This window comes from Coregonus clupeaformis, unplaced genomic scaffold (assembly GCF_020615455.1).
Source record: "Coregonus clupeaformis isolate EN_2021a unplaced genomic scaffold, ASM2061545v1 scaf1282, whole genome shotgun sequence".
In the NCBI taxonomy this organism is placed as follows: Eukaryota; Metazoa; Chordata; class Actinopteri; order Salmoniformes; family Salmonidae; genus Coregonus; species Coregonus clupeaformis.
The window spans coordinates 20040-92128 of record NW_025534736.1 but is presented as its reverse complement, the minus strand read 5'-3'; the positions used below and the strand labels follow the sequence as shown (position 1 = coordinate 92128).

Below are 72089 nucleotides of genomic sequence, written 5' to 3'. Positions count from 1 at the left end.
CTCTAACCTTCTCCCTGGTCCATCCTAATCTCTCCCCTGGAGATGATGTACCCGAGAAAGGATGTTGTGTGGGCGTGAAACTCGCACTTCTCGGCCTTCACGAACAGGCGATTCTCCAACAATCGCTGCAGAACCTGCCGGACATGCTGGACGTGGTCGGAAGGTTCCTTCGAGAAGATCAGAATGTCATCCAGGTAAACAAACACGAAGAGACCGATCATATCTCTCAGGGCGTCGTTCACCATACTCTGGAATACCGCTGGAGCATTGGTCAGTCCAAACGGCATCACCTGATACTCGAAGTGCCCCATCGGTGTATTGAAATCCGTCAACCACTCGTCCCCCTCTCTGATCCGGACCAGGTGATACGCATTGCGTAGGGTCTAACTTGGTGAACACCGTAGCACCCTGTAAGGAGTCGAAGGCAGAACTCATCAAGGGCAGGGGGATACTTGTTCTTGACCGTGATGTCATTCAACCCCGATAGTCAATACATGGTCGAAGAGAGCCATCCTTCTTACCCACAAAGAAGAATCCTGCCCCCAGGGGTGATGACGAGGACGAAACGAGACCAGCAGCTAGGGACTCCTTGATGTAGGTCTCCAACGCCTCACGTTCAGGTCGGGAGATACTGTATAACCTTCCCTTGGGGTAGACAGCTCCAGGGACCAGGTTGATGGCACAATCATATGGTCGGTGGGGAGGGAGTGACAGAGCCTTCTGCTTACTGAAAACCTCCCCCAAATCGTGATATGTCTCGGGAACCAGGGACAAATCTGGAGGTTTAGCCTCAATCACCTGACTGGGAACCGAATGGGGGCAGGCAGTCTTGAGACAGTTAGCATGACAATCCAGGCTCCAACTCGTTACCTTGCCCGTCACCCAATCGAACGTGGGATTGTGTTCCTTCAGCCAGGGGGTATCCAAGGACCAGAGGAACATGGGAAGACGGCAGAATGAAAAATGACATCATCTCAGAATGATTCCCTGACAACCGCATCTTAACCGGTTCAGTCCTCATCGTGGATACGTGCCAGACTACTGCCGTTCAGAGTGGTCGCTTCAATGGCTTCCGGCAATTGCTCCTTGGAAAGCCCCAGCTGTTCCACCAACTCGGCATCAAGAAAGCTTCCATCGGCACCTGAATCGATAAAAGCGTTAAGCGCTAAGCTCTGATTCCTGTTCACAAGGGTAGCCGGAAGCGGGGTCTGACAGAGGTACTGAGAGGTTGAAACTGGCTCGCTAAAAGTCCTCCCAACTTTAGCGAGCCGGGCAGTTTGACGACCGCAGGGAGCAAGTGGAGATATAATGTCCCGAGCGACCACAGTAGAGGCAGCAGTTGGTCCTACGTCTCTGTTGACGCTCCTCCTTGGTTAACCCGTGCCGCCCCACTTGCATGGGTTCAGAATCGGGAGAGAGGTCCTCTCCACTAATCCTTCGTGGTGGAGAATGATCGACGTGTTCTGGTTCACCAACCGACCCGACTGGGAACTGAGAAGCTGATCGATTGGACGGACCCCATTGCTTCTCCCTCCTTCGCTCTCGGAGTCGATTATCCACCCGAATAGACAAGGCTACCAAGCTGTCCAGGTCACTAGGCTCTGGATAGGAGATCAACTCATCCTTGAGCTGCTCCGACAGGCCCTGGTAAAAGGCCGCTTGCAAGGACTCCTCGTTCCACCCACTCTCCACAGCCAACGTCTTGAACTCGATCACGAAGTCGGCCACGCTGCGAGTTCCTTGGTGAAGAGAAAACAGACGCCTAGCTGCGTCCCTCCCTCGGACGGAATGGTCGAAGAGCTTCCTCATCTCGGCCGTGAACCCCTGGTATGAAGCCATGCAGGGATCCTGTCGTTCCCAAACGGCTGAAGCCCACTCCAGCGCTCGACCACGCAGCAACTCAATCAAAAAAGGCTATCCTAGCCTTGTCAGTGGCATAAGAGTAGGGCTGTAGATCGAACACTAATCCACACTGCATAAGGAAGGAACGGCATCTTCCCAGCTCCCCCTCATATTTATCCGGCGTCGGAACCTTGGGCTCACGGAGGGACACAACTTCAGAAGCGGCAGGCGAGATGGGTGAAACCGGTAGTGAGTCCTCCACCCGGGACACTGGCGTTGGTTCTGGACCTCCGTCAGGCCGGTAGAAAGGTTCCGAACTGACAACGCGATCTCCTGTAGTACCATGCTATGATGGCCCAACATCTTCTCCTGCTGGGTAATGGCATGGCGGAACAGAGTCCAGGTCCGCTGGGTTCATATTTGGCCGGATCGTTCTGCTCACAGTTCCCTCAGCCAGAACCCAAAAGCAGACCAGGACAAGGAGAGTTGAACGAAGGTGAGGGTTTATTAGATACGACAACAGGTGCAGAATAATCCAGGGACAGAGCGGGCGGCGTGGTTGAGTAGTTGGGGGTGCAGTACTGGGTCCAGTGATGGCTCGGCAGCCGCCGACCATCAGGCAGAGGTGGGTTGAAGGTTCCGGACGTGTGACTGCAGGTGGAACAAAAACGGAGGTGAGAACACAAAAACTCAACAAAGTACAAAATAACAAAACTCACGCTAGAACACTCTAAACTGATACACTGAACACCTACTGTTCATGGCTAACGATCCGGCAGGAACTGGATGTTGGGCCAGAGCCTAAGAAAGGTGCTGATTAGGCCCAGGTGTGCAGATTGCTAATGGGAAGCAGGTGCGGAAACCAGAGCGCTCCCCGGAGCGTTCCCGAACCCTCGGGAAACTGGAGCTTACGACCAGGACCCGACTCAGACAGCCGGGATCGTTACACAGAGACGGTAATGTAAAGGACAACATGATCTGCACCAAAGTCAGATTAGGATAATGTTGTTAACCATTTAATAGAAACATATGCACATCCAACGTATCATGTGCAGGACAGAAGAACGTATCAAATAAAAAATAAAAAATAAATGTTTTAAAAATGACCAGACCAAGATCCAACTCTGATCGAAACGTTGTATTTTTTGTGTCTGATGAAATCACCATGGGAGAATAAATTAGAGTTGAATAAAAGAGTTGAATAAATTCATTTTTGAATGCTAGGACAGCAGAGTCCCTGTCCATCTTCCATGAAGGCCTGATTCACGCAGTCTCCTCTGAACAGTTGATGTTGAGATGTGTCTGTTACTTGAACTCTGTGAAGCATTTATTTGGGCTGCAATCTGATATGCAGTTAACTCTAATGAACTTATCCTCTGGGCAGAGGTAACTCTGGGTCTTCCTTTCCTGTTGTGGTCCTCATGAGAGCCAGTTTAATCATAGCGCTTGATGGTTTTAGTGACTGCACTTGAAGAAACGTTCAAAGTTCTTGAAATTTTGCGGATTGACTGACCTTCATGTCTTAAAGTAATGATGGACTGTCGTTTCTCTTTGCTTATTTGAGCTGTTCTTGCCATATTAGGGACTTGGTATTTTACCAAATAGGGCTATCTTCTGTATATGCCCCCTAACTTGTCACAACACAACTAATTGGCTCAAACACATTAAGAAGGAAAGAAATTCCACAAATTAACTTTTAACAAGGCACACCTGTTAATTGAAATGCATTCCAGGTGACAACCTCATGACGCTAGTTAAGAGAATGCCAAGAGTGTGCAAAGCTGTCATCAAGGCAAAGGGTGGCTACTTTGAAGAATCTCAAATATAAAATATATGTTGATTTGTTTAACACTTTTTTGGTTACTACATGATTGCATATGTGTTATTTCATAGTTTTGATGTCTTCACTATTATTCTACAATGTAGAAAATAGTAAAAATAAAGAACAACCCTGGAATGAGTAGGTGTGTCCAAACTTTTGACTGGTGCTGTATATTGTTTGTATGTATGTGTTGGGCTTTAGCTGAGATTATTCTTTACAGAGTCAAGTACACTGAGTGTACAAAACATTACATAGACTGACCAGGTGAATCCAGCTGAACACTATGATCCCTTATTGATGTCACCTTTTAAATCCACTTCAATCCGTGTAGATGAAGTGGAGGAGACAGTTAAAGGATTTTTAAGCCTTGAGACAATTGAGACATGAATTGTGTATGTGTGCCATTCAGAGGGTGAATGGGCAAGACAAAATATTTCAGTGCCTTTGAACGGGGTATGGTAGTAGGTGCCAGGCGCACTGGTTTGAGTGCGATAAGAACTACAATGCTGCTGGGTTTTTCACGCTCAACAGTTTCCCGTGTGTATCAAGAATGGTCCACCACTCAAAGGACTTCCAGCCAACTTGACACGACTGTGGGAAGCATTGGAGTCAACGTGGGCCAGCATCCCTGTGGAATGCTTTCGACACCTTGTAGACCATGCCCCAACGAATAGAGGTTGTTCTGAGGGCTAAAGGGGGACTGACTCAATATTAGTAAGGTGTTCCTAATGTTTGGTACACTCAGTGTATATTTGTCCAGGCCTCAATTGTTCCTTGATTAGCACCTTTGATTCTCGCTGTCGATAATTCCAATGTTATAACTTCTAATGGTTACTGTATCCACTGGTGAATTGGGAGAGAGTGAGGTGAACAAAACTTAAAATGTATATGATGGTTCGGATCACGGGATGCCATATTTTTCCATATTCTGTTCCAGTTAAAGGGTTGTTCAGATTCAATTAGATCTGTGGACCGTATTTTTGTAATGGCTAGCTCTGAATATGAGCTTTCCAATAGTTGTTTATATTTTATTTATTTATTCACTTTTATTTATTCAGGGTAGCCCAAATGAGACCAGGGTCTCATTCCTGATGGTGCCTTGAATACAAAATGTTCTCCCAAACAGGAAGGAAAACGAATATTACAAGAATAAAAGCAACCTCAACAAATAAAACTACAATCAATCAAAACAACTGCAATCCGCCTCCCGAGTGGCGCAGCGGTCTAAGGCATTTTATCGCAGTGCTAGAGGCGTCACTACAGACCCGGATTCAATCCCGGGCAGTTTCACAACCGGTCGTGATCGGGAGTCCCATAGGGCGGCGCACAATTGGCCCAGCGTCGCCCGGGTTAGGGGAGGGTTTACTTGGCTCATCATGCTCTATCGACTCCTTGTGGCGGGCCGGGCGCCTGCAAGCTGACCTTGGTCATCAGTTGAACAGTGTTTCCTCCGACACGTTGGTGCGGCTGGCTTCCGGGTTATGCGGTGGGTGTTAAGAAGCGCGGTTTGGCGGGTCATGTTTCAGAGGACGCATGACTCGACCTTCGCCTCACGAGCCCGTTGGGGAGTTGCAGCGATGAGACAAGATTGAAATTGGGGAGAAAAAGGGAGTAAAAAAAACTAAACTAAAAAAACAATTGCAATCCTCAATGAATTCATTCAACACCAGAGTCCTAACCTGCCCTAGAGGCACCAGGGAAGCAAGATGCAAGGAATTGTGTAGGTTATTCCAACAATGGGGGGCACTAACACTAAAGGAGGATTTACCTAAATTGGTCGAGACCAGAGGAACCTCAGGAGCTAACTAATCTTATGAGCGGCTTTGGTAGCTCATTCTTTCATACGTTAGCAACGAAGTTAGGTAAGTTGGAAGCTTGTGTAGTAGAGCTTTGTAAACAAAAAGGGAGTAATGAAGTGATCTACGGAACTTCAATGTGGACCAGCCAACCTTTTAATACAGGATGCAGTGGTGAGTATTAAAACTGTCACCTGTGATAAAGCGAAGGGCGCTATGGTAGACAGCATCCAAAGGTTTAAGAGTAGTAGCTGCTGCAATCTGGTAAATGGTGTCACCATAGTCAAGAACTGTCAGGAAAGTTGACTGTACAATCTGCTTCCTGCTATTTAGGGAGAGGCAAGATATATTCTTAAAAAAGAAGCCCACTTTAATCTTAGCTTTTTAAGGAACTCATTCATATGTTTTATAAACATTAAGTCTTTGCCAATTCAAATGTCCAGCTATTTATAGGCGGGAACCTGATCGATGGGAGAACCATCCAATGAATTAATATGTAGTTCATCTGAAACATTTTTGAGAGAATTAGAGAACAACATGTATTTATTCTTGCCCACATTAAGTCAAAGTTTTAAACCAACCAGGGCTTTCTGTAAGGTAACAAAGTCAGATTGCAACTCTAACAACGCCTGGTCAACAGTAGGAGCAATGACATACATAACAGTGATGTTTGCATACAGATGACTATTACAAGTTAACAGATAGACCAATATTATATATATTAATAGTAAAGAGAACAGGTCCCAGTACCAAGAAACTAGACTTGACACCATCAGAAATAACACATTGAGTCCTGTCTGACAGATAATTCTCAAACCACGTTCAAGAAGCCTTATTCAGGCCTATTTCAGTCAACCTTTGAATGAATGTGATGGTCAATAGTGTCCAAGGCCTTGGAAAGGCAGCACAATAATTATTCTGATCTAAGCAATTGAACACATGTAAAACAAGCATAGCAGCTGAAACTGTGTTATGTCCAGGTCTAAAACCGGATTGGTGCACATTAAGAATAGAGTGAGAAGTTAAAAAAGTTCTTAGCTGACAGTTGGCCAGGGATTCTAAACTTTGGAAAGGCAAGATCATTTGCAAATTGGACGGTAGTTATCTAAGTCAGAAGGATCTCCTCCTTTATGTGTCACTTTCCAGACCTTCGGGATAAACAATTGTAAAGTTAAAATATATCAATGGTTCTGTGATAAGTGGTGCAGAAAGTAAGAAGGGATTATGTGAATCAGCCTCTATGGATTTGTTTTACTTTTTTACAATCTTTAGCAAAGTACTTAGTACATCATAGACATCAAATGGTTGGAATGAAAATAAAGTATGTGAGTCTGTTAGTGCATCATTATCTACAAGGTGAGGTGACTAGAGGACTCTCCAGTAGAATGATATGCATTTTCAGAGATTATCCTTTCAAATATTTGGCCAGCTGAAGCAAAATGGTTTTTCAAAGTACCACAAATTAAATGTTTCTCTAGTATGGGACCAGAGGCTGTCAAAACCTGCTGGGACATTCAAGGGGGTGGAGTTGTTTAAAATGTTTTACCACTTTCCAGAAGTTAGCATGTATAGCATGTATATTATAGAGATCAGTCCTTTCGGGAGCCCAGATAATTTATTTATAAATCCCATCATTGGATAGTTCGGTAGTTGGGTTCCCCAAGGGACTTCATAGGCCAACATAGCTAACCTAAATTGTAAATATTTAAAAAAGGGTTGCCTGGTAATGTGTATGTATCTTTAAAATCTCTGAATGTCCTCAAACCATTACTGACCACATCGGCAAGGGTACGGCTTCCACATTTGGACCATTGGGGGGATGCAAATGGCCGCCCTCCACATAGCAATGCATAATACCCAACATCTGATCTGAGGGTGGCTTTTGACCTTTATTTTTTCTTAATCATTGTTGGGAAAAAATGTGATCCAGATCAGATGTTGGGTACTATATTTATTGAATAGTATATGAATCCTATCAATTAAAAGGGACAATTTGGGCGCAATAAATTTGCAACATTTCTCAGAGATCAAATTATATTTATATTACATAACAAAATAATTCAATAATTCATCACCACGGCCAGACCCATGGGGCGGCGCGCAATTGGCCCAGCGTCGTCCAGGGTTGGGGAGGGAATGGCCGGCAGGGATGTAGCTCAGTAGATAGAGCATGGCGTTTGCAACGCCTGGGTTGTGGGTTCGTTTCCCACAGGGGTATGAAAAAATAAAAACAATTTAAAAAAATTATATATATATATATATATATATATATATATATATATATATATATATTTTGTGTTTTTTTTAAATAGGTATGCACTAACTGTAAGTCGCTCTGGATAAGAGCGTCTGCTAAATGACTAAAATGTAAATGTAAAATGTAAATCTTAATTTCTAAACAATCTGAGATGGTGGATGTGGAAATCTTATTCCTTCTACTCTTTTGAGGTGGAACCTGATTTGAAATAGGTTCCCATGCATCCATAACCTTTCCAAGCGGCTGCTGCAGCCCCTGCTGCTAACGACAACGGAGAGCCGTACAAGGCTCCCAACCCCAATGCAGCCGTACTGGCAAGCGCTGACCACTTGCATTCAGTCAATTTCTCTTCTCTTCTTCTGCTTTCTTCCTCCTCCTGTCTCCTCTCTCTCTCTCTTTCTCCTCTTCCTGTCTCCTCCTCTCCTTTTCCTTGTTGATCTTCCTCTGGGCCTCCTGGTACATCTCGTTGGTGTAGTGTTGTCCTCCATTCCTCTTCACCATCTCCTCTATCTTCTTCAGCAGCTCTGGGACCTGAGTGTTGTCTCTTCTCTTGTCATTATTTAGGGAGTGATATCTGCCCCCACAGATATTGATGAGTTTCCGTAGCTCTTTGCTCTCAGCCAGAAAGTCCTCCACTGATTTGCCCTTCAGTTGATCTCCATGTGTGAACAGCAAGATGGTGTACATTGAGGCTTCTTCTCCAAAGTTCTCCTGGATCCACTTCACAGTGTTCTGCTCCTCCTCTGTGAACCTCCCCAGTCTGATCACCAGCAGGAAGGCATGAGGTCCTGGGACTGACATTTCTATACACCTGACTATTTCACTTGTCATCTCTTCTGGAGACATGGTAGTGTCATAGAGCCCCGGGGTGTCGATGACATCAATCTTCCTCCCATCCACCACTCCACTCTGTTTTTCACTCTGTGCAGTCACAGACACTGGAGAAGCCTCCATATTAAACACCTCTCTCCCCAGGATGGTGTTTCCTGTTGCACTCTTCCCTGCTCCAGTCTTTCCCAGCAGAACTATCCTCAGGTCAGAGGGCTGGTCTGAAACTGTGGAAACAGAAAAGAAATGCTTGATTTGATAGTGGATGTCTTGATAAAAGGCTACTGAAAACTCTGTGTATTTCCATGCATATATGTATGTGTGTGTGTGTGTCTGTATGTGTGTCTGTGTCTTTCCTGGTTGAGGGTTGACAAGACATTAACTGCTTTTCTTCAAGTCAAATAATCAAATAACATTCAGCTCATACACCCATATATATCCCACAGTACATGCCACCAGGGGTCTCTTCACAGTCCCCAAGTCCATAAAAAAAAAAAAAGATTAAATAACTTGTCATGGAATGGCGGGAACTGTGAAGCGACACAAACACAAACACACTCATATTTTTTTATTGTATTGTATTATTATTATTATTATTATTATTATTATTATTATTATTATTATTATCATTATCATTATTATTATATATATTTATGTATTTATTTGTGTGACTGTCCTTGTCCATCAGTGTTGTGTTATTTGTCATGTTTTGTGTTTTTTGTTGACCCCAGGAAGAATATCTGCTGCCTCTGCAAAAGCTAATGGGATACAAACAAACAAGTGTGTGTGTGTGAGTGTGTATTGTGTGTAGTGTGTGTGTGTGTGTGTACCTTGACATTGACCAGTGAAGTCTTGCAGACAGAGTATCAACAGGAACAACATCTTCAGAATCCTTCCTCTTCCTTGAGCCATTACTACTTCTGCAGCCAATCAAAAGCATGGAAACAGATGATGACCTCGTTACAAAATACAAAGTCCACATTTCTTCGGTGACTCATCCGAGAGTGTTTGGCAAAGTTCCAACGTTTACAGATGAGGATGAACTAAATTATATATTTTTCTCAGCTATTTGACTTTCAAACAATAAAAACAATAAAACTATAAACTATAAAAAGAGTAATGATATGGTATAACTGTCGATAAACACAGTACATTCCATAACAACGTAGCCTATATCAGGTGGACATATTTTACTTATATGCATATCAAAAGACGATCTAAACATGGTTATTATTCTACCGTTGCCTGGCTGCTACGTGTCAAGACCAGATAGACCAGTTAGAGGTTGTGTTCCCATTAACATCACAGCTACTGTGTAGACAGACAGGAAAAGTTCAAACTATAATTCAGTGGAATCAGTATAACTGAAACCAGTGCTTAATGTGTAAATCGGGAAGTGTCAGAACACAAAGGGTGCGTTACTCTGCTCAGACGTTGCTGACGCCAGATCTTACAACGCCTGGAGAGGTATTTTACATATCAGCTAACCACATCATGTGTTTTAGCAATCTGTCAGTCAACCATTGGTTGACGCATGCAACGTCTAAGCGGCGGAACGCGACGTTAGTAAGTACTGACAAAAACCTGCATGTGTGTCCCGCACAGCAACAACCTGCAATAAGATGGTTGTTGACCCAAGATCGGCCCCCTTGAACAAGATACAGTATACTACACTATCTCTGCACTAAACAAGGTAAATGTTTCAGGTAAAAGTCAAACCATGTTTCTCATTTCACTGTTCTATATTATATTATATTATTATATACTGTTCTACAATATTAAAACGTGTATAAATACAAACATACTGTATAGCATAATGTGATTGTTAACAGCTACGTGTTGTTTTGATATTTTGATGATAAGTGATGTAATCATATGGTTATTCATGCGTAAATGTTAACAGACCTGGTATCAATAAAATGTCTACTTAATATTGTGCTACAGTTATTCAAATACTGTAGAATATATTGTTGTTCAACATTTTATTATTAAGGAAGTTAAGTTGAATACTCACTTTTAGTGTGGTTGCACAGATCTGTTAATTGTTGTCCCCTGTTGTCACTGAGAGAGCTGAAGCAGTGGGCCTGCTGGTTTTGCACAGCCAGGTGCCCCAGGTGGGTGGAGATGTACCTTAAGGACCAATGGAATGGTCTAAAACTCATGCAATACTAAAACGCCCAATGTGCTGCACCTTACATTCTGTTAAGTTTCATTTTCCCAGCAACTAGACATTTCAAGCCAATGAGAGAGTGTTGCTAGGCAAACATTATTCTACTCAGGACAGGCAGAGTCTGAATTCTGATTGGGTGTCACTGTTTAACCTTGGCTGCTTGCCAGAATCAGAAGCTAGGCCACGTCTATGGGTAAAATGAAATGTGTTGGACACATAGACATCTCCTTCTGGGGGGAAATAAAACTGCATTTTAAAATGTAACTACACTGTAAACCCTAACAGTGTCATGCAGTTAAAAAAAACTGAGTGATGTAAACTCGATACGTGTAAAGTCGTTGTCCTGACTCTAAGGTATTGGGTTACCCTAACGTGCATGAAGCATTTACCTTTCCTGAGCGCAACTATTTTATCTGTATACTGTAACTGTACTCATATATTTTAATTGTACAGCCCGACGACGTCCGACGTCATGTGCGTCAACAACGTTCTGCGCTGTGGTGCGTCTCAAAATGTCTTGAAAAAGATGGCTGCTAGATTCAAGCGAGGGAATTTCGTAGTAAGAATAAAAAACGTCTGGCGGAGAGTTTTGAAGTAAGGGGCTAATTAACTGTTTTGACAACTACTTCATTCAATCAGGTTTTAGTGTGAGGCTGGAACGAAATAACGTTAGTCCCGTTTGTTAGCTCCGGTATTGGCAACGTCAAACCGAAGTGGAAGATTAGCAAACAGGTGAGCATATACAGTGAGGGAAAAAAGTATTTGATCCCCTGCTGATTTTGTACGTTTGCCCACTGATAAAGAAATGATCAGTCTATAATTTTAATGGTAGGTTTATTTGAACAGTGAGAGACAGAATAACAACACAATAATCCAGAAAAACGCATGTAAAAAATGTTATAAATTGATTTGCATTTTAATGAGGGAAATACGTTTTTGACCCCCTCTCAATCAGAAAGATTACTGGCTCCCAGGTGTCTTTTATACAGGTAACGAGCTGAGATTAGGAGCACACTCTTAAAGGGAGTGCTCCTAATCTCAGTTTGTTACCTGTATAAAAGACACCAGTCCACAGAAGCAATCAATCAATCAGATTCCGAACTCTCCACCATGGCCAAGACCAAAGAGTTCTCCAAGGATTTCAGGGACAAGATTGTAGACCTACACAAGGCTGGAATGGGCTACAAGACCATCGCCAAGCAGCTTGGTGAGAAGGTGACAACAGTTGGTGCGATTACTCGCAAATGGAAGATACACAAAATAACTGTAAATCTCCCTCGGCCTGGGGCTCCATGCAAGATCTTACCTCGTGGAGTTGCAATGATCATGAGAACGGTGAGGAATCAGCCCAGAACTACACGGGAGGATCTTGTCAATGATCTCAAGGCAGCTGGGACCATAGTCACCAAGAAAACAATTGGTAACACACTACGCCGTGAAGGACTGAAATCCTGCAGCGCCCGCAAGGTCCTCCTGCTCAAGAAAGCACATATACAGGCCCGTTTGAAGTTTGCCAATGAACATCTGAATGATTCAGAGGAGAACTGGGTGAAGTGTTGTGGTCAGATGAGACCAAAATTGAGCTCTTTGGCATCAACTCAACTCGCCATGTTTGGAGGAGGAGGAATGCTGCCTATGACCTCAAGAACACCATCCCCATCGTCAAACATGGAGGTGGAAACATTATGCTTTGGGGGTGTTTTTTCTGCTAAGGGGACAGGAAAACTGCACCGCATCAAAGGGACGATGGACGGGGCCATGTACCGTCAAATCTTGGGTGAGAACCTCCTTCCCTCAGCCAGGGCATTGAAAATGGGTCGTGGATGGGTATTCCAGCATGACAATGACCCAAAACACACGGCCAAGGCAACAAAGGAGTGGCTCAAGAAGAAGCACATTAAGGTCCTGGAGTGGCCTAGTCAGTCTCCAGACCTTAATCCCATAGAAAATCTGTGGAGGGAGCTGAAGGTTCGAGTTGCCAAACGTCAGCCTCGAAACCTTAATGACTTGGAGAAGATCTGCAAAGAGGAGTGGGAAAAAATCCCTCCTGACATGTGTGCAAACCTGGTGGCCAACTACAAGAAACGTCTTACCTCTGTGATTGCCAACAAGGTTTTTGCCACCAAGTACTAAGTCATGTTTTGCAGAGGGGTCAAATACATATTTCCCTCATTAAAATGCAAATCAATTTATAACATTTTTGACATGCGTTTTTCTGGATTTTTTTATTGTTATTCTGTCTCTCACTGTTCAAATAAACCTACCATTAAAATTATAGACTGATCATGTCTTTGTCAGTGGGCAAACGTACAAAAAAAAAGTTTATTTTTTCCCTCACTGTATTAGCATTGGACAGTTCATGTTTGCATGTTGATTTGAGTTTTAGCTATTAGTGAGTTCTACGGAGATATCGTGCAATTCATTTTAGCTAACGTTAGTCTAGGTTATGTTAACGCGCTGCTTGACAAGTGCATGTTTTGACCGCGTGTACAGTACGGCGACGGCACGGTTTTAACGTTATGCCAAAGGTGCAGCAGCATCTAGTTGGTGCCATGTTGTTAACAGTCCATCATCTCCTGCTGCAGCGTGGTGGTCATATGTTTATTGAGCGCACTGATCTGGGGAGTTATAAATTATCAGCACATTTGAAGTTTTAATTCCATGCTGTGTAAAAAGTATTCCGTTAAATCTGTGCGATTTGACTTCGTAAACCCACTAGCTAGTTTACTAAACTAAGTAGCTTACATCGTGCTTGCTAAATAGATCATTGCAAAGCATTGATACATAGCATGTGAGCTAGCTAACATTAGCCATCAAGCGAAGTCCTGTTAATTAAGTCTATTTTCTGATTTAGATGCATTTGTTGCATCGACCACATTGTTTCTTCCCCCCTTAAGCTCAAACTCAGAATGGTGAGCTGCAGTCCTTAATTAATGCCGTACTTTAAGGTATGTCTCAATGGAAGGCTGCAACATTTCAGTACCCGTGAATATCTGTCCTGTGATGCCATAAGATATAGAAAGTAGCCTAAACCATATTCTATTTAGATACATCTAAGTGACTTAAGGAATGAACACCATTTTAGTTTGACTTTCAGATTTTTCATTTGAAGTTGTGTGCTTCCTCCTTTGATAGCAGAGCTAAATTACTTAAACACTACCGCTTGAAGCACAGCTTTTACCCAAGAATAAGCCCGCTGCCATGTCTTTATCATGATTGCCTGTGCGCATTTCAATCCATCAATGCACTCAAAATTAATTTATCTCGATTCCATCACGTGAGAGCGAGAGATGTAGATTCAAACAACCATTCTCAGAGGTAACACACTTACAGTTGAGGTCTGAATTTTACATACACCTTAGCCAAATACATTTAAACAATTACTGACATTTAATCCTAGTAAAAATTCTGTGTCTTAGGTCAGTTAGGATCACCAATTTATTTTAAGAATGTGAAATGTCCGAATAATTGTAGAGAGAATGATTTATTTCAGCTTTTATTTATTTCATCACATTCCCAGTGGGTCAGAAGTTTACATACACTCAATTGGTATTTTGTATCATTGCCTTTAAATTGTTTAACTTGGGTCAAACGCTTCGGGTAGCCTTCCACAAGCTTCCCACAATAAGTTGGGTGAATTTTGGCCCATTCTTCCTGACATAGCTGGTGTAACTGAGTCAGGTTTGTAGCCCTCCTTAATCGCACACGCTTTTTCAGTTCTGCTCACAAATTTTCTATAGGATTGAGGTCAGGGCTTTGTGATGGCCACTCCAATACCTTGACTTTGTTGTCCTTAAGCCATTTTGCCACAACTTTGGAAGTATGCTTGGGGTCATTGTCCATTTGAAAGACCCATTTGTCTTGAGATGTTGCTTCAATATATCCACATAATTTTCCTTCCTCATGATGCCATCTGTTTTGTGAAGTGCACCAGCCCCTACTGCAGCAAAGCACCCCCACAGCATGATGCTGCCACCCCCATGCTTCACGGTTGGGATGGTGTTCTTCGGCTTGCAAGCCTACCCCTTTTTCCTCCAAACATAACAATGGTCATTATGGCCAAACAGTTCTATTTTTGTGCAGTTGCAAACCATAGTCTGGCTTTTTTATGGAGGTTTTGGAGCAGTGGCTTCTTCCTTGCTGAGTGGCCTTTCAGGTTATGTCGATATATATATAACTCATTTTACTGTGGATATAGATACTTTTGTACCCATTTCCTCCAGCATCTTCACAAGGTCCTTTGCTGTTGTTCTGGGATTGATTTGCACTTTTCGCACCAAAGTACGTTCATCTCTAGGAAACAGAACGCGTCTCCTTCCTGAGCGGTATGATGGCTGCATGGTCCCATGGTGTTTATACTTGCGTACTATTGTTTGTACAGATGAACGTGGTACCTTCAGCCGTTTGGAAATTGCTCCCAAGGATGAACCAGACTTGTGGAGGTCTACAATTTTATTTCTGAGGTCTTGGCTGATTTCTTTTGATTTTCCCATGATGTCAAGCAAAGAGGCACTGCGTTTGAAGGTAGGCCTTGAAATACATCCACAGGTACACCTCCAATTGATTCAAATGATGTCAATTAGCCTATCAGAAGCTTCTAAAGCCATGACATAATTTTCTGAAATTTTCCAAGCCGTTTAAAGGCACAGTCAACTTAGTGTATGTAAACTTCTGACCCACTGGAATTGTGATACAGTGAATTATAAGTGAAATAATCTGTCTGTAAACAATTGTTGGAAAAATGACTTGTGTCATGCACAAAGTAGATGTCCCAACCGTCTTGCCAAAACTATACTTTGTTAACACAAAATTTGTGGACTGGTTGAAAAACTAGTTTTAATGACTCCAACCTAAGTGTATGTAAACTTCCGACTTCAACTGTACGTCATTTAAGGGGACATTTAAAAAGCCATGAGATGGTAACATGCCCATTTAAGAATTGTGATTATTGCACTAATGTATACTCCTCATTTAATGCCCACAAGAGTAGGAGACATGCAGTTGCTTTTACAACATCTTCACAGAAGTCGTTTCTATGTGTGGAAAGTGATAGTTTCCCAGTCACTAGCTCAGTTGACCCTGATGAAGAGTGTCCCATTCAGAGTGCAGACACTGTTGACCCCCCTGAGTGTCAGTTTGACACAAACGAGTTGGGAGCTCAGTTTTTTAAAATGTGCACCTCTATTCTTGCGAAGTGTTATCCATGTTTCTGACTACGCAACACAGGAAATAGTTGAGCACTTGGGGCAGATATTTTCTCTCTCTCAACCTCTGGTCAAGGAAGCAATAAAATATGTATTACTGAACAATGAACACACCATTAGTGATTCTGCCCTTGACCAAGTAGTCGAGGCAGTCATGGACAGCAGTGTTTTTGCCAGTGTCACTGCTAAAGGTGCAGAGATGTCAACTTCTAAGTGCAGGAAAACCTTTGTTGAAAATAATTACCCTCTAGTAATGCCAGTGTATTATGTTTCCTGAACTCAATTTAGCAGGCTTTTTAGAATCCTTTAGTGCTGACTTTGTGTGTTGATTCTGTACAGCCACTCGAGACCAATTTTAAACCCTTGACGTTGGTGAGGCAGAATTTAGTAGGAGAACAAGAGCCAGCCAACCGCAGTGTCTTTGTGAGACGCAGAGTAGGTGAACGGATGATCTCTGCATGTGTGGTTCCCACCGTGAAGCATGGAGGAGGAGGTGTGATGGTGTGGGGGTGTTTTGCTGGTGACACTGTCTGTGATTTATTTAGAATTCAAGGCACGCTTAACCAGCATGGCTACCACAGCATTCTGCAGCGATACGCCATCCCATCTGGTTTGCGCTTAGTGGGACTATTATTTGTTTTTCAACAGGACAATGACCCAAAACACACCTCAAGGCTGTGTAAGGGCTATTTGACCAAGAAGGAGAGTGATGGAGTGCTGCATCAGATGACCTGGCCTCCACAATCACCCGACCTCAACCCAATTGAGATGGTTTGGGATGAGTTGGACCACAGAGTGAAGGAAAAGTAGCCAACAAGTGCTGTGCATATATGGGAACATATGTGAGCTGTTTGAGAGAATGCCAAGAGTGTGCAAAGCTGTCATCGAGGCAAAGAGTGGCTACTTGAAGAATCTAAAATCTAACCTGCAAGTATCAGCAGGATCAGGAGCATGGGTTTCCTCCTCCTCTTAGAGGCACCTGGCAAACTGATGAGCCAATAGTCAACAACAGTGTAAAGGTCAGTGCAAAGGCATTTACAGATTAGAATTGTTATTTACTTGGCTGTGGTTATGCCAAATCAGATATACCGGTCTCATTGCTTTGACACTAAGCCAAATGCGGTAGTTAACAAAGGATTCAACAGTTTTGCTGTGATGCGTGATTTGAAGGAGTAGGCGCAGGAGGGTGAATCACAGTATACAGAGTTTATTCCGTAATACAACGTAACCAGTCCAGTGCGCAATACAGGCGCACTGGAACAAACAGGCACACGGGGAAAATACCCCGGCAATACAAAATACTGAGCTCAACCGGGCTACTAATCCTCACAATACACAATCACCCACAAGGACAAGGGGGCAGAGGGAACACTTATACATGTACTAATGAGGGGATATGAATCAGGTGTGCGTAATTGACAAGACAAAACAAATGGAATGATGAGATATCGAGCGGCAGTGGCTAGAAGGCCGGTGACGACGAACGCCGAAAGCCTGCCCGAACAAGGAGAGGAGGCAGCTTCGGAGGAAGTTGTGACATTTACTCTCTTTTTTATTTTCATTAAAATAAAATAATATTATATAATTAGAATTGCAATGACAAAACTGAATCATTTGCAATTACACATAATCATATGTTACAATGCATTGATTACCAGAAAATGCACAATATGAGGATTCAATAAATTAAATAAATACTACAATCGAAGGATGTTGTTTACATTTTATTTAAATGTTACCCAATTCAATTGTTTGGTGTCAAATGTCTTAACACATTTCATACCCCCCCATCTCATTTCAAATTACAGAATAAACAGCATTAAGTACTTGCTTTTTAGAAAAAAAATAAGCAAACACGTTTGGTGTTCACCAAAAGCCATGTTGGAGACTCCCCAAACATATGGAAGAAGGTACTCTGGTCAGATGAGACTAAAATTGAGCTTTTTTGCCATCAAGGAAAACGCTATGTCTGGCGCAAACCCAACACCTCTCATCACCCCGAGAACACCATCCCCACAGTGAAGCATGGTGGTGGCAGCATCATGCTGTGTTGATGTTTTTCATTGGCAGGGAATGGGAAACTGGTCAGAATTAAAGGAATGATGGATGGTGCTAAATACAGGGAAATTCTTGAGGGAAACCTGTTTCAGTCTTCCAGAGATTTGAGACTGGGACGGAGGTTCACCTTCCAGCAGGACAATAACCCTAAGCATACTGCTAAAGCAACACTTGAGTGGTTTAAGGGGAAACATTTAAATGTATTGGAATGGCCTAGGCAAAGCCCAGACCTCAATCCAGTTGAGAATCTGTGGTATGACTTAAAGATTGCTGTACACCAGCGGAACCCATCCAACTTGAAGGAGCTGGAGCAGTTTTGCCTTGAAGAATGGGCAAAAATCCCAGTGGCTAGATGTGCCAAGCTTATAGAGACATACCCCAAGAGACTTGCAGCTGTATTTGCTGCAAAAGGTGGCTCTACAAAGTATTGACTTTGGGGGGGTGAATAGTTATGCACGCTCAAGTTTTCAGTTTTTTTTGTCTTATTTCTTGTTTGTTTCACAAGAAAAAATATTTTGCATCTTCAAAGTGGTAGGCATGTTGTGTAACTCAAATGATACAAACCCCCCAAAAATCTATTTTAATTCCAGGTTGTAAAAGGCAACAAAATAGGAAAAATGCCAAGGGGGGTGAATACTTTCACAAGCCACTGCACCTGTATGATGGGCGTAACACTCATCACGTTCCAGGCTGACTGTGACGTTCTGGCTCCGGGACTCTTAGTAGTGAGCCAGGGTTGTTATTTTCATTTGGGTGTATTTCTATGTGGGATCTAGTTGTTCATTTCTATGTTTGGTTTTGGTGTTGATTAGGCATATGACTCCCAATCGGAGGTAACGAGTGTCAGCTGTCGGCTCGTTATCTCTGATTGGGAGCCATATTTATACTGTGTGGTTTCACCTTGGTTTTGTGGGTTTTTGTTTCCGTTTCGGTCTGTGTACCGTGGACTTCATTGAGTCGTCTTTTGTTTTGTATATTGGATACTTTGATTAATAAAGTCATGTTTCTTGGACACGCTGCGCCTTGGTCATACTTAGACGACATCGACGACCGTGACAGAAAAACCCACCATAAAAGGACCAAGCGGCGTGTCAAGCGGCAACAGGATCCACCTACACAGGATTTATATCCACCCATAAAGGATTCATGGACATGGGAGGAGATTCTGGATGGTAAGGGGCCTTGGGCACAACCGGGAGAATATCGCCGTCCTCGTGAAGAGCTGGAGGCAGCTAAAGCCGAGAGGCGGCGATATGAGGAGGCAGCACGGAGGCAAGACTGGAAGCCCGTGGGTACTACCCAAGAATTTCTTGGGGGGGGGCTAAAAGGGAGTGTGGCGAAGTCAGGTAGGAGACCTGCGCCTACTCCCTGGACTTACCGTGGAGAGCGAGAGTACGGGCAGACACCGTGTTACGCAGTAGAGCGCATGGTGTCTCCTGTACGCAGGCATAGCCCGGTTCGGTACCTTCCAGCTCCACGTATCGGCCGGGCTAGACTGAGCATTGAGCCGGATGTCATGAGGCCGGCCCCACGCATCCGGTCACCAGTGCGTCTCCTCGGGCCGGCTTACATGGCACCAGCCTTACGCATGGTGTTCCCGGTTCGCCCACATAGGCCGGTGCGGGTTATTCCACCTCCCCGTACTGGTCAGACGACGGGGAGCATACAACCAGGTAAGGTTGGGCAGGCTCAGTGCTCAAGGGAGCCAGTACGCCTGCACGGTCCGGTATTTCCGGCGCCACCTCCTCGCTCCAGCCTAGTACCACCAGTACCTACACCACGCACCAGGTTTCCTGTGCGTCTTCAGAGCCCTGTGTCTCCTCCACGCACTGGCTCTATGGTGCGTGTCTCCAGCCCTTTACCACCAGTGCATACACCACGCACCAAGCCTCCTGTGTGTCCCCAGAGTCCTGTGCGTCCTGTTGCTGCTCCCCGCACTAGCCCTGAGATGCGTGTCCTCAGCCCGGTACCTCCAGTTCCGGCACCACGCATCAGGCCTACGGTGCGTCCCCAGGGCCAAGCATGCCCTGTTGCTGCTTCCCGCACTAGCCCTGAGATGCGTGTCCTCAGCCCGGTACCTCCAGTTCCGGCACCACGCATCAGGCCTACGGTGCGTCTCAGTCAGCCAGAGCCTTCCGCCAGACAGGATCAGCCAGAGTCTTCTGCCAGACAGGATCAGCCAGAGTCTTCTGCCAGACAGGATCAGCCAGAGCCTTCCGCCAGACAGGAGCAGCCAGAGCCTTCCGTCAGACAGGATCAGCCAGAGTCTTCTGCCAGACAGGATCAGCCAGAGTCTTCCGCCAGACAGGATCAGCCAGAGCCTTCCGCCAGACAGGAGCAGCCAGATCCGTCAGCCAGCCGTGAGCAGCCAGATCCGTCAGCCAGCCGTGAGCAGCCAGATCCGTCAGCCAGCCGTGAGCAGCCAGATCCGTCAGCCAGCCGTGAGCAGCCAGATCCGTCAGCCAGCCATGGGCAGCCAGATCCGTCAGCCAGCCATGAGCAGCCAGATCCGTCAGCCAGCCGTGAGCAGCCAGATCCGTCAGCCAGCCGTGAGCAGCCAGATCCGTCAGCCAGCCATGAGCAGCCAGATCCGTCAGCCAGCCATGGGCAGCCAGATCCGTCAGCCAGCCATGAGCAGCCAGATCCGTCAGCCAGCCATGAGCCGTCCAGCCAGGATCCGCTAGAGCCGTCCAGCCAGGATCCGCCAGAGCCGTCCAGCCAGGATCCGCCAGAGCCGTCCAGCCAGGATCCGCCAGAGCCGTCCAGCCAGGATCCGCCAGAGCCGTCCAGCCAGGATCCGCCAGAGCCAGCCAGCCAGGATCCGCCATTCAGTCCGGTGCTGCCCCTCAGTCCGGTGCTGCCCCTTAGTCAGGTACTGTCCCTTAGCCCGGTGCTGCCCCTTAGTCCGGTGCTGCCCCTTAGTCAGGTGCTGTCCCTTAGTCCGGTGCTGCCCCTTATCCTGGTGCTGCCCCTTAGTCCGGTGCTGCCCCTTATCCTGGTGCTGCCTCTTAGTCCGGTGCTGCCCCTTAATCCAGGTGGGTTTAAGTGGAGGGTGGTCATTTGGAGGAGGTTAAGAAAGCGGGTAGTAACTATAGTGGGGTGGTGGTCAAGCCCGGAGCCGGAACCGCCTCCGGGGAGCAACACCCACCCAGCCCTCCCCTATTGTGGGGTTGTGAGGCGCGGTCGCAGTCCGCGCCTTTAGGGGGGGGTACTGTGACGTTCTGGCTCCGGGACTCTTAGTAGTGAGCCAGGGTTGTTATTTTCATTTGGGTGTATTTCTATGTGGGATCTAGTTGTTCATTTCTATGTTTGGTTTTGGTGTTGATTAGGCATATGACTCCCAATCGGAGGTAACGAGTGTCAGCTGTCGGCTCGTTATCTCTGATTGGGAGCCATATTTATACTGTGTGGTTTCACCTTGGTTTTGTGGGTTTTTGTTTCCGTTTCGGTCTGTGTACCGTGGACTTCATTGAGTCGTCTTTTGTTTTGTATATTGGATACTTTGATTAATAAAGTCATGTTTCTTGGACACGCTGCGCCTTGGTCATACTTAGACGACATCGACGACCGTGACACTGACTGTATTGCTGACGTTACATTGCATAACAGTCAGTCATCAGATTGCTATATCATATGATGTGGTTAGCTGATGTGTCCTTCCCCAAATTCAGTGCCTTTTGAGAAGTGTAACTTGGTATAATAAAAAAAAAGGGGCTTTACACTGATGGTGAAACTTGTAGACATTTTTGGATTAAGTGGGTTTAAATCTTCCTAAAAGTGACAGAGGGTTGACAGAGGGGATTTTGGCAATTTGGCAAACCTTTATTCATATTAAGAATATTCATATTATTCAGATTTATTGAATTCCCAATGTGGTCTATATTAAAGGACCCTTCATGTAATATTACAGGCTTTTAACATTCAAAATTGGTGAACAAAATATCAAAGGACGCAAAAGGCAGTCTTTTCATGGAACAACCGTGACATGTTAAACACCTATCCAAGGCGTTGTGAGATCTGACAGGTGTCGGCCTGGAGACTATTATGATCAGTATTGTGATGTGTCATTGGTGGGGCAGAGAATCAAACTGAGAATAAACCCCCCCAAACTGAGAATCAACAGAACACATTTCATTTGATTGAGGTTTTCAAATAAATCATAATTAAAAATGTTAATTTAATGAATGGTTAAATGCTGCTTTATGTCCTAAATCTAGAAAAACGTGTGAAAATGCTAACAAAATTTACCCTGGACCATTTAATTGTACTATAAAACAAAACCAAAAAGAAGTTTGGAGATTTGTATTACATTTGAATAATCTAATACAGTGAGGGAAAAAAGTATTTGATCCCCTGCTGATTTTGTACATTTGCCCACTGACAAAGAAATTATCCGTCTATAATTTTAATGGTAGGTTTATTTGAACAGTGAGAGACAGAATAACAACAACAAAATCCAGAAAAACGCATGTCAAAAATGTTATAAATTGATTTGCATTTTAATGAGGGAAATAAGTATTTGACCCCCTCTCAATCAGAAAGATTTTTCTGTCTCCCAGGTGTCTTTTATACAGGTAAAAAGCTGAGATTAGGAGCACACTCTTAAAGGGAGAGCTCCTAATCTCAGTTTGTTACCTGTATAAAAGACACCTGTCCACAGAAGCAATCAATCAGATTCCAAACTCTCCACCATGGCCAAGACCAAAGAGCTCTCCAAGGATGTCAGGGACAAGATTGTAGACCTACACAAGGCTGGAATGGGCTACAAGACCATCGCCAAGCAGCTTTGTGAGAATGTGACAACAGTTGGTGCGATTATTTGCAAATGAAAGAAACACAAAATAACTGTCAATCTCCCTCGGCCTGGAGCTCCATGCAAAATCTCACCTCGTGGAGTTTCAATAATCATGAGAACGGTGAGGAATCAGCCCAGAACTACACGGGAGGATCTTGTCAATGATCTCAAGGCAGCTGGGACCATAGTTACCAAGAAAATAATTGGTAACACACTACGCCGTAAAGGACTGAAATCCTGCAGCGCCCGCAAGGTCCCCCTGCTCAAGAAAGCACATATGCAGGGCCATCTGAAGTTTGCCAATGAACATCTGAATGATTCAGAGGAGAACTGGGTGAAAGTGTTGTGGTCAGATGAGACCAAAATGGAGCTCTTTGGCATCAACTCAACTCGCCGTGTTTGGAGGAGGAGGAATGCTGCCTATGACCCCAAGAACACCATCCCCACCGTCAAACATGGAGGTGGAAACATTATGCTTTGGGGGTGTTTTTCTGCTAAGAGGACAGGACAACTTCACCGCATCAAAGGGACGATGGACGGGGCCATGTACCGTCAAATCTTGGGTGAGAACCTCCTTCCCTCAGCCAGGGCATTGAAAATGGGACATGGATGGGTATTCCAGCATGACAATGACCCAAAACATACGGCCAAGGCAACAAAGGAGTGGCTCAAGAAGAAGCACATTAAAGTCCTGGAGTGGCCTAGCCAGTCTCCAGACTTTAATCCCATAGAAAATCTGTGGAGGGAGCTGAAGGTTCGAGTTGCCAAACGTCAGCCTCGAAACCTTAATGACTTGGAGAAGATCTGCAAAGAGGAGTGGAACAAAATCCCTCCTGAGATGTGTGCAAACCTGGTGGCCAACTACAAGAAACGTCTGACATCTGTGATTGCCAACAAGGGTTTTGCCACCAAGTACTAAGTCATGTTTTGCAGAGGGGTGAAATACTTATTTCCCTCATTAAAATGCAAATCAATTTATAACATTTTTGAAATGCGTTTTTCTGGATTTTTTTGTTGTTATTCTGTCTCTCACTGTTCAAATAAACCTACCATTAAAATTATAGACTGATCATGTCTTTGTCAGTGGGCAAACATACAAAATCAGCAGGGGATCAAATACTTTTTCCTCTCACTGTAGACCAGGAAGGGAGGGTAGATGGAGAACATAGACCAGGGAGGGAGGGTAGAGGGAGGGTAGATGGAGAACATAGACCAGGAAGGGAGGGTAGATGGAGAACATAGACCAGGGAGGGTAGAGGGAGGGTAGATGGAGAACATAGACCAGGAAGGGAGGGTAGAGGGACAACATAGACCAGGGAAGGAGGGTAGAGAGAGAACATAGACCAGGGAGGGAGGGTAGAGGGAGGGTAGATGGAGAACATAGACCAGGAAGGGAGGGTAGATGGAGAACATGGACCAGGGAGGGAGAGTAGATGGAGAACATGGACCAGGGAGGGAGGGTAGATGGAGAACACAGACCAGGAAGGGAGGGTAAATAGAACGGTACTTTAGATATACAGAAACCTAGAATGTCTTTACCCATTCTAATTTATTATCTATCTCTAAGTTTATGAAACATGATTTGTAGAGTTCTGATTTTTCTGTTTGTTTTTGTTGAATTATAAACAGCATCCTATGTTATTATCCCTGAGCCTTTGAATGATTAACATGTTAAATAACTGATCATATTAGAAAGTGATGAACAATCCCTGTGAATGTCATTGTTCAGTATTAATCTACTGCTACTACTTGAGTGGTATTTTACACTGCCACCTCTTCATCATCTTTACTTACTGAGAATCTTGGAAATATTCAACTACCTCTTCAACTACCTCTTTTGAAAGTAGAGCAACTCCAACTGGAATTGCTGCTGGTCCTGCTACCACCGCTGTGACAACAGTTGCTACCAATCCCACTGCTTTTCCCCATAGGGACTTTGACTTATTCTGCTTAATCTCCTCCTGTTTCTTCCTCTCCTCCTCTCTCGCCTCCTCTACCCGTTTATTCTTCTCCTCCTTTCTCTCCTCCTCCTGCTGTTTCTTCCTCTCCTCCTCGTTGATCTTCCTCTGGATCTCCTGGTACCTCTCATTGGTGTAGTGTTGTCCTCCATTCTTCACCACCATCTTATCTATCTTCTCCAGCAGCTCTGTGACCTGAGTGTTGTCATTCTTCTTTTTATTATTGAAGACATGATATCTGCCGTTAAAGACCTTGACGACTTTCGTAAGCTCCTCACTCTCCTTCACTAAGTCCTCCAATGATTTGTCCTCCAGCTGGTCTCCTCCGGTGAACAGAATGATGGTGTACTTTGAGGCTTCTTCTCCAAAGTTCTCCTGGATCCACTTCACAGTGTTCCTCTCCTCCTCTGTGAACCTCCCCAGTCTGATCACCAGCAGGAAGGCATGAGGTCCTGGGACTGACATATAGATGGCCTTTTCTATTTCACCTTTCATCTCTGCTTTAGACAGTGTTGTGTCATAGAGCCCCGGGGTGTCGATGACATCAATCTTCGTCCCATCCACCACTCCACTCTGTTTCTCACACTGTGCAGTTACAGACTCAAAAGAAGCTTCCACTTTAAACACCTTTTTACCCAAGATGGTGTTCCCTGTTGCACTCTTCCCTGATCCAGTCTTTCCCACCAGAACTATCTGTCATGGGCCTCTCACTCCACCGGGTTACCACCTTAATTTTCTTCCACTCTGCTCACCACTCTCTCTACTCAGCCTAACTAGCTCCACCTGTCCCTGCTCTGCTCTGCTCTAATTACTCTGCCAGCTGCGCTGCATTACCCACTACCTCTCCCAGTATTTAGGCCCTGTCTTTCAGCTCTCCGGTGTCAGATCGTCTGCAAAGCTCACACCCGGAACCTGTTTGCTCGCGCTTCTGGCTCACCCTGGTTTTGTGACCCCGGACCTGCCTGTTTATTGGATACTCTTCTGCCTCAGGAGATCCAGACCTGCTTCTGCCATTACGACTCCTGACTACTCTTCAATCCCGGTAACTCTGACCAGCCTTCTGCCTTGCTACTACGTATTTTGGATTTCTCTTGAACTGTACTGCTGCCTGGTTTCATTCCGCCCTGTTGTGTCTGTGTCTCCCCCCAGGACTTCTGGACCACCCACCACCGGCTTCATAGGACGCATCGCTGCCACTGGGGGGGGCACAGACCCAGCGCATTGGACGGGACCCCTGTTACCCCTGGAGCCTTCATTCACTCCCTACTTCCCTTTTCCCTTAAGTTTAATAAACTTTCTGGTGTGACGCAATTGTGGTCCTCTGGTCGTCTGTCTGAATCGTGACAGTACGATCTGACCATTATGGACTCAGCGCACACTTTCCCCGACATGGAAACCGATGAGCATGAGCAGCAGTTCCAGCAGCAGCAACAACAACTTCGCCATGATCATTCAACTCCTCACCAACCTTACCCCCAGCCAGTCTGCCCACCAGCCCAGCCCCCGAGTTACCTGCCCCGGTCATTGCAGCCGCTGCTCCGAACCCAAGATTGGAAACCCCGAGCGGTTCAACGGCGATTCAACCCAGGTCCGGCCATTCCTGACTAGCTGCCGACTTCAGTTCTCCTTGCAGCCAAGGACCTTCGCCACGGAGGGGCTAAAGTTGGGTATGCCATCACTCACCTGACGGGCCGAGCTCGACTCTGGGGAACAGCAGAGTTCGAACGTCAAACCCCCGCATGTGCAACCTTCGACCTGTTTGCTGAGGAGATGCTGAAGGTGTTTGACCTGGATTCACCCACCGCAGAGGCGTCTCGTGAACTGTTCAGTATTCGACAAGGCAGACGTACAGTCGCAGACCATTCCATCGACTTCCGAACCCTGGCTAGACGAAGTTCTTGGAACACACCATCGTTGGTGGACGCGTTCTTCCATAGTTTGGCTGACTATATCAAGGACGAGTTGGTCTCCCATGAACTGCCTTCCACTCTTGATGAAGCCATCGCACTGACTGTCAGGATCGACAGAAGGATACAGACCCGTCGTCGTGAGAGGGGGCGCCAAGGTCCACCTACTACCGGCATTCGGAGAGATCCGACTGGGCTCCTGTCATCTACTGCCACTCACCCAGGTCAGCTTGATCAGTCTGAGCCTATGGAGATTGGGCGAGCCTCCCTCACTCCTGCAGAGCGCCAGCGCCGCTTCACCTCAAACCTCTGCCTCTATTGTGGAGGTGATGGACATCGTGTGGTAACCTGCCCTTTAAAGGGCCGAAGCTCACCGGGCGTAGGGGAGTCCGGTTGAGTTCAATGACCATCCAGTCCTCCGACCGCAAACCCCCTGCTGCAAGTTCACCTCCGCCTCTCTGACTCAACTCACACCCTGGCTGCTCTGGTGGATTCTGGCGCCGAAGCCAACATAATGGACATCAAGCTGGCACGCCAACTGGGACTGGAGAACCTCCGTTTGACACCTCCTATTCCTGCCCGGGCACTGGACGGACACTTACTCGGATCGGTCACTCATGTCACGGCCCCGGTCTCGATGGGTCTGTCCGAAAACCATCAAGAAACTATCCAGTTTCACCTGCTCCCCTCTCCAGGCCAACCCCTCATCCTGGGTTACCCATGGCTCCGCCCGGCACAACCCTCAGCTCGACTGGGTGACCGGGGTGATCAGGGAGTGGGGAGAGGACTGCCACCGAACCTGCCTGCTTGCTGCCGCACTACCCCCTCGGCCAGTACCTACTAACTCCGCTCCTGACCTCTCCAATGTCCCAGAATGCTACCATGGTCTCAGGGAGGTGTTTAACAAAGCAAGAGCCACATCTCTGCCCCCCTCACCGACCGTACGACTGTGCCATCGACCTCCTCCCTGGAACAGCTCCTCCAAGGGGGTCGTCTTTATTCGTTGTCTGCTCCTGAAAGAAAGTCCATGGAGGACTACATCAATGGCTCGCTGTCCACAGGATTAATCCGTTCATCTTCATCTCCTGCTGGTGCTGGCTTCTTCTTTGTGGGGAAGAAGGACGGATCTCTTCGCCCCTGCATCGACTACAGGGGACTCAACGACATCACAGTGAAAAACCGTTACCCTCTGCCTCTGCTCACCTCTGCTTTTGAGTTGCTCCAGGGAGCCACTGTTTTTACCAAGTTGGATCTCAGAAACGCTTACCACCTAGTGCGGATCCGGGAGGGAGATGAATGGAAAACCGCATTCAATACACCAACAGGCCACTACGAGTATCTGGTTATGCCTTTTGGCCTCACCAATGCTCCTGCTGTGTTCCAGGCTCTAGTGAATGATGTACTGCGGGACATGTTAAACAAGTTTGTCTTCGTTTACCTGGATGACATCTTAATTTACTCCAGAAACCTGTCTGAACACACCCGCCATGTCCAGCAAGTCCTTCATCGTCTTCTGGAGAATTCCCTCTACGCCAAGGCAGAGAAATGTGAGTTTCACGTCAAGACAGTGGCCTTCCTGGGGTACATAGTGGCAGAGGGAAGTATCCAAATGGATCCTGCCAAAGTATCAGCAGTCACTTCATGGCCAGTTCCGGAGAACAGAAAGAAGCTGCAACAGTTTCTGGGGTTTGCTAACTTCTATAGGAAGTTTATCCGGAACTACAGTACCGTTGCTGCCCCTCTCACTGCTCTAACCAGCACCAAGCAACCCCTTCACCTGGACCCCAGCAGCCGACAAAGCCTTCAGTACCCTCAAGGTGAGGTTCACCTCCGCTCCCATCCTCCAGATGCCTGATGTGGACCGGCAATTCATTGTGGAGGTGGACGCCTCGGATGTGGGAGTTGGTGCTGTGATTTCTCAGTGGGCTGCGGAGGATAGGAAGCTCCATCCCTGTGCCTTTTTCTCACGTCGGTTGTCCCCCTCTGAGTGCAATTACGACATAGGGAACCGTGAGCTGCTGGCTGTGAAGCTTGCCTTGGAGGAGTGGCGTCACTGGCTGGAGGGGTCCACCATTCCATTTCTCGTTTGGACCGATCATAAGAACTTGGAGTACATCCGCACGGCCAAACGGTTGAACTCCAGGCAGTCCCGCTGGGCCCTGTTCTTCACCAGGTTTAATTTCACTCTGTCATACCGGCCTGGATCACGCAACACCAAGCCAGACGCCCTCTCCCGTCAATTCCAGAAGGATGACACCCCCTCCAAGGACCCTGTGTCGATTCTGCCAAGTCCCTGCATCGTTGCAGCTCTGACCTGGGCTGTTGAGGAACAGGTGCTGGAGGCTCTCCGTAACCAGCCAGGTCCCAGCACTTGCCCAGCTGACCGCCTTTTTGTCCCCGAAGACCTGAGGTCCCAGGTCATTCAGTGGGGACATGACTCCCGCCTAGCTTGTCACCCTGGCTCCACCCGCACTTACAACCTGCTCGCCCAGAGGTTCTGGTGGCCCTCTCTGAGGAAGGATGTACGGGAATTCGTCCAAGCCTGCCCCATCTGCAACCAACACAAGTCGTCCTGCCAGCCCCCAGCCGGATTGCTGCAGCCCCTGCCTGTGCCCAGACGTCCCTGGTCTCACATCGCCCTTGACTTTGTCACGGGGCTGCCCCCTTCAAGTGGCATGACCGTCATTCTCACCATCGTTGACCGTTTCAGCAAGATGGCACACTTCATTCCCCTCCCCAAGCTCCCAACCGCCAAGGAGACCGCCCAGGTGGTCCTGGAACACGTCTTCCGGATCCACGGACTGCCAAAGGATGTTGTTTCTGACCGTGGTCCACAATTCTCCTCCGCTTTTTGGAAGGAGTTCTGTCACCTGCTGGGAGCCACAGTCAGTCTGACTTCCGGATTCCATCCCCAATCCAATGGGCAGTCAGAGCGGGCTAATCAGGAGCTCGAGAAGGCACTGCGATGCATGACTTCACGCAACCCCCACTCCTGGTCGCAGCAATTGACATGGGTGGAGTACGCACACAATTCTCTGACCTGCTCTGCCATCGGTATGTCCCCTTTCCAATGTGTTTATGGATACCAGCCTCCTCTGTTTGCCAGCCAGGAGGAGGAGGTTACTTGCCCATCTGCACTTGCTTTTGCCCGTCGATGTCGCCGCACCTGGTCACAAGCCCGAGCCACACTCCTCAGGTCCGTTGCCAGCTACACTACCGGGGCCAACCGTCGGAGAATTCCTGCTCCCACCTACCATGTTGGTCAAAGGGTGTGGTTGTCATCGAAGAACCTGCCACTCAGGGTGGAGTCGCAGAAGCTGGCACCTCGGTTCATTGGCCCATTCCCTATCATAAGAGTGATTAGCCCAACTGCTGTCCGGCTCCAACTGCCTAATTCCCTGAGGGTGCACCCCCACTTTCCATGTGTCTAAGATTAAGCCCATCCATGAGAGTCCGCTGGTCCCTGCTGCGCCTGGTCCTCCTCCTCCACGGCTCGTCGATGGTGGTCTGGTTTACACCGTCCGCCGCCTGCTTCGGTCCAGACGGAGGGGTAGGGGTCTCCAGTACCTCATTGACTGGGAGGGCTATGGACCTGAAGAAAGGACCTGGGTGCCAGCTAGTCGGATTGTGGATAGGACTCTCATCACCGCTTTCCACCAACGGCATCCTGATCAACCTGCAATCCGTAGGGGCCGCCCCAGAGGGGTCCCTAACCGTCCGGCCCGCTCGGCTTCCTGTCCTGTGCCTGATCCTGTCTCGGGACCTGTCCCATCTCCCGACCACGGCCCTCCGGCTTCCTCCGAGGATGAGGACGTTCACTCGGACCGTTCGGAGGAGTTCTAGCCCTCCTCCGGCTCCCCTCCTCCCGCCCGGCGTGGTGTTGCTCTTGGGACTTCTGGGGCCGTCCCTTGGGGGGGGGGTTCTGTCATGGGCCTCTCACTCCACCGGGTTACCACCTTAATTTTCTTCCACTCTGCTCACCACTCTCTCTACTCAGCCTAACTAGCTCCACCTGTCCCTGCTCTGCTCTGCTCTAATTACTCTGCCAGCTGCGCTGCATTACCCACTACCTCTCCCAGTATTTAGGCCCTGTCTTTCAGCTCTCCGGTGTCAGATCGTCTGCAAAGCTCACACCCGAACCTGTTTGCTCGCGCTTCTGGCTCACCCTGGTTTTGTGACCCCCGGACCTGCCTGTTTATTGGATACTCTTCTGCCTCAGGAGATCCAGACCTGCTTCTGCCATTACGACTCCTGACTACTCTTCAATCCCGGTAACTCTGACCAGCCTTCTGCCTTGCTACTACGTATTTTGGATTTCTCTTGAACTGTACTGCTGCCTGGTTTCATTCCGCCCTGTTGTGTCTGTGTCTCCCCCCCCCAGGACTTCTGGACCACCCACCACCGGCTTCATAGGACGCATCGCTGCCACTGGGGGGGGCACAGACCCAGCGCATTGGACGGGACCCCTGTTACCCCTGGAGCCTTCATTCACTCCCTACTTCCCTTTTCCCTTAAGTTTAATAAACTTTCTGGTGTGACGCAATTGTGGTCCTCTGGTCGTCTGTCTGAATCGTGACACTATCCTCAGTTCAGAGGGCTGCCCTGAATCTGTAAAAACAGACAAGAAGTGCTTGAGTTGATAGCGATTGTCTAACATTAAAGAAACGTTTCTGTCATTATTGTTCGGAACCCCCTTCTCACAAGTTGTTGTCAAGTTCACCACCCCTCACCCCGTCCGTTGGTTGCGCCTGTTTCCCAGTCTGCTCTGTAAGGAGACGCCCAGCTTGAGAGATCTTAACATTCGTTTAACACTTGATAACACTTTATTTAGCCTACATCATCGTCCATATTCAGTCTGATTGGCTGATAGGCAGCAGAGAGAAGAAGAAAAGACTTCAGTCTGATTGGCTGATACGCCCAGCAGAGAGAAGAAGAAAATACTTCAGTCTGATTGGCTGATATGCCCAGCAGAGAGAAGAAGAAAATACTTCAGTCTGATTGGCTGATAGGCAGCAGAGAGAAGAAGGAAATACTTCAGTCTGATTGGCTGATAAGCAGTAGAGAGAAGAAGAAAAGACTTCAGTCTGATTGGCTGATAGGCAGCAGAGAGAAGAAGAAAAGACTTCAGTCTGATTGGCTGATACGCCCAGCAGAGAGAAGAAGAAAATACTTCAGTCTGATTGGCTGATAGGCAGCAGAGAGAAGAAGAAAATACATGTAAATCACAATCAGTAAAATAAATAATCTAACTAGCAGATTAACATCTATCATCAACATCAATGATCACCTGATAGCCCGCCTTCTTTTCCCCATGTCAATCATGTCTTTAGGAGGCAATGAACTAGTTTGTAATGATGAGTGTGTTGCAGAAATAAATAGGCCTATGCTTGAAAATGTACGCTACAGAGGCATTTGTTATTTTTTAAATGTTGCCCTTTTTTTATTTTGAGCACCTGCCCCCTGAACGGTCTGTGCACGGCCCTGGTGTGTGTATGTGAATGCATGTGTTTGTGTGTGTATGTGTGTTATTGTACCTTGGCATTGACCAGTGAAGTCTTGCAGACAGAGTGTCAACAGGAACAGAATCTTCAGAGTCCCTCCTCTTCCTCTTTCCATCGCTGATACAGTTGGCCAATCAAAAACATAGAAAACAGACGATGACCTCATTACAAAAAACAAAGTCTATATGAACTAAATTAGAATTTCTTCTCGGCTATTTCACTTGAAAACAATGTGAACTATAAAAAGAGTAATGCTATGTGGTGTAACTGTCGTAAAACATAGTACATTCCCTAACAACGTAGCCTACATCAGGTAAACATAATGTACTCATTTAGGGTGTGTCAAATGACATTCTAAACATGTGTATCATTCTACAGTTTACATTCTGCTACGTGTTGGGATCAGATGGACCAGTTCAAGATAAATGTTTCAGATAAAAGTGAAAAACATCATTCTCCTTTCATTGTTATACAATATTAAACCATATGTATGAATACAAACATATCGAAGAATGTGATTGTTGACATCCGAATCGTTTGATCATATATGCATAAATGTCAACAAACCTGGTATCAATTAATGTTTACTTAATGTTGTACAGTTATTAAAATACTGTACAATAGATTGTTGTACATTTAATTAGTAAGGTAGTTAAGTTGAATACTCACTTTAAGTGTAGTTGCACGTATCTGTTAATTGTCCCCTGTTGTGACAGTGAGAGGTGAAGCTATGTGCTGCACCTTATAGTCTTGAGTTAAGTTTCGTTTCATCTGTAACCAGTCATTTCTAGCCAATGAGAGAAGTAATTCACCACAGGACAGGCAGAGGCTGAATTCTTATTGGGTGTCACTATTATCAACCTCCTACTGACACCTTACAACCTTGGATAAGCCACAACTCAACCCAGAATCAGAAGATAGGTCACATCTCTGGGGAAAATGAAACGTGTCGGACACATAGATACCTCCTTCTGGGAAAAAAAGGTTCAAAATAAAACTGCATTTTCAAATGTAACTATACAGTTGGTTAGCCTGGTCCCAGATCTGTTTGTGCTCTTTCCAACTCCATTGATCACTATCAAGCCATGACAATAAGTGACAATGAGTTGGAATGATAGCACAAACAGACTGACACTCAGGCTCATAGTTGCCTAGGTCTTCTAATGTAATTGTTTTGTCCTGCTCAGTGGTGAGCCTCTAAACTTATAGAAAAAAAAACATGCTATCTATGAAGCTGTCCCCATAGAAGAACCCTATAAAGAACCATTTTTGGTTCCAGGTAGAACCGTTTCGGTTCCAGGTAGAACCCTTTCCTGGAACCAAAAATGGTTATCCTCTGGGGACAGTCGAAGAACCCATTTGGAACCCTTTTTTTCTAAGTGTACCTCTGTTCTTGTATATAATTTAATTAGTAAGATAGTTAAGTTGAATACTAACTTTTAGCGTGGTTGCACGGATCTGTTAATTGTTGTTCCCTGTTGTGAATGTGAGAAGTGAAGCTATTTGCTGCAACTTACAGGTAACTGCCAAATGAAAGGAAACACCAACATAATGGGTCTTAATAGGGCGTTGGGCCACCACGAGACGCCAGAACTGCTTCAATGCGTCATGGTATAGATTCTACAAGTGTCTGGAAACTCTATTAGAGGGATGCAACATCCTTCTTCCGTGAGAAATTCCATAATTTGGTGTTTGGTTGATGGTGGTGGAAAACGCTGTCTCAAGCGGAGATCCAGAATCTCCAATGTGTTTAATTGATAAAGAAAGGAGAACCAAGGCTTCATTTAATGAATGAAAATGCCTTTATTTGTTTAAAAAACTCTGACGCGTTTCGGCTGCATGGCCTTCGTCAGGGAAGCAACCCTTCCTTCTTCTTTTGTTTTTCTACAAGTGTTTAATTGGGTTGAGATCGGGTGACTGAGACGGCCATGGCATATGGTTTACATAGTTTTCAAGCTCATCAAACCATTCAGTGACCACTCGTACCCTGTGGATGGGGGCATTGTCATCCTGGAAGAGACCACTCCCATCAGGATAGATATGATTCCCCATAGGTTGAAGGTGATCACTCAGAATGGCTGTGTATTTACTGGTGTTTACCTTGGTCTCTAAGGGGTTGAGTGGACCTAAACCATGCAAGGAAAATGCATAACAGAGCCACCAGAACTTCCTGTTACTCAAGTGTTTCCTTTATTTAGGCAGTTACCTGAACATTCCGAGTTAAGTTTCATTTCCCCTGTAAGTAGTATTTATAGCCAATGAGAGTGTTGCTAGGCAAAAATAATTCAACTCAGGACAGGCAGAGTCTGAATTCTGATTGGGTGTTGCTATTGTCAAGCTCCTCCTGACAACTCAACATTGGCTGTCTGCCCAGAAACACAAGATAGTCCACAGCTCTGAGTAAAAATAAACATGTCGCACACAGAGACACCACCTTCAGGGGGAAAAGGTTGAATAAAATAAACAAGCATTGTGAAATGTTAGTATATAGTTACCTAGCCCGAATCCCAGATCTGTTTGTACTCTTTTCCATTTACTGCTCAGTGGCACCCTCAGCAGGGTCTGAAATAAACATTTTGGGACCCCGCTCAGGCATTTATTTAACTCCTGCTGAGTTAGGTTAGCTCAGTCTCTAGCTGAGTCTCTGTTGTCCCTGCAGTATACCTACACCACTGGTTCTCAACCAGGACTCTGTCCCTGCAGTAGACCTACACCCCTGGTTCTCAACCAGGACTCTGTCCCTGCAGTAGGACTACACCACTGGTTCTCAACCAGGACTCTGTCCCTGCAGTAGGACTACACCACTGGTTCTCAACCAGGACTCTGTCCCTGCAGTAGGACTACACCACTGGTTCTCAACCAGGACTCTGTCCCTGCAGTAGACCTACACCCCTGGTTCTCAACCAGGACTCTGTCCCTGCAGTAGGACTACACCACTGGTTCTCAACCAGGACTCTGTCCCTGCAGTAGACCTACACCACTGGTTCTCAACCAGGACTCTGTCCCTGCAGTAGGACTACACCACTGGTTCTCAACCAGGACTCTGTCCCTGCAGTAGGACTACACCACTGGTTCTCAACCAGGACTCTGTCCCTGCAGTAGACCTACACCACTGGTTCTCAACCAGGACTCTGTCCCTGCAGCAGGACTACACCACTGGTTCTCAACCAGGACTCTGTCCCTGCAGCAGGACTACACCACTGGTTCTCAACCAGGACTCTGTCCCTGCAGCAGGACTACACCACTGGTTCTCAACCAGGACTCTGTCCCTGCAGTAGGACTACACCACTGGTTCTCAACCAGGACTCTGTCCCTGCAGTAGGACTACACCACTGGTTCTCAACCAGGACTCTGTCCCTGCAGTAGGACTACACCCCTGGTTCTCAACCAGGACTCTGTCCCTGCAGTAGGACTACACCACTGGTTCTCAACCAGGACTCTGTCCCTGCAGTAGGACTACACCACTGGTTCTCAACCAGGACTCTGTCCCTGCAGTAGGACTACACCACTGGTTCTCAACCAGGACTCTGTCCCTGCAGTAGGACTACACCACTGGTTCTCAACCAGGGCTGATAGGTCCCCTAAGGGTACTTGGCATTTCCACAGGTGGTGCTGAGAAGACTCATGAGACATTAGGCTTACAGGTAAAATTGCATGAGGGGGTACAGAGCAAAATGTACTTGGTGGTACAGTATCCGAAAAAGGTTGAGAAACACTGGCCTTCTCATCATAATGGGACCCATCTCGTCCACTGGCCTACACATACAGACACATTACAATAACAGAACTCACTGTTCTTATCTAGTGTTGTGTTCAAGGTCACCACTAGAGGGACCAATCAGACCACAGAGTGTTGTGTTCAAGGTCACCACTAGAGGAACCTATCAGACCAAATAAGGAAAAAGAGCCAAAGAACAATGCAGAGTTCAGTGGTTATAAAGTATTTATTACAAACTCCTCACAATAGCTTGCATATATTTGTATAAATATTTTTCCTTCAGAAATAATTGTGTGTAAATACAAAAGACAGTCTGACCTAAACAAGTGACAGAGAAGTTTACACTGCTGTTTATTTGTAGACATTTTCAAAAAATGTTGATTCTTCATCCGAATATGAATCATTAGTTGCTTTCCCCTCCCTATCAGAAGTCAGTGGCAGTGGTTACAATCAGTTAAATACATCCTGCTGTCAAACCTAATGATATCGTTACTGATGTTTTCAGCAACTCAACTGGTGACACAAGCACTGCTGTTCCAGCGATTAAAAAACAATTCCTGCCTCTGCTACGGCTCTCCCTAACTTTGCAATCTTTCTCCAACTGTCTGTCTGTTCTTGGGCTCTCTGAGCTTCCTGGTACTGTACATCTCACTGGTGTAGTACTGTCATCCATTCCCCTCCACCATCTCCTCTATGATCTCACTGGTGTAGTACTGTCATCCATTCCTCTCCACCATCTCCTCTATGATCTCACTGGTGTAGTACTGTCATCCATTCCCCTCCACCATCTCCTCTATGATCTCACTGGTGTAGTACTGTCCTCCATTCCCCTCCACCATCTCCTCTATGATCTCACTGGTGTAGTCCTGTCCTCCATTCCCCTACACCATCTCCTCTATCATCTCACTGGTGTAGTACTGTCCTCCATTCCCCTCCACCATCTCCTCTATCATCTCATTGGTGTAGTACTGTCCTCCATTCCCCTCCACCATCTCCTCTATCATCTCACTGGTGTAGTCCTGTCCTCCATTCCCCTACACCATCTCCTCTATGATCTCACTGGTGTAGTACTGTCCTCCATTCCCCTCCACCATCTCCTCTATGATCTCACTGGTGTAGTCCTGTCCTCCATTCCCCTCCACCATCTCCTCTATCATCTCACTGGTGTAGTACTGTCCTCCATTCCCCTCCACCATCTCCTCTATCATCTCATTGGTGTAGTACTGTCCTCCATTCCCCTCCACCATCTCCTCTATCATCTCACTGGTGTAGTACTGTCCTCCATTCCCCATACACCATCTCCTCTATGATCTCACTGGTGCATTACTGTCCTCCATTCCCCTCCACCATCTCCTCTATCATCTCACTGGTGTAGTACTGTCCTCCATTCCCTTAAGGTAAGATTGGAAAGGGAGAACGCTGATCTGAGAGCAGCGCTGCCTGTCTTTCGATCCTTTCAGTATCGACAAGCCTCAACGACACACTTAGTGAACATTCTCTCTATGTGGTGTTTTGGGAAACACATGTTGTAGGAAAGATGCATTGTTAAAACACTCGTAAGCTTAAGTTCCATCGCTATCGGAAAACCTGGTCATGGGGTTAGCGGGAAACCGAGCTCTGGTGTTAGCGGGAAACCGGGCACTGTGGTTAGTGGGAAACCGGGCACTGTGGTTAGTGGGAAACCGGGCACTGTGGTTAGTGGGAAACTGGGCACTGTGGTTAGCGGGAAACCGGGCACTGTGGTTAGTGGGAAACCGGGCCCTGGTGTTAGCGGGAAACCGGGCCCTGGGGTTAGTTGGAAACCGGGCCCTGGTGTTAGTGGGAAACCGGGCCCTGGGGTTAGTTGGAAACCGGGAACTGGAGTGTCCACTACATCAATCTTTCTCCTAGCCACCTTTCCACTCTCTTTCATACAGAGTGAGGTCACAGACTTGGGGTAGACATCCATATTAAACACTACTCTCCCCAGGATGGTGTTTCATGTTGCACTCTTCCCTGCTCCAGTCTTCCCCACCAGAACTATCCTCAGGTCAGAGGGATGCCCTGAATCTGTAAAACCAAACAGGAAATGTAAACATTCTAATGCAAGCCATTGGTTCACATTGTCCTCTTCTATAATTGTACTGTATATTGTGAAATGCAAATGAAGAGACATTCTAGTGAATGTATTACAATATTTTGTTACGTTTTGGTTTCTCTGTTCAGATACCTAACTCACAGAGCTTTGAAGCTGAAATAGCTGTACTCACATTTTTCCATTCCTCTTAGCCTCTGTGTGTTCTCTGTAGCAGCATGTCTGTATGTTCTCTGTAGCAACATGTCTGTATGTTCTCTGTAGCAGCCTGTCTGTATGTTCTCTGTAGCAGCCTGTCTGTATGTTCTCTGTAGCAACATGTCTGTATGTTCTCTGTAGCAGCCTGTCTGCACTTTCAGCTAGTGTCTATCAGCTAAATATGAACACTATCTCCTAGTTTCTTACAGCTAAATATGAACACTATCTGCTAGTGTCTATCAGCTAAATATGAACATTATCTGCAAGTGTCTATCAGCTAAATATGAACATTATCTGCTAGTGTCTATCAGCTAAATATGAACATTATCTGCTAGTGTCTATCAGCTAAATATGAACACTATCAGCTAGTGTCTATCAGCTAAATATGAACACTATCAGCTAGTGTCTATCAGCTAAATATGAACATTATCAGCTAGTGTTTAGCAGCAACATTTTGTGTACTTTCTCTGCAAAGGTGAAACAGTGATACTCACCAGTGGCATACTCAGCAATTCTTCTTGTTCCTCAGTCTTTGGGTAAACTTGCAGTTGGAGTAGCTGACGTTTACAGACTATGATTGTGGGTGGGTATGGTTGACAATAGTAGGTTTTGATTCACCAAATCTGTGTGTTTGTTGATATGCTTGACAGTATTATTATGCCTTCAGCAGTTTCTATGAAGTCTACATCTATGTCATTATCCTCCTGTCAGTAGTAGTCAACAAAAAGAGATTAAGATAAAAATACACATCAACTGATCTATCACATGACCACTGATTGTTACTATCACATGACCACTGATTGTTACTATCACATGACCACTGATTGTTACTATCACATGACCACTGATTGTTACTATCACATGACCACTGATTGTTCCTATCACATGACCACTGATTGTTCCTATCACATGACCACTGATTGTTCCTATCACATGACCACTGATTGTTACTATCACATGACCACTGATTGTTACTATCACATGACCACTGATTGTTACTATCACATGACCACTGATTGTTCCTATCACATGACCACTGATTGTTCCTATCACATGACCACTGATTGTTCCTATCACATGACCACTGATTGTTCCTATCACATGACCACTGATTGTTACTATCACATGACCACTGGTCGTTACTATCATATGACCACTGATTGTTACTATCACATGACCACTGATTGTTACTATCACATGACCACTGATTGTTCCTATCACATGACCACTGATTGTTACTATCACATGACCCCTGATTGTTACTATCAAATGACCAATCACTGATTGTTACTATCACATGACCAATCACTGATTGTTACTATCACATGACCACTGATTGTTACTATCACATGACCACTGATTGTTACTATCACATGACCACTGATTGTTACTATCACATGACCAATCACTGATTGTTACTATCACATGACCAATCACTGATTGTCACTATCACATGATGCTTGCTTGACATACTGAAACATTATTTTGGCCCATCTCTTTGAAAGGGTTTGACCAGTGTTAATATGACCTGACAGGACAGACAGAGAAAGCATTTAACCAGTGTTAATTTGACCTGACAGGACAGAGAAAGCATTTAACCAGTGTTAATATGACCTGACAGGACAGACAGAGAAAGGGTTTGACCAGTGTTAATATGACCTGACAGGACAGACAGACAAATGGTTTGACCAGTGTTAATATGACCAGACGGGACAGACAGAGAAAGGGTTTGACCAGTGTTAATATAACCTGACAGGACAGACAGACAAAAGGTTTGACCAGTGTTAATATGACCAGACAGGACAGACAGAGAAAGGGTTTGACCAGTGTTAATATGACCTGACAGGACAGGCGCAGTGGTCTAAGGCACTGCATCGCAGTGCTAGCTGTGCCACTAGAGATCCTGGTTCGAGTCCAGGCTCTGTCGCAGCCGGCCGCGACCGGGAGACCCATGGACGGCCCACAATTGGTCCAGCGTCGTCCAAGGAAGGGGAGGGTTTGGCCGGCAGGGATGTGGGTTCGTTTCCTACGGGGGGCCAGTATGAAAAACTGTAAGTCGCTCTGGATAAGAGCGTCTGCTAAATGACTAAAATGTAATGTAAAATGTAATGGTTTGACCGGTGTTAATATGACCTGACAGGACAGCAGGGGCGGTGTGTTCAATAGGGCGATATGGGCGACGCACTGCCAAACGGGAAAAGGAAGGGATTTTTTTTCTAATCAATTATATCACGGCAACAGTAGTTATCAGTGTTGTAATCTAGACGCCTGATCTGCCACAGTACCACTAAATGTCCAATCAGGCTAAAGTCGTGCTTCAAATGCCCCCCCTTTTGGGGCGATTTCAGTCAGGTTGAAAATCTCCCAGAAGTCTGTCATAGACTCCCATGTAAAATCTATTTTTTTCAAATATCAGAGCTTTCAATACAATCTCTATGGGTTTCTGAGGGCTTGCACTTACGCGCTTTCGTCATACGTAACGTAACAATGAACGTAACTAAGAAAAGAGCGGGTAGCAGCGTCTCTGTTGCGACCTGCAGTGTGTGTGACGTTATCTTATGTTTTTAATTTGTACACTTAGTTTACAAACATTCTGCCAACCATGGATTTCCAGTGGTGGGTTTTGGACTGATCTTGTTGATCGTGTACATACGAGCTACGAACGGACTAAATAATGAAAACACTGCTGGCAGCGGAATCCAATACAGCAGGGAGTTTTTACTACAATGCAACTCAAATACGAACGCGATGGATATCCCAATGGCCCATCTAATACCTGATTGTCTGCGAGTGGATTACAAACCCAAATGCAAACGTGGAAAACGCGGGGGAATCAGACAACGACTTTAAAAAAATTAAGAACAAACTTCCCTTACCCACCACCTTGCTGATTAATGCCCAGTCACTGAGGGGGAAAGCGGATGAGTTGTCAGCGAATCTGCGCTTCCAACACGAATATCGGGAGGCCTGTTTGCTGGCATTTACTGAGACTTGGCTGGATGACAGAGTCCCGGACAGAGAAGTGGAGCCGGCCGGCTTCACCCTGGTCAGAGCGGACCGCGATCTGACAGTCACAGGGAAACTTCACGGCGGGGGCGTCTGCCTGCTTGTCAGGGACCAGTGGTGTAAATCGATCCTGGTAAGAGAGCGACTCTGTACCCCCGACATTGAACTGCTTTCTGTGTCACTGCGACCTTACTATCTGCCCCGTGAGTTCCCCCAATTGTTTGTTACCGTTGTGTACATTCAACCAAAAGCTAATATAACAAAGGCATCAGAGATTATTTATAATCTGTCACAGAAACTGGAATCCATCTCCCCAGATCAGTCAATAAATGCTTCTGGTATTGACTTATATGCTGCCCCTGTCTTCATGTTGTTGCTGGACATATCTTTTTTAAAATGTGTGTAGGTCACCTAAATCATCAGAAAAATTGCCCCCCCTGAGAATTTTTTCAGGAGCCGCCACTGCAGGACAGACAGAGCAGGTGATAAACAACCAACATGGTCAGACAGATAATCTCCCAAAATGGAGGGGCTGTGTTGACATTACCCTGAACTACACCTCTGTTAATAACTATTATCTTAGAACTGTGTAGTAGTTCACTCCCCCTCACAGATTGAAATACATGGGATTAGCAGATGAGGACTTAACCAGTGAGTTTACACCATACTTCTTACAATTATGCATTTATTTCTACATCCACTAGGGGGAGAGAATAGTACACACTTACTGTAGGAGAGAAGGGTAGAGAATGGGACCTCTTACTGTAGGGGAGAAGGGTAGAGAATGGGACCTCTTACTGTAGGAGAGAAGGGTAGAGAATGGGACCTCTTACTGTAGGGGAGAAGGGTAGAGAATGGGACCTCTTACTGTAGGGGAGAAGGGTAGAGAATGGGACCTCTTACTGTAGGAGAGAAGGGTAGAGAATGGGACCTCTTACTGTAGGGGAGAAGGGGAGAGAATGGGACCTCTTACTGTAGGAGAGAAGGGTAGAGAATGGGACCTCTTACTGTAGGAGAGAAGGGTAGAGAATGGGACCTCTTACTGTAGGAGAGAAGGGTAGAGAATGGGACCTCTTACTGTAGGGGAGAAGGGTAGAGAATGTGCCTACTACTCCTTCCCCTACGATTTCGAAGTCGACGTCGGCAACCTTCCGTCCCTGCTCTGGATCGAGCAGGGCTTCTCCATCTGTCGGAGGCACCAGGCGCCGGGAGCTACGTCTCAAGTTATCCTGCCTCTCGTCCGTCCTTAAAGGGTTCTCCGAATCCTGTGAAGCGTGGGAGTGGGCGGATTTCCTCGTCCTTCTCGCCAGCCATGATTTTGGGCAGCTCCATGGTAAAAAATGTGACTGTTCCTGGTGCAAAAACAATGTCCTATCCCAGAGCTTGAGTAAATTATATTACTAAGCTGCTCCCGAATATACTACACCAGGATATGGACACCGATTCTATCATAGTCCATGTGGGTTTTAATTACATTATGAAGGGCAGCTCTGAACAGTTGAAACTGGATTTCAAAGAGCTGATTGACTCTCTGCTAGACACTAATAAAATACCCATCATATCTGGCCCTGTGCCCTCGCTGAATCGTGGCATTGAACGCTTTAGCAGGATTATTTCTTTTCACAACTGGCTACGTGATTATTGCAGCTCAATGGTGTAACTTTTGTTGACAATTTCTATACCTTTTGTAAACAGAACACGTTTTATAAGGAGGATGGAATCCGCCTGAATCATTTGGTTCCTGGATCCTTTAACAGCATTACATGTCTGCGTTGAGACAATAACTTATCAATAAACCAAGCCCAGCTCAGTTAATCCCTACCATTATGTCGCTTAGTCATCATAATGCTTTAGCAAATGTACATTATACCAGGGGCATTGGAAGACACAATGTAAGTAACTAACCTGAATGCCTCTGCTGATCCTACAGCTATTGTATACAGCAATCACGTGCCTGTGAACCAGATTTACGCTGTTAGCACATAGGCGGAGTGCCCTAGTAGGAAGTCCACTGTGTTCAGCTCACCCTGCACGAACATAGATAACATGAGAATATCTACTTCTGCTAAGCTTCCCAGTAAAGCAATGAAAACAAGCAAGCATCCCAGAAAAGTGCTCAAAATAGCCCACGTTACCATATGTAGCTTAAGAAACAAGGTTCATGAAATTAATAACTTGCTAGTAACAGATGACATTCATATTCTATCTCTGAAACTCACTTAGACAATACCTTTGATGATACAGTGGTAGCAATACAAGGTTATAACATTTAGAGAAAAGACAGAATTGCCAGTGGTGGAGGTGTTGCTGTTTATATTCAGAGCCTAATTCCTGTAAAGATTAGAGAGGATCTCATGTTACATACTGTTGAAGTAATATGGCTACAGGTTCATCTGCCTCACCTAAAGCCCATTATTGTGGGAAGCTGCTATAGACCACCAAGTGCTGACAGTCAGTATCTGGATAACGTGTGAAATGCTTGATAATGTATGTGATATCAACAGAGAGGTATATTTTCTGGGTGATTTAAATATTGACCGGCTTTCATCAAGCTGCCCACTCAAGAAAAAGCTTCACTGTCACCAGTGCCTGCAACCTGGTTCAGGTTATCAGTCAACCTGCCAGGGTAGTTACAAACAGCACAGGAATGAAATAATCTACATGTATTGAACACATCTTTACTAATGTTGCAAAAATGTGCTTGAAAGCAGTATCCAAATCCATTGGATGTGGTGATCACAATATAGTAGCCATGTCTAGGAAAACCAAAGTTCCAAAGGCTGGGCCTAATATAGTGTGTAAGAGGTCATACAATAAGTTTTGTAGTGATTCCTATGTTATTGATGTAAATAATATTTGTTGGTCTGTGGTGTTTAATGAGGAGCAAACAGATGCTGCACTTGACACATTTATTAAACTGCTTGTTGCAGTTACTAATAAGCATGCACCCATTTAGAAAATGACTGTGAAAACGGTTAAATCCCCGTGGATTGATGAGGAATTGAAAAATGGTATGGTTGAGAGGGATGAGGCAAAAGGAATGGCAAATAAGTCTGGCTGCACAACCAATTGGCAACTGTACAGCAAATTGAGAAATCATGTGACTAAACTGAATAAAAAGAAGAAGAAACTACACAATGAAACAAAGATAAATGATATAAAGAGTGATAGTAAAAAGCTTTGGAGCACCTTAAATGACATTTTGGGAAAATATCTCAGCTTTTTTGAATGATATAACGTTAGCAATGGACTGCTCTCAACAACATTGCTGCATTGAATTTAGCAGGCGCTATAGACAAAGATCAGTGGGAAAACGTTGTGATGGACTACTACTACGGTCAGTGTGAACTGGAGTGACTTGACATAACGCGAGCCAAACAAGCTGTAACTACAAAAAAAAACAGAGTTAAAGGGGTAGCAGTGTGCTGTGAAGCGTTCATCCATGTATATGGGCAAGAGTCTAGCTACATTTTCAGATATTATACGTTTCTAATTTTGTCAGAAAGTCATTTTCAATGCAAGTTAAAGCGTACTGTTAGGTAGCTAGCGAACGTTAGCTTGCTGGCTCGCTAGCTAACGTTACTTGTATGATCTGTGTAGTAATATTATTCGTATCTCAGAAATCCATTTGGATTGCTAGCTATAGCCTAATGTTAGCTAGCTAGCTAACATTGAACCTAGTTGATTAGCTTGAGCTACCTGCAGACTCCACTTCGCCAGAGGATTACCATCAAGTTAGCCAGGTGTGTCTGGGGCTGATTACGGCCATCCATTGTATTTCATGAACATGTGTACATCTCTAGACAATAGTGACCCATCCACTTAGCTAGATATGGCTGAGGGGTGGTTATAGCATTTCTTTCACATGACCCATCAATTTAGACAAGTGAGAATCATCTAATAATTATAAAATATTTATACAATATTTTTCTCTGGGCACTTTCTATTTTTGATATTGCTACTATGCAAATATGCAAGTAACCATTTCACTGTATCATTTACACCTTCTGTATCCTGTGCATGTGACAAATACAAATGATATAGTGTGTGTTTACCAGAGACGGTAATGTAAAGGACAATATGATCTGCACCAAAGTCAGATTAGGATAATGTTGTTAATCATTTAATAGAAAAATATGCACATCCAACGTATCATGTGCAGGACAGAAGAACATATCAAATAAAAAATAAAAAATAAATGTTTTAAAAATGACCAGACCAAGATCAAACTCTGATCGAAACGTTGTATTTTTTGTGTCTGATGAAATCACCATGGGAGAATAAATTAGAGTTGAATAAAAGAGTTGAATAAATTCATTTTTGAATGCTAGGACAGCAGAGTCCCTGTCCATCTTCCATGAAGGCTTGATTCACGCAGTCTCCTCTGAACAGTTGATGTTGAGATGTGTCTGTTACTTGAACTCTTTGAAACATTTATTTGAGCATTTATTTGGGCTGCAATCTGAGGTGCAGTTAACTCTAATGAACTTATCCTCTGGGCAGAGGTAACTCTGGGTCTTCCTTTCCTGTTGTGGTCCTCATGAGAGCCAGTTTAATCATAGCGCTTGATGGTTTTAGTGACTGCACTTGAAGAAACATTCAAAGTTCTTGAAATTTTGCGGATTGACTGACCTGTCTTAAAGTAATGATGGACTTTCGTTTCTCTTTGCTTATTTGAGCTGTTCTTGCCATATTAGGGACTTGGTATTTTACCAAATAGGGCTATCTTCTGTATACCACCCCTACCTTGTCGCAACACAACTGATTGGCTCAAACACATTAAGAAGGAAAGAAATTCCACAAATTAACTTTTAACAAGGCACACCTGTTAATTCCAGGTGACAACCTCATGACGCTAGTTGAGAGAATGCCAAGAGTGTGCAAAGCTGTCATCAAGGTAAAGGGTGGCTCCTTTGAAGAATCTCAAATATAAAATATATGGTTGATTTGTTTAACACTTTTTTGGTTACTACATGATTGCATATGTGTTATTTAATAGTTTTGATGTCTTCACTATTATTCTACAATGTAGAAAATAGTAAAAATAAAGAACAACCCTGGAATGAGTAGGTGTGTCCAAACTTTTGACTGGTGCTGTATATTGTTTGTATGTATGTGTTGGGCTTTAGCTGAGATTATTCTTTACAGAGTCAAGTACACTGAGTGTACAAAACATTACATAGACTGACCAGGTGAATCCAGCTGAACACTGTGATCCCTTATTGATGTCACCTTTTAAATCCACTTCAATCCGTGTAGATGAAGTGGAGGAGACAGTTAAAGGATTTTTAAGCCTTGAGACAATTGAGACATGAATTGTGTATGTGTGCCATTCAGAGGGTGAATGGGCAAGACAAAATATTTCAGTGCCTTTGAACGGGGTAGGTGCCAGGCGCACCGGTTTGAGTGCGTTAAGAACTGCAATGCTGCTGGGCTTTTCACGCTCAACAGTTTCCCGTGTGTATCAAGAATGGTCCACCACCCAAAGGACTTCCAACCAACTTGACACGACTGTGGGAAGCATTGGAGTCAACATGGGCCAGCATCCCTGTGGAATGCTTTCGACACCTTGTAGACCATGCCCCAACGAATAGAGGTTGTTCTGAGGGCTGAAGGGGGTCTAACTCAATATTAGGAAGGTGTTCCTAATGTTTGGTACACTCAGTGTATATTTGTCCAGGCCTCAATTGTTCCTTGACAAGCACCATTGATTCTCGCTGTCGATAATTCCAATGTTATAACTTCTAATGGTTACTGTATCCACTGGTGAATTGGGAGAGAGTGAGGTGAACAAAACTTCTAATGGTTACTGTATCCACTGGTGAATTGGGAGAGAGTGAGGTGAACAAAACTTAAAATGGTTACTGTATCCACTGGTGAATTGGGAGAGAGTGAGGTGAACAAAACTTAAAATGGTTACTGTATCCACTGGTGAATTGGGAGAGAGTGAGGTGAACAAAACTTCTAATGGTTACTGTATCCACTGGTGAATTGGGAGAGAGTGAGGTGAACAAAACTTCTAATGGTTACTGTATCCACTGGTGAATTGGGAGAGAGTGAGGTGAACAAAACTTTAAATGGTTACTGTATCCACTGGTGAATTGGGAGAGAGTGAGGTGAACAAAACTTAAAATGGTTACTGTATCCACTGGTGAATTGGGAGAGAGTGAGGTGAACAAAACTTCTAATGGTTACTGTATCCACTGGTGAATTGGGAGAGAGTGAGGTGAACAAAACTTCTAATGGTTACTGTATCCACTGGTGAATTGGGAGAGAGTGAGATGAACAAAACTTCTAATGGTTACTGTATCCACTGGTGAATTGGGAGAGAGTGAGGTGAACAAAACTTATAATGGTTACTGTATCCACTGGTGAATTGGGAGAGAGTGAGGTGAACAAAACTTCTAATGGTTACTGTATCCACTGGTGAATTGGGAGAGAGTGAGGTGAACAAAACTTATAATGGTTACTGTATCCACTGGTGAATTGGGAGAGAGTGAGGTGAACAAAACTTAAAATGTATATGATGGTTCGGATCACGGGAGGCCATATTTTTCCATATTCTGTTCCAGTTAAAGGGTTGTTCAGATTCAATTAGATCTGTGGACCATACTTTTGTTTATGGCTAGCTCAGAATATGAGCTTTCCAATAGTAGTTTATATTTTATTTATTTATTTATTAACTTTTATTTATTCAGGGTAGCCAAATTGAGACCAGGGTCTCATTCCTGATGGTGCCTTGAATACAAAATGATCTCCCAAACAGGAAGGAAAACGAATATTACAAGAAGAATAAAAGCAACCTCAACAACTTCAACAAATAAAACTACAATCAATCAAAACAACTGCAATCCGCCTCCCGAGTGGCGCAGCGGTCTAAGGCATTTTATCGCAGTGCTTGAGGCGTCACTACAGACCCGGATTCAATCCCGGGCTGTATCACAACCGGCCGTGATCGGGAGTCCCATAGGGCGGCGCACAATTGGCCCAGCGTCGTCCGGGTTAGGGGAGGGTTTACTTGGCTCATCATGCTCTATCGACTCCTTGTGGCGGGACGGGCGCCTGCAAGCTGACCTTGGTCATCAGTTGAACGGTGTTTCCTCCGACACGTTGGTGCGGCTGGCTTCCGGGTTATGCGGTGGGTGTTAAGAAGCGCGGTTTGGCGGGTCATGTTTCAGAGGACGCATGACTCGACCTTCGCCTCACGAGCCCGTTGGGGAGTTGCAGCGATGAGACAAGATTGAAATTGGGGAGAAAAAGGGAGTAAAAGGGAGTAAAAAAAAACTTAACTAAAAAAACAACTGCAATCCTCAATTAATTCATTCAACACCAGAGTCCTAACCTGCCCTAGAGGCACCAGGGAATCAAGATGCAAGGAATTGTTTTGGTTATTCCAACAATGGGGGGCACTAACACTAAAGTAGGATTTACCTAAATTGGTCGAGACCAGAGGAACCTCAGGAGCTAACTAATCTTACGAGCGGCTTTGATAGCTCATTCTTTCATACGTTAGCAACGAAGTTAGGTAAGTTGGAAGCTTGTGTAGTAGAGGTTTGTAAACAAAAAGGGAGTAATGAAGTGATCTATGGAACTTCAATGTGGACCAGCCGACCTTTTAATACAGGATGCAGTGGTGAGTATTAAAACTGTCACCTGTGATAAAGCGAAGGGCGCTATGGTAGACAGCATCCAAAGGTTTAAGAGTAGTAGCTGCTGCAATCTGGTAAATGGTGTCACCATAGTCAAGAACTGTCAGGAAAGTTGACTGTACAATCTGCTTCCTGCTATTTAGGGAGAGGCAAGATCTATTCTTAAAAAAGGAAGCCCACTTTAAATCTTAGCTTTTTAAGGAACTCATTCATATGTTTTTTAAACATGAAGTCTTTGCCAATTCAAATGCCCAGCTATTTATAGGCGGGAACCTGATCGATGGGAGAACCATCCAATGAATAAATATGTAGTTCATCTGAAACATTTTTGAGAGAATTAGAGAACAACATGTATTTATTCTTGCCCACATTAAGTCAAAGTTTTAAACCAACCAGGGCTTTCTGTAAGGTAACAAGGTCAGATTGCAACTCTAACAACGCCTGGTCAACAGTAGGAGCAATGACATACATAACAGTGATGTCTGCATACAGATGACTATTACAAGTTTTAACAGATAGACCAATATTATATATATTAATAGTAAAGAGAACAGGTCCCAGTACCAAGAAACTAGACTTGACACCATCAGAAATAACACATTGAGTCCTGTCTGACAGATAATTCTCAAACCACGTTCAAGAAGCCTTATTCAGGCCTATTTCAGTCAACCTTTGAATGAGTGTGATGGTCAATAGTGTCCAAGGCCTTGGAAATGCAGCACAATAATTTATCTGATCTAAGCAATTGAACACATCTAAAACAAGCGTAGCAGCTGAAACTTTGTTATGTCCAGGTCTAAAACCGGATCGGTGCACATTAAGAATAGAGTGAGAAGTTAAAAAAGTTCTTAGCTGACAGTTGGCCAGGGATTCTAAACTTTGGAAAGGCAAGATCATTTGCAAATTGGACGGTAGTTATCTAAGTCAGAAGGATCTCCTCCTTTATGTGTCACTTTCCAGACCTTCGGGATAAACAATTGTAAAGTTAAACTATATCAATGGTTCTGTGATAAGTGAAAGTAAGAAGGGATTATGTGAATCACCCTCTATGGATTTGTTTGACTTTTTTACAATCTTTAGCAAAGTACTTAGTACATCATAGACATCAAATGGTTGGAATGAAAATAAAGAATGTGAGTCTGTTAGTGGATCATTATCTACAAGGTGAGGTGACTAGAGGACTCTCTCCAGTAGAATGATATGCATTTACAGAGATTATCCTTTCAAATAATTGGCCAGCTGAAGCAAAATGGTTATTAAAAGTACCACAAATTAAATTGTTCTCTAGTATGGGACCAGAGGCTGTCAAAACCTGCTGGGACAACAAGGGGGTGGAGTTGTTTAAAATGTTTTACCACTTTCCAGAAGTTAGCATGTATAGCATGTATATTATAGAGATCAGTCCTTTCATCATTGGATAGTTCGGTAGTTGGGTTTCCCAAGGGACTTCATAGGCCAACATAGCTAACCTAAATTGTAAATATAAAAAAAAGGTTTGCCTGGTAATGTGTATGTATCTTTAAAATCTCTGAATGTCCTCAAACCATTACTGACCACATCGGTGTCGTATATGATGAATGGTGGCAATTATCGCTGTCAACAAAAGAGTCCGATCTATGCTGCATCGTGTTAGAGGCTTTTATTCATACCACGAGGTTACAGCATAAATTACAGACACGCGTTGTCCGGAGAACGCCTCCTCAAGATTGCTATGGCCGTTCTGCCGTCTCATCGTTTAACCCCTATTTATAAACACTGATGCCCCCTCTTCTGGCCAATCACCAGTCTCCCCTGTCTACAACCCACCTCCTGTCTGTGGTATGTGGTATTACACCTAAAACATTCCCTCTTGATACTACCATAAACAACATTCTATTTCTTCATGAAAAACATTTAACAAAGGCATAATCTTCAGATACTATATCGGCAAGGGTACGGCTTCCACATTTGGACCATTGGGGGGATGCAAATGACCGCCCTCCACATAGCAAGGCATAATATCCAACATCTGATCTGAGGCTTTTGACCATTATTTATTCTTAATCATTGTTGGGAAAAAATTTGATCCAGATCAGATGTTGGGTACTATATTTATTGAATAGTATATGAATCCTATTAATTAAAAGGGACAATTTGGGCGCAATAAATTAGCAAAATTTCTCAGAGATCAAATTATATTTATATTATATAACAAAATAATTAATCTTCATTTCTAAACAATCTGAGATGGTGGATGTGGAAATCTTATTCCTTCTTCTCTTTTGAGGAGGAACCTGATTTGAAATAGGTGCCCATGCATCCATAACCTTTCCAAGCGGCTGCTGCAGCCCCTGCTGCTAACGACAACGGAGAGCCGTACACGGCTCCCAACCCCAATGCAGCCGTACTGGCAAACGCTGACCACTTGCATTCAGTCAATTTCTCTTCTCTTCTTCTGCTTTCTTCCTCTTCCTGTCTCCTCTCTCTCTTTATCTCCTCCTCTTCCTGTCTCTTCCTCTCCTTTTCCTCGTTGATCTTCCTCTGGGCCTCCTGGTACATCTCATTGGTGTAGTGTTGTCCTCCATTCCTCTTCACCATCTCCTCTATCTTCTTCAGCAGCTCTGGGACCTGAGTGTTGTCTCTTCTCTTGTCATTGTTTAGGGAGTGATATCTGCCCCCACAGATATTGATGAGTTTCTGTAGCTCTTTGCTCTCAGCCAAAAACTCCTCCACTGATTTGCCCTTCAGTTGATCTCCATGTGTGAACAGCAAGATGGTGTACATTGAAGCTTCTTCTCCAAAGTTCTCCTGGATCCACTTCACAGTGTTCCTCTCCTCCTCTGTGAACCTCCCCAGTCAGATCACCAGCAGGAAGGCATGAGGTCCTGGGACTGACATATAGATGGCCTTTTCTATTTCACCTTTCATCTCTGCTTTAGACATTGTTGTGTCATAGAGTCCCGGGGTGTCGATGACATCAATCTTCCTCCCATCCACCATTCCACTCTGTTTTTCACTCTGTGCAGTCACAGACACTGGAGAAGCCTCCACGTTAAACAATACTCTCCCCAGGATGGTGTTTCCTGTTGCACTCTTCCCTGCTCCAGTCTTTCCCAGCAGAACTATCCTCAGGTCAGAGGGCTGGCCTGAAACTGTGGAAACAGACAAGAAATTCTTGATTTGATAGTGGGTGTCTTGATAAAAGGCTACTGAAAACTCTGTGTATTTCCATGCACATATGTATGTGTGTGTGTGTGTGTGTGTGTCTGTATGTGTGTCTGTGTCTTTCCTGGTTGAGGGTTGACAAGACATTAACTGCTTTTCTTCAAGTCAAATAATCAAATAACATTCAGCTCATACACCCATATATATCCCACAGTACATGCCACCAGGGGTCTCTTCACAGTCCCCAAGTCCATAAAAAAAAGATTAAACAACTTGTCATGGAATGGCGGGAACTGTGAAGGGACACAAACACAAACACACTCATATTTTTTTCTTTTCTTGTATTATTATTATCATTATTATTATATATATTTATGTATTTATTAGTGTGACTGTCCTGTTGTGTTATTTGTCATGTTTTTTGTTGACCCCAGGAAGAATATCTGCTGCCTCTGCAAAAGCTAATGGGATACAAACAAACAAGTGTGTAGTGTGTGTGTGTGTGAGTGTGAGTGTGTAGTGTGTGTGTGTGTGTGTGTGTGTGTGTGTGTGTGTGTGTGTGTGTGTGTGTGTGTGTGTGTGTGTGTGTGTGTGTGTGTGTACCTTGGCATTGACCAGTGAAGTCTTGCAGACAGAGTATCAACAGGAACAGAATCTTCAGAATCCTTCCTCTTCCTTGAGCCATTACTACTACTGCAGCCAATCAAAAGCATGGAAACAGATGATGACCTCGTTACAAAATACAAAGTCCACATTTCTTCAGTGACTCATCCGAGAGTGTTTGGCAGGGTTCCAACGTTTACAGATGAGGATGAACTAAATTATATATTTTTCTCAGCTATTTGACTTTCAAGCAATAAAACAATAAAACTATAAACTATAAAAAGAGTAATGATATATGGTATAACTGTCGATAAACAAAGTACATTCCCTAACAACGTAGCCTACATCAGGTGGACATAATGTACTCATATGCATATCAAATGACGATGTAAACATGGTTATTATTCTACCGTTGCCTGGCTGCTACGTGTCAAGACCAGATAAACCAGTTAGAGGTTGTGTTCCCATTAACATCACAGCTACTGTGTAAACAGACAGGAAAAGTTCAAACTATAATTAAGTGGAATCAGTAGAACTGAAACCAGCGCTTAATGTGTCGGAACACAAAGGGTGCGTTACTCTGCTCAGACGTTGCTGACGCCAGATCTTACAACGCCTGGATAGGTATTTTACATATCAGCTAACCACATCATGTGTTTTAGCAATCTGACAGAAACTTGCAGGTGTGTCCCTCACAGCAACAACCTTCTATAAGATGGTTGTTGACCCAAGATCGGCCCCCTTGAACAAGATACAGTATACTACACTAAAGTCTAACCATGTTTCTCCTTTCACTGTTCTACAATATTAAAACGTGTATAAATACAAACATACTGTACAGCATAATGTGGGCCATTGTTAACAGCTACATATTGTCCCATTTGCTAAATGCTTAATTACATTTTTGATGATAAGTGATGTAATCATATGATTATTTATGCATAAATGTTAACAGACCTAGTATCAATAAAATGTCTACTTTATATTGGTCTACAATTATTCAAATACTGTAGAGTAGATTGTTGTACAAAATTTAATTAGTAAGGTAGTTAAGTTTAATACTCACTTTTAGTGTGGTTGCACAGATCTGTTAATTGTTGTTCCATGTTGTCACTGAGAGAGCTGAAGCAGCGCCCAATGTGCTGCACCTTACATTCTGTTAAGTTTCATTTTCCCAGCAACTAGTCATTTCAAGCCAATGAGTGTTGCTAGGCAAACATTATTCTACTCAGGAGCAGGCAGAGTCTGAATTCTGATTGGGTGTCGCTGTTTAATCTTGGCTGCTTGCCAGAATCAGAAGCTAGGCCACGTTTATGGGTGAAATTAAATGTGTTGGACACGTAGACATCTCCTTCTGGTGGAAAAAAAAAAGGTTAAAAATGAAATAACAAATAAAACTGAATTTTCAAAACGGAGTGATGTAAACTTATTACGTGGAAAGTCGTTGTCCTGACTCTAAAGTATTGGGTTACGCTAACGTGCATGTAGCATTTCCCTTTCCTGAACTCATCTATTTTATCTGTATACTGTAACTGTACTCTTAAATTTTAATTGTACAGCCCGACGACGTCCGACGTCATGTGCGTCAACAACGTTCTGCGCTGTGGTGCGTCTCAAAATGTATTGAAAAAGATGGCTGCTCGATTCAAGCGAGGGAATTTCAAATATCATTAAGGATTTTCGTAGTAAGAAGAACAAACGTCTGGCGGAGAGTTTTGGAGTAAGGGGCTAACTAACTAACTGTTTTGACAACTACTGTATGTTCAAACAGGTTTTAGTGTGTGGCTGTAACTAAATAGTCCCGTTTGTTAGCTCCGGTATTGGCAACATCAAGCCGAATAGGAAGATTAGCAAACAGCTGAGCAAATATTAGCATTGGACAGTTCACGTTCGTATGTTGATTGAGTTTTAGTTATTAGTGAGTTCTATGGAGATATCGTGCAATTCAGTTTAGCTAACGTTAGTCTAAGTTATTTTAAACCGCTGCTTGACAAGTGCATGTTTTGACAGCATGTACAGTACGGCGACGGCTTGGTTTTAACGTTATACCAAGGGTGCAACAGCATCTAGTTGGTGCCATGTTGTTAACATAACCATCATCTCCTGCTGCAGCGTGGTGGTCATATGTTTATTGAGTGCACTGATCTGGGGAGTTATACATTATCAGCACATTATACGTTTTAATTCCTTGCTGTGTAAAAAGTATTCCGTTAAATCTGTGCGATTTGACTTCGTAAACCCACTAGCTAGTTTACTAAACTAAGTAACTTACATTGTGCTTGCTAAATAGATAATTGCAAAGCTTTGATACATAGCATGTGGGCTGGCTAGCATTAGCCATCAAGCGAAGGCCTGTTGATTAAGTCCATCGAGTGCTCTATTTTCTGATTTAGTTGCATTGACCACATTGTTTCATTGTTTCAGGAGTCGCTAGAGCACGTTGATCCATGGAAAGCCCCACCGGCCAAACCCTCCCGGACGCCGCTGGGCCAATTTTGCGCTGTCCTATGGGGCTCCCGGTCACGGCCGGTTGTGACACAGCCTGGGATCGAACCCCAGGCTGTAAATGGTGCCTCAGCACTGCGGTGCAGTGCTTTTGACCGCTGCGCCACCCAGTATTATTCGTCTTTCCTGAGACCAGTTTGCTTGTTGCGTCATAACAACAAAGGAGAATTATGGGGATAACTTACAGTGGTGATTAGGATTACTAAGATAATCAATGTACAAGGTTATGTGAATTGGGTTAGGTTAGAATAAGGGTTAGGGGAAGGGTTATCTAAAACGCTACAATTGTTCTCGACGCTCCTTGATCACACAACCTTTACATTGCTAGATGGTTGCAGTATACGACCACCCATAATCCCCAACCGACCTCCCTCCTATTGTTTCTGTCTTAACTAACCTACTGTCTTTAGTTAATTGATCACCCCCACTTGCTGGCCAACAGAGGGTTGGCCAGCAAGTGGCCAGTACATTTTCAGTACATTTGTCTTAAGCCATCCCTTTAAATACGGTGCACCTTTAATTAAAATGTTGTTGACATACTCAATAGAAAACATAGCGAACAGGTTCAGATCAATGAAAGAAAGCCATCTATGCATATTCATATCCGTTTCAGTACCAACTAGTACTGTAGATTTAAAAATACTATTATTTAGGCACATTTTAGGGTTAAGAAAGTATCATGAAACAGTTTTGTTTGGAGAGCCTTTACGCACAAAATACTGTATATTGATTAATAAAAAATACAATTCTTAAGTTCAAGGTCAGAATATGCATAGAGAGAAAAGTGCATAAAAAGGGAATTACGTTCCATTTCCGTGAACTCGGCCTATCTCATTGTTAATTACTAATTTTGTTAACTATTGAATATCTAAACATGGTCCATTTTATAAACCTTTGTAGTTACAGAACTATAAATGAGAACTAGTATTTTTCAGATTTTTTAAACAATGTAAATGCATAAAAAAAAAAAATCTTAATTCCAAACTTTATTTACATTTAAAGTGAATTTAAAACCTCAACTCACTTTACAGGAAAAACGATAAAATGCAGGAGATAAAACACAAGCAGGAAGCAATAAAATAGATTCATAAAGGGAAAAAAAATGTAGGAACATAAAACAAAGAATGATCTGAAAGAAATTATCTCAATTATGTATAGGCGAAAGAGCATATTGATGTATAGTGAATACATATATTGAAAGAAAATATTAATTATAACAATGATATACAACAGAAAGATACTTGGCATTCATCTACCTTGACTGCTCTGATTTAAACTTCTTGACCCCTTGACCATTTCATGAACCATGACCTTTTTAATGATACCAAGCAACAAGAATGTTGCCAAACATGAAAAAACCTCCCTATATTTCTGATGGCTCATACATCTCAAGTCAACTTTAGGTGAGTGTCCTGAATTCCCTACTTGTCATTTTTGTCTGCAAGATTCTCAGCTGCTACTGTACCTGTCATAGCAGCTCCAGCTGCTGTTAAAGGTGGAAATCCCAACAAAACTCCCACAACTGTAAGAGCTGCACCACCTATTTGTAATACAGAACTTCTCCAATCTTTGTTTGCTTCTCTCCTCTTCTCCTCCTGTATCTTCCTCTCCTCCTCCCATCTCTTCTTCTCATCCTCCTGTCTCTTCTTCTCATCCTCCTGTCTCTTCCTCTCCTCCTCCTGTCTCTTTCTCTCCTCCTCTTTTATCTTATTCTGAGTGTCTTCATATATCTTACTGGTGTAGTGATCTCCTCCATTCTTCACCACCATCTTCCCTATCTTGTCCAGCAGCTCTGTGACCTGAGTGCGGTCCTCACTCTCTCTATTGTTAAAGACATGAAACCTGTTCTCACAGACCTGGATGAGTTTCTGAAGCTCATCACTCTCTCTCAGGAATGTCATCACTGGTTTGCCGTCCAGTTGATCGGGCCCAGTGAACAGTAAGATTGTGAAGTGAGAAGCGTCTGCTCCAAAGTTCTTCTGGATCCAGCTCACAGTCTTCCTCTCCTCATCTGTGTATCTAGCCAGCCTAATCACCAGCAGGAACACATGGGGTCCTGGGACTGACTTCTTAATGCACTCATCTATTTCCCTCTTCATCTCCTGGTCAGACAGTGTTGTATCAAAGAGGCCTGGGGTGTCAATTACTGTTATTTTTGTTCCTTGAACATACACTTCACCTTCCTTACAGTGTTTGGTCACAGACTTGGGGGAGGCCTCTGCTTTAAACTCCTCTCTCCCCAGGATGGTGTTTGCTGTTGCACTCTTCCCTGCTCCAGTCTTCCCCACCAGAATGATCCTCAGGTCAGAGGGCAGTGGCACTATATGAAGTATAAAGAATAACAATGAAGAATAATTCAGAGTCGGGGTCAATTCCATTTCAATTCAGCCAATTCAGTTGTTGAATTTAACATTTCAATTCAGGGTTTGAAGTGTCCAATTCTTATTTTTTTATCCTTAAAAAGGAACTTAACCAAATCATTATCACCGTTAACACTATACAGTATTTTCATTCACCGGTGGCAAAACAAAACAATGTACTCTGATGGTAATTTTTTTATATATATATATACACACACACACACTATATATACAAAGGTATGTGGAGACCACTTCAAATTAGTGGATTTGGCTATTTCAGGCACACCCGTTGCTAACAGGTGTATAAAATCGAGCGCACCGCCATGCAATCTCCATAGACAAACACTGGCAGTAGAATGGCCTTACTGAAGAGCTCCGTGACTTTCAACTTGGCATCGTCATAGGATGCTGCATTTCCAACAAGACAGTTCCTCAAATTTCTGCCCTGCTAGAGCTGCCCTGGTCAACTGTAAGTGCTGTCATTGTGAAGGGGACGAATCTGTGTTTGGCAAATGCCAGGAGAACGCTACCTGCCCGAATGCATAGTGCCAACTGTAAAGTTTGGTGGAGGAGGAATAATGGTCTGGGGCTGTTTTTCATGGTTCGGGCTAGGCCCCTTAGTTCCAATGAAGGGAAATCTTAACTCTACAGCATACAATGACATTCTATGATCTGTCTTCCAACTTTGTGGCAACAGTTTGGGGAAGGCCCCTTCCTGTTTCAGCATTACAATGCCCCCCATACACAAAGCGGGTCCATACAGAAATGGTTTGTTGAGATCGGTGTGGAAGAACTTGACTGGCCTGCACAGAGCCCTGACCTCAACCCCATCGAACGTCTAATCGGCCAACATAAGTTCCCGATCTTACTAATGCTCTTGTGGCTGAGTGGAAGCAAGTCCCTGCAGCAATGTTTCAACATCTAGTGGAAAGCCTTCCCAGAAGAGTGGAGGCTGTTATAGCAGCAAAGGGGGGACCAACTCCATATTAACGCCCATGATTTTGGAATGAGATGTTTGACGAGCAGGTGTCCACATACCTTTGGTCATGTAGTGTATATATGTAATTATACATCAAATGTATTTCTGATTTTGTAATTTCTATAATGCACATTTGCCTGCTTAGATCTTTACTCTGACACAAATGGTTATTGGTAGCACTACGTTGAATGAAATAATAGTATGAAGAGGAGAGAGGAGGAAGTTTGGATTTGCAAAAGGACATAGTCTCTGCATGCAAGTGATTATATGTATTGAATGTTATGACTGCATGGGGCTGATCCAAGGCTCTGTCAGCATCAACAGCAAAGTACAGAGATGTGTAGCTATGGTAACAAGAATAAAAGGGTACAACACCAATAAAGTTTTTCCGCTTCATTTTTAGTTTTCTGTGGTTTAGTTGGTTCAGGCGGCAGGTAGCTTAGTGGTTAAGCGTGTTGAGCAAGTAACTGAAAGGTCACTGGTTTGAATCCCCAAGCTGGCAAGATGGAAAAATCTGCCGTTCTGCCCTTGTGCAAGGCAGTTAACCCCCAGCAATAACTGTTCCCCGGGCGCCATGGACGTTGATTAAGGCAGTACCCCACACCTCTGTGATTCAGAGAGGTTGGGTTAAATGCGGAAGACATTTTGGTTGTATATATTTAGTTGTGGAACTGACTAAGTACCCTTTCCCCTTCTTTTACATGCAGAAATCAACAATTGAGTTTTGTCTGCTGGGTCCATATTTTACCTGTTGTCTTGTCCTTATGTTCTGACTCAGCAGCGGACACTACAGAACCTGGGGATTTTCAAAAGAGGATTTAATCAGAATCACACACACACACGGTCAACATTGTACTATTTATTACTAGATATCTGAGCTGTTCAACCATGTCATTATTAATTTGAGCAAATATCACATATACACTCTGTATCCTGTGCACTTGACCAATAACATTTATTTGATTTGAAGTACATTTACATGTACCAGGAATTTTACCTGGTGAAATGATGCAGACAACAATAGACAGTATATATATATATATATACACACTACCGATCAAAAGTTTGGGGTCACTTAGAAATGTCCTTGTTTTCGAAAGAAAAGCAATTTTTTGGTCCATTAAAATAACATCAAATTGATCAGAAATACATTGGAGACATTGTTTAATGTTGTAAATGGCTATTGTAGCTGGAAACGGCTGATTTTTAATGGAATATCTACATAGGCGTACAGAGGACCATTATCAGCAACCATCAGTCCTGTGTTCCAATGGCACGTTGTGTTTGCTAATCAAAGTTTATCATTTTAAAAGGCTAATTGATCATTAGAAAACCCTTTTGCAATTATGTTAGCACAGCTGAAAACTGTTGTGCTGATTAAATAAGCAATAAAACTGGCCTTCTTGAGACTAGTTGAGTATCTGAAGCATCAGCAATTGTGGGTTCGATTATAGGCTCAAAATGGCCAGAAACTAAGCTTAGTGGTTAAACACATTGAGCAAGTAACTTAAAGGTCACTGGTTTGAATCCCCAAGCTGGCAAGATGGAAAAATCTGCCGTTCTGCCCTTGTGCAAGGCAGTTAACCCCCAGCAATAACTGTTCCCTGGGCGCCATGGACGTCGATTAAGGCAGTCCCCCACACCTCTGTGATTCAGAGAGGTTGGGTTAAATGCGGAAGACATTTTGGTTGAATATATTTAGTTGTGGAACTGACTAAGTACCCCTACCCCTTCTTTTACACGCAGAAATCAACAATTGAGTTTTGTCTGCTGGGTCCATATTTTACCTTTTGTCTTGTCCTTATGTTCTGACTCAGCAGCAAACACTACAGAACCTGGGGATTTTCAAAAGAGGATTTAATCAGAATCACACACACGGTCAACATTGCTGTACTATTTATTACTAGATATCTGAGCTGCTCAACCATGTCACTATTCATTTGAGCAAATATCACATATACACCCTGTATCATGAGCACTTGACCAATAACATTTATTTGATTTGAAGTACATTTATATGTACCAGGAATTTTACCTGGTGAAATGATGCAGACAACAATAGAGAGTGTATATATACTGTGGGGAGAACAAGTATTTGATACACTGCAGATTTTGCAGGTTTTCCTACTTACAAAGCATGTAGAGGTCTGTAATTTTTATCATAGGTACACTTCAACTGTGAGAGACGGAATCTAAAACAAAAATCCAGAAAATCACATTGTGTGATTTTTAAGTAATGAATTAGCATTTTCTTGCATGACATAAGTGTTTGATCACCTACCAACCAGTAAGAATTCCGGCTCTCACAGACCTGTTACTTTTTCTTTAAGAAGCCCTCCTGTTCTCCACTCATTACTTGTATTAACTGCACCTGTTTGAACTCGTTACCTGTATAAAAGACACCTGTCCACACACTCAATCAAACAGACTCCAACCTCTCCACAATGGCCAAGACCAGAGAGCTGTGTAAGGACATCAGGGATACAATTGTAGACCTGCACAAGGCTGGGATGGGCTACAGGACAATAGGCAAGCAGCTTGGTGAGAAGGCAACAACTGTTGGCGCAATTATTAGAAAATGGAAGTTCAAGATGACGGTCAATCACCCTCGGTCTGGGGCTCCATTCAAGATCTCACCTCGTGGGGCATCAATGATCATGAGGAAGGTGAGGGATCAGCCCAGAACTACACGGCAAGACCTGGTCAATGACCTGAAGAGAGCTGGGACCACAGTCTCAAAGAAAACCATTGGTAACACACTACGCCGTCATGGATTAAAATCCAGAAGCGCACGCAAGGTCCCCCTGCTCAAGCCAGCACATGTCCAGGCCCGTCTGAAGTTTACCAATGAACATCTGGATGATCCAGAGGAGGAATGGGAGAAGGTCATGTGGTCTGATGAGACAAAAATATAGCTTTTTGGTCTAAACTCCACTCGCCGTGTTTGGAGGAAGAAGAAGGATGAGTACAACCCCAAGAACACCGTCCCAACCATAAAGCATGGAGGTGGAAACATCATTCTTTGGGGATGCTTTTCTGCAAAGGGGACAGGACGACTGCACCGTATTGAGGGGAGGATGGATGGGGCCATGACCTGAACCCAATAAAAAATCTTTGGAGGGAGCTGAAAGTCTGTATTGCCCAGCGACAGCCCCGAAACCTGAAGGATCTGGAGAAGGTCTGTATGGAGGAGTGGGCCAAAATCCCTGCTGCAGTGTGTGCAAACCTGGTCAAGACCTACAGGAAACGTATGATCTCTGTAATTGCAAACAAAGGTTTCTGTACCAAATATAAAGTTCTGCTTTTCTGATGTATCAAATACTTATGTCATGCAATAAAATGCAAATTAATTACTTAAAAATCATACAATGTGATTTTCTGGATTTTGTTTTAGATTCCGTCTCTCACAGTTGAAGTGTTACAGACCTCTACATGCTTTGTAAGTAGGAAAACCTGCAAAATCGGCAGTGTATCAAATACTTGTTCTCCCCACTGTATGTATGTATGTATATATATATATATATATATATATATATATATATAGAGAGAGATATATAGATATGCTGCATATATTATAATAATTATATAAAAAAATATAAATAATTTACAGATATTCCACCAACAATATGTACACTATAGATACAGCAAGAACAGAACACATAATAAGAAATCAGATGTAACTTTGTTATAAATTAATACACTTTGAAACCAAGATAAAATTACATGGATGACATGAATGCAGTTAGTGAGTGAAAAAAGTATTTGATCCCCTGCTGATTTTGTACGTTTGCCCACTGACAAAGAAATGATCAGTCTATAATTTTAATGGTAGGTTTATTTGAACAGTGAGAGACAGAATAACAACCAAAAAATCCAGAAAAACACATGTCAAAAATGTATTAAATTGATTTGCATTTTAATGAGGGAAATAAGTATTTGACCCCCTCTCAATCAGAAAGATTTCTGGCACCCAGGTGTCTTTTATACAGGTAACGAGCTGAGATTAGGAGCACACTCTTAAAGGGAGTGCTCCTAATCTCAGTTTGTTACCTGTATAAAAGACACCTATCCACAGAAGCAATCAATCAATCAGATTCCAAACTCTCCACCATGGCAAAGACCAAAGAGCTCTCCAAAGATGTCAGGGACAAGATTGTAGACCTACACAAGGCTGGAATGGGCTACAAGACCATCGCCAAGCAGCTTGGTGAGAAGATGACAACAGTTGGTGCGATTATTCACAAATGGAAGAAACACAAAATAACTGTCAATCTCCCTCGGCCTGGGGCTCCATGCAATTTCTCACCTCATGGAGTTGCAATGATCATGAGAACTGTGAGGAATCAGCCCAGAACTACACGGGATGATCTTGTCAATGATCTCAAGGCAGCTGGGACCATAGTCACCAAGAAAACAATTGGTAGCATACTGTCGTGAGGTCCCCTGCTCAAGAAAGCACATATACAGGCCCGTCTGAAGTTACCGTCAAATCTTGGGTGAGAACCTCCTTCCCTCAGCCAGGGCATTGAAAATGGGTCGTGGATGGGTATTCCAGCATGACAATGACCCAAAACACACGGCCAAGGTAACAAAGGAGTGGCTCAAGAAGAAGCACATTAAGGTCCTGGAGTGGCCTAGCCAGTCTCCAGACCTTAATCCCATAGAATATCTGTGGAGGGAGCTGAAGGTTCAAGTTGCCAAACGTCAGCCTCGAGACCTTAATGACTTGGAGAAGATCTGCAAAGAGGAGTGGGACAAAATCCCTCCTGAGATGTGTGCAAACCTGGTGGCCAACTACAAGAATCGTCTGACCTCTGTGATTGCCAACAAGGGTTTTGCCACCAAGTACTAAGTCATGTTTTGCAGAGGGGTCAAATACTTATTTCCCTCATTAAAATGCTAATAAAGGTATAAAAAAATTTTGTTGCATTTTTCTGGATTTTTTTGTTGTTATTCTGTCTCTCACTGTTCAAATAAACCTACCATTCAAATTATAGACTGATCATGTCTTTGTCAGTAGGCAAACGTACAAAATCAGCAGGGGATCAAATACTTTTTTCCCCCACTGTAGTTTGGACAATTAATTCCACAGATACAAGATCGTCATGTTTTAGGGGTGAATCTTAACTTCCTCTTTTAAATAAATGTATCACTTAGTGTCCATTTGAAATCATTGCATAACTAAGAGAAGATCTGACCCAAGTGGACGTTAGGATTCACCCCCTCACACCAGAATCACATCATTGATCTATTGTCTTTGTTTTACTCTTGTAATTTTTCAAACATTCAAACAAAATGTCTCCTAACCTGCAAGTATCAGCAGGATCAGGAGCCATGGGTTTCCCCCTCCTCTTCTGTCTACTCCTCTTCCTCCTCTTAGAGGCACCTGGGAAACTGTTGAGCCAATAGTCAACAACAGTGTAAACGTCAGTGCAAAGGCATTTACAGATTTAAAATGTTATTTAGTTGGCTGTGGGTATGCCAAGTTGGGTATGCCAGTTGGCTGTGGGTATGGAACAGGCACGGGCTGTGCTGGACTGACAACGCGCACCACTGGCCTGGTGCGGGGAGCAGGAACGGGACGAACCGGGCTGACGACGCGCACCACTGGCCTGGTGCGGGGAGCAGGAACGGGCCGAACCGGGCTGACGACGCGCACCACTGTCCTGGTGCGGGGAGCAGGAACGGGCCGGACCGGTCTGGAGGCACGCACCACTGGCTTGGTGCGAGGGGCAGGAACAGGCCGGACCGGGCTGGCGACGCGCACCACTGGCTTGGTGCGAGGGGCAGGAACAGGCCGGACCGGGCTGGCGACGCGCACCACTGGCTTGGTGCGAGGAGCAGGAACAGGCAGGACCGGGCTGACGACGCACACCACAGGCTCGGTGCGAGAGACAGGAACAGGCCGGACCGTACTGGGGACACACGCCACTGGCCCTATGCGGGGATCAGGAACGGGCCGGACCGGACTGGCAACACACCCCAGTACCTCTCGCCGTGCCTCTACATTCTCCTTCCCCCTGGTGTCCAGTAACTCCCGTAACCTGGCGGCCTCCTCTGCCAACCCTCTGAACCACTCTATCCTGGCCTCCTGCTGCCCGGTCGTCCACGGCGTGAGCCCCCCCCAAAAAAAATTCTGGGCTTGTCTCTCCCCCGTGGACCAGGCCTCCATGGTTCTCGCCCAACTCTCACTCCACTGCTCCCAATTCCAACCTCTCTCCTCATCACGCTGCTTGACCCAGTCGTGGTGGTATCTTCTGTCACGATCGTCATCGGAAGAAACGGGCCAAGGCGCAGCGTGAGATGCGTACATATTTATTTAATGTACAAACCAACGAACAAAACAACAAACGATACGTGAAGTCCTACAGTACAAACACAAACCAAAAGGAACAAGATACCACACCAAACGAATGCCTAACGGCTACCTAAGTATGGCTCCCAATCAGAGACAACGAGCTACAGCCGTCTCTGATTGGGAGCCACCCTGGCCAACATAGAAATACAAAAAATTTCAACTAACACCCTGGCTCAACATACGAGAGTCCCCAGAGCCAGGGCGTGACAGTGAGATCTGACAGGTGTCGGCATGGTGACTATTATGATCAGTATTGTGATGTGTCATTGGTGGGGCAGAGAATCAAACTGAGAATCAACCCCCCCCCCTTCTCTTCCCTGATCAACATAATACATTTCTGTGAAACTGACATCTGTGCAGCAGAGATTCCACCTCCCATTAACCTTAGGTTACACGATCAGTGAATGTTCAGTTCATTACCTGCCTATTGTATAAACAGTTGGGGCCCATAATGACCTAGTTACATAGGTTGGGCCCATAAACGACAGAAAATATCTTGGCACAATAGATTCATACTTAAGTCAAACAGGAATAAATACTTTTGTTTCTCTAGTGAGCCAACACTGTTATGGATGTGGTACAACCAGACAGACAGCAGAAACAGACAGCAGAAACTCCTTACAACACTCCCAACATTCCATTTATTTGACAGGTGTATTTATGTAATTATGAACAGAGTAAACAGAGCTGTTACTTAATGCACAATATATTTATTTAGTTGCACTGGAATTGTAAATATTTAGAACATCAGAAATCATCATCACCATCCTTTGATAATGTTGCACCATTAAACAATTGTAATGTTCATTTTCCACTAGTATTTGAATTCAGGCACTGGCATAGCACACACCCAGCGGAGGTCAGGCCTCCCAGATAGTATATGAACATCATAAGCCATAAAATAAGTGTTTGGAATTACAGGAAATACAATTTAAAAGTGCACAATTTTATCTCAGCCTAATGGAAAAATGTGTAGAATAGCAGGAAATTAGGTCAGAGATTCAACCCTAGTCCGGCAGAGAAACTTTATCTTTATAGTTAAAAAAAATAATAATGAGGGGGGGTGGGATTTTGTTGCATTATTTGAGCTTAAAATGAACATTTAGGGGAATTTTATAACGGAAAATATTTGTTTGGGGAATTTTCTAAATCCTTTCAATATTATTAATTTCCATTTGGCTCTATGTGCCTGGAAATGCCCTTGACCAGAGTAAAGGATCCTAATTTCAAACTCTCCAAAAAAGTGTTTAAAATTCAAACAAATGGCAATACTGGAAAAGTATCTTATATCGTTTCTTGCAATAGCCCATCTGTGACTTTCAAAAATATTTCTCTGATTGGTGTCACCTCATTAGTTAGTATGTGTTACACCTGTGCTGGCTTGTCATGTCATTTGTCCAAAGGTGTTTCACCTGTGCTGGCCAGGTGATATTTCAGAGCGGCTGGCCCAGTACTTCAGGTGGCTTGAGAGATGTGGAGGGTTAACACCTTTTAATTGGCTGTCCCTATTTGATTTCTGAAAAACAAACCTTTATCTGAGCTTCCCTGTTTTGCTCCACTTTTTGGTTTGCTTCCTGTCTTTTAGTTTGGTGTGGGTTTTTATTTTGTTTGCCTCTTCTTGGGCAGATGTAGTGGGTCTCATGGAGGGTGTCTTTTAGGTCCCAGTTGTTGTTGCTAGTCAACTCAGTGGACTCCCCCATGAATGTCTTTCAGAACCCTTCCTAGATCCCCACCTGTTTCGTTTGGGTTGTTGTTAGTGTCTCTGTGTTAGTTCCCCCTTCTTTTTGAGCATCAATGTTTGGTTTCTTGCTGGGGAACATAACAACATGGCGGCTCGTCCAGGATTTTGTTTCCCATTATAGTCTCTCTAAGCACCTACTCTAAAGATATGTTGTGCCCAGATATTTGAGTGTTCAAAAGACACTTTTGTGGCAGTTTCTGTCACTGACATCCTCCCAGAGTGAATAGGAGGAATCATTTTTAAAGTTGCCTAAACACACAGGCTAATAAAGGATAAAGAGCCATGGGCTGTAAATTGGAAGCATTTATGGAAAACCCTACATGGGAGACTCTAGATAAATGTACGAAGGCAAATCTGCTCGTCATTGCAAAGCATTATGACATCAAAGTTATACATGCCGATCCAAAAGCAGTGGTCAAAGAGTTAGTCTATACTGTTTTGGTGGAGGAGAAAATCCTTCCGCGCAGGGAGGATGATTAACGTGGTCCTACGTGTGGTAGAGTACACCCCATAGCTTGTGCTTGGACATCATGTTGAGCTTGCTGAGAGAGGTTGTTGCAGGGCAACACCTTAAACACAAAAACAAACCAATTGGAGCACGTTAGCGATTTTTAAAACAGATTGCAATTATCCTTTTGTCACTCTTGATGGTTTGTTCTCCTACCTTCGTCTTCCATTCGGGTTACGAAATGCCAGAACCACGTTTCAAAGACTTATGCACATCATTCTACGTGGTCTGGAAAAAGCTGAGTCAAAGTTGGACGATGGGGTGGTATTTGGTACCACCTAGCCAGAACACCTTCAGAATATTAGTAGTCTTTTTTAGCGTTTTGCAGCTGCCAACTTGACAGTTAACCTGTCAAAGAGCAAAATTGCCCAAGCAACAGTGAAATATCTCGGGAAGGTGGTGGGTGGGGCAAGGGGAAGTCTGACCTTTTCTGTCAAAAGTGTAGGCCATCGATAACCTTTCAGTACCAACTTCTTGCCGATTCTTGGGAATGGCCGATTGCTACCATGCTTTTTGCAAGAACTTTGCCTAGGTTGTTGCGCCACTTACAGATTTGACCAGTCCGAAAGTTGTTTTCCTTTGGCACCCTACTGTCAGGAGGCTTTTGATAAGACAAAGACCCTTTTGGTCTCTGCACCAGTGTTAGCTGCTCTGGATTTCCGTCGTCCATTTGCTTTGTACACAGATGCCAGCGATGCAGGTGCTGTGCTCCTACAGAAAGACGATAACATGTTGACCACCCTGTGGGGTACTTTTCAAGGAAATATCGGAAACAACTCGACTATCGAGATGAAGACGCTCGTTTTGGTACTGGCTCGTCAGCCCTTCGAGGTTTATGTATCGGTCTTTAACCCCATGATGGTCTATACCAATCATAACCCTCTCGTTTTCCTGCAAAAGACAAGCTCCACGAATCGTCAACTCCTTTGCTGGAGTCTCATATTGCAGGAGTTTCCCCTTGAAATCAGACATGTCTGTGGTAAGGACAACTTGGTTGCTGATTGTCTTTCAAGGGTGGGCAGTCAATACGTTTTGTGTTTAGCCAGTGTGTAGCGCTGGCACATTTTATTTTTACTGCACGTTTTGCCGTATTTGTTTTGGTTGTGTTCGTTCCAAAGGGATGAGAGTTATAGAACTGTGATTTTACCTCTATTTCTCAAAATTATACAACAAAAAAAGAATAACAAAGTGGTTGTTTTGTATGAGAGACCGCCAGTGTTTATTGGTTGATATTGGAGAACGTGACGCATTTAAGCAATGACGCATGTTATGTCATGTTATGAAATGGAAGTTGTTTTCTGTTGGTTGTGAGTAAAATTGTTCAACAAAAATATAGGACATTTTGTTTTGTCTTAAGGGGGAAGATGTTACAGGCTTTGGTCCATTTATATTTTGGACGTTAGCACGTTGGGCGAACCAATTGGCATCAACCTTGTTAGTCAGTATGTGTTACACCTGTGCTTGCCAGGTGATATTTAAGAGCGTCTGGCCCAATGCTTCAGGTGGCTTGAGAGATGTGGAGGATTAACTCCTTTGGTTCCATATTTGATTTCTAAAAAACAATCCTTTATCTGATCATCCCCTTCTTTGTTTTACTCCACTTTGAGGTTTGCTTCCTGTCTTTTATTTTGGTGTGGGTTTTTCCTTTTGTTTGCCTCTTCTGGGGGCAAATGTAGTGGGTCTCATGGCAGGTGTCTTTTAGGTCCCAGTTGTTGTTGCTAGTCAACTCAGTGGACTCCCCCATGAATGTCTTTCAGAACCCTTCCTAGATCCCCACCTGTTTCGTTTGGGTTGTTGTTAGTGTCTCTGTGTTAGTTCCCCCTTCTTTTTAGCATCAATATTTGGTTTCTTGCTGGGGAATATAACGGCCATAAAGCAACTGAGGAAAAACTGAAATGATTCTGAGTATACCACTTGAACGAAGATGAACATTTACATTTTTGTCAATTCCGTAAAACATCCACTCCATCAGATTACAGATCTACTCTGTCCAAAGATGCATCGAATCTGTGAAACAAAACAGGAAATGTTAAAATTCCAATGCAAGCCATTGGGTTTGGTTCACATTTTATTGTATTATTGTGAGAAAGGAAGATAAATTCTAGAATAGTATATTTTGAGGCTTCTTCTCCAAAGTTCTCCTGGATCCACTTCACAGTGTTCCTCTCCTCCTCTGTGGACCTCGTCAGTCTGATGACCAGCAGGAACGTGTCCTGGCTTGTCTATACATCAATCTCACTCTTCTCGCCTTTTCAGCGAGCGTTTTGTCAAAGACACCAGGGGCCGGATTTCCCAAAAGGCTACGTTCATCGTTATAACGATGCTCCTACGAAAAGTTCTATCTCTGAGCTGGTTCCCAAAGCCATCGTTACTAAGGTTGCTCTTGAAAACACTCGTTATTGAACGACTGCCTCAGACCAGGCTACATAGACCGATATATTGGAATTATATTTAAGTTAATTTAATTCAGTTTTCTTTAGCTATTTGTACGCTAGGATACTTGTCTGTAATTTTTGCTTCAATATTTTCATGATGTGTAACATGTGCCAATGTTCTTGATTTAGTGCATTATAATAGGGTAAGCATTTGTTTAAGCCGTCTCAATATTTGTAGCCATGGGTGATAATATCTCTCTAGGAGCTGATCCGTCATCAGCGTTGTGTAATAATTATAATCTTAAAGTAAGATTGGAAAGGGAGAACGCTGATCCGAGAGCAGCGCTGCCTTTCTTTCGATCCTATCAGTATCAACAAGCCTCAACGACGCACTTAGTGAACGTTCTCTCTGGGTGATCTGTTTGGAGAAGGGGACTGTAAATACAAACAGATTGTTATAGATTATCTTTCCTTCTGCCCGCTGGAGACTAATGTGAAACCAGCCAACCAGTTGCTTTGGTATGAACACTATCAGCTAGTGTCTAGCAGATACATATGAACACTATCAGCTAGTGTCTAGCAGATACATATGAACACTATCAGCTAGTGTCTAGCAGATACATATGAACACTATCAGCTAGTGTCTAGCAGATACATATGAACACTATCAGCTAGTGTCTAGCAGATACATATGAACACTATCAGCTAGTGTCTAGCAGATACATATGAACACTATCAGCTAGTGTCTCCAAGTTTCATCACTGCAAGTTAAAAGGCCATACAATTAATATGATGCTTAAGGTCACAGCCTTCCATACTTCACTGTGGGAAAGGGGCCCTTCACAGCATTCCATACTTCACTGTGGGAAAGGGGCCCTTCACAGCCTTCCATACTTCACTGTGTGAAAGGGGCCCTTCACAGCATTCCATACTTCACTGTGTGAAAGGGGCCCTTCACAGCATTCCATACTTCACTGTGGGAAAGGGGCCCTTCACAGCCTTCCATACTTCACTGTGTGAAAGGGGCCCTTCACAGCATTCCATACTTCACTGTGTGAAAGGGGCCCTTCACAGCATTCCATACTTCACTGTGTGAAAGGGGCCCTTCACAGCATTCCATTCTTCACTATGGGAAAGGGGCCCTTGTTGGTAGCCTATAATTTTCAGTTTGCTTCCATGACTGGTTTTACATTCGTCTCCAGCAAACAGAAGGAAAAATAATCTAAAACAATCTGTTTACAATCCCCTTCTCCAAACAGATTACACCCTACTCATTTACCTAGCTTACATTTTAAATATTTTCTTTACATTTTAGTCATTTAGCAGACGCTCTTTCCAGAGCGACTTACAGTAGTGAGTGCATACATTTTCTTACTTCTTATTAGCTATTATCAATAGTTCTTATCAATGTATACATTACACTGCATAGATAATATAGATAATACTGATAATATCTCCATGCACTAGTGTTATTTATATCGGAAAAAAGCAAGTCAATGTTTTTCTGATTGGAACCGACAGGTTCGCTCAACCTTATTCATGGTTTCCTCTCGCCTAAAGGTGGTGGAATTATTAGGAGATGAAGTCAAATTCAGAATACAGCACATCTGTAGACACACCTCCAATCATGTGATCTCCACCTTGAACCAATACCAGGGGCAAACTGAACGAAATGGGGAGGGACCTACCTGGATTTGTCCAATATAAACTATTTTTTTGTTGCAAAACGGCTGGCACATGCGTTAACTCATACTTAAATTTAAGGTCAGAATGCGGGTAGAGAGAAAAGTGCATAGCAGGGGAAGGAAGTTCCATTTACGCACGCATAACTCAGGTCTGAATTTCCCCCATGAGTTAGTTAAAATAATGAACAAACACTTTGAAACATGATAGAAACTATAATGTTGATGTCATTGATGGTCAGTATTTGCACCCATAGCTCTGTTTATTCATTTGTGATGGTTACATTTCTCCAGGCCCATTCCTCAGCTGTTTACCAAAAATGTGGCAGAGAAAATGCTTTGTTATCATTGGAATCCCAGATTACACCTTGCCAATGCCTACAATATCATGAGAAAATAACTTAAAATAATGATTTCCTTCAGTTATATTTGCCTTAAACATCATGCAGATAGTAAATTAGATGTCATATACAGTAAAAACAACAAAGTAGGACTGATGACTAAAACTACATGATAAGGGTAAAACTCATTTGGCCCTGAATATGATTATAGTCTTCAGTGTGTGTTCAAATAAATCAGCAATATGGTAGAAATCATCCTGAAATAACACTGGTGGATACAAAGTTTGAAGGAGATTTGGGACTGGTTCAAAGATCATGTAATCCCATCAACATACAGCAGGAGGAACCATTCAACTCTTAGAACTGAACAAGCTTCATCACTACTGATAACAGGCTATTGGAAATCCAAGGGAAAGTAATACATCATTTACTTTCAACATCATCTGTCATTACTGTAAAATGCAATTAGATTTTATACAGTCAGTTCTAATACTTTAATGGAGGCCTCTTTCCAGGTACGTAGACTAGCGGTTAAGAATGTTGGGCCAATAACCGAGAGCTCGCTGGTTGGAATCCCCGAGCCGACTAGGTGAAAAATCTGTCGATATGCCCTTGAGCAAGGCAGTTAACCCTAATTGCTCCTGTGGTTTGCTCTGGATAAAATTACTTAAAAGTAAGAACAGCTGAAGAGCTACACATAAATCTAGGCT

The 72089-nt window shown here is 44.0% G+C and overlaps 2 protein-coding genes and 1 pseudogene across 2 annotated transcripts; all 3 read right to left on the bottom strand.

The window, feature by feature from the left end:
* Nucleotides 1-7826: 7826 nt before the first annotated feature.
* On the bottom strand, nucleotides 7827-27719 carry LOC121554033 (GTPase IMAP family member 4-like). The gene is made up of 3 exons (XM_045217948.1): nucleotides 27690-27719; nucleotides 24689-25423; nucleotides 7827-8794 (listed from the first exon to the last, which is right to left on the bottom strand). Exons 1-3 carry the CDS (start codon nucleotides 27717-27719, stop codon nucleotides 8057-8059), a joined length of 1503 nt encoding a protein of 500 aa, XP_045073883.1. The 3' UTR covers nucleotides 7827-8056.
* A 23308-nt stretch (nucleotides 27720-51027) lies between these two features.
* Nucleotides 51028-53723, bottom strand: LOC121553969 (annotated as a pseudogene).
* Nucleotides 53724-56050: 2327 nt separating this feature from the next.
* LOC123486582 (GTPase IMAP family member 7-like) lies at nucleotides 56051-67150 on the bottom strand. The gene is made up of 3 exons (XM_045217946.1): nucleotides 67138-67150; nucleotides 56771-57355; nucleotides 56051-56058 (listed from the first exon to the last, which is right to left on the bottom strand). The coding sequence occupies exons 1-3, from the start codon at nucleotides 67148-67150 to the stop codon at nucleotides 56051-56053; spliced, it is 606 nt and encodes a 201-aa protein (XP_045073881.1).
* Between the last annotated feature and the right edge of the window lie 4939 nt (nucleotides 67151-72089).

Excerpts from the sequence above, each read along its gene's own strand:
- LOC121554033 (XM_045217948.1), bottom strand. The coding sequence starts at position 27,719 with ATGAAGATGAACGGATTAATCCTGTGGACA. Across the intron at positions 25,424-27,689 it reads ACGGATTAATCCTGTGGACA|ATAGTTCTGGTGGGAAAGAC; the intron begins GCGAGCCATTGA and ends GGCCCATGACAG. Across the intron at positions 8,795-24,688 it reads AGTCCCTATGGGGAAAAGCA|CATTTCTTTTCTGTTTCCAC; the intron begins GTGGGATTGGTA and ends TATCAAATCAAG.